Source organism: Saimiri boliviensis, chromosome 1, assembly GCF_048565385.1.
Source record: "Saimiri boliviensis isolate mSaiBol1 chromosome 1, mSaiBol1.pri, whole genome shotgun sequence".
Lineage (NCBI taxonomy): Eukaryota > Metazoa > Chordata > Mammalia > Primates > Cebidae > Saimiri > Saimiri boliviensis.
Genome location: NC_133449.1, coordinates 7,039,633 through 7,111,721, shown reverse-complemented (window position 1 = coordinate 7,111,721; position 72,089 = coordinate 7,039,633). Strand labels below are relative to the sequence as shown.

The 72,089-nt window shown below is 39.4% G+C and overlaps 1 long non-coding RNA gene across 1 annotated transcript; it reads left to right on the top strand.

Moving 5' to 3' along the window:
• The first annotated feature begins 19,321 nt into the window (after window positions 1-19,321).
• LOC104651254 (uncharacterized) lies at window positions 19,322-45,706 on the top strand. The gene is made up of 4 exons (XR_744746.3): window positions 19,322-19,387; window positions 42,368-42,427; window positions 43,696-43,782; window positions 45,593-45,706. It is a non-coding gene; the product is annotated as an uncharacterized LOC104651254 (long non-coding RNA).
• The last annotated feature ends 26,383 nt before the right edge of the window (window positions 45,707-72,089 follow it).

The window sequence follows — 72,089 nt, the reverse complement described above, 5'->3', positions numbered from 1 at the left end:
GGCCTGGGTCTCTCTTTTTTCAGTTGAGACCATGGCAAGTCATGTTCACAGGCATGGATGCCAACAGACTCTAACTCAAGCACAAGAGTCCCTCTTTTCCTCCCAGCTCTCCTGTCACCCTGCATGATTTCCGAAGGAATGGGAACTCACCAGCTTTGTCTCTGCAGATGAGGGCATCCTCATGCCTTCAGGTGATTTCTGCACCAGCCGTTTGGTAAATGGATCACAAACACAACTTCCTCTCCTGTTGTTTTCCTTAAGGAGTTAGAGAGTCAGTTTAAACAGCACAACACAGGTAACAACAAATTTTCTAGATCCATTTTACTTTAAATAATAAAATATGATTATAATTTTTACTGAATCTGGAGGAACTCATAGCTGTAAGGACGGTGTGGACCTGTAGAAATGTAACTGAGCTGGGTGTCAGGGGATTTAGACTTAAAATCTTGTTCTCCCATGGGGTGACGGTGGGACCATGTTCAGTAGCTTGCCCCTTCGGTGCCTCTGTCTCCTCAATTTTATTTATTTATTTATTTATTTATTTACTTTTTTTTTTTACAACAATGCAGTCATTTATTTGTTACGTGCACATTATGGTATTACTATACTGTTTATATTTCTCATGTGACTTTTAATTAGAAAATGAATCCAAAAGCAAAACAGCAGATATATACAAACCTAAAGAGACAGAAGATAGAGATGAACAGATAAGGCAAATTATACATTAAGAATCCAAATCCCATACCTCAATTTTTACATGAAATCCCAAGCACAGAGTTGCTTTGACGGCCAAGTAAATGCACAGATGGAAAATAAAAGTCTTTGCCTTGATTAAAATGTTGTGCCACGTGCAGTATACATGTGCGACATTTCTTGTTACACATCTGTGTGCATTCCTCTGCAAGGCTGCACATCTTTGCTGCTGCATAACATTTCTCTATTATATGGAATTCTTCTTGACTCCAAATTACACCTTGATTGAATGGAGTGTTTTTATTTGAGAGATCAAAATCTTCAGTGCCTTAATGAAATTATTTTCTGTCCTTATAGAATATTTCTCTTTCTTCTATGCACCCCCCACTACGGAACAGGTGTCATGGACACTGAGCTCCTTGAAGATATGGCCCAGTCTTAGCATGATCTGTTTCCTCAACTCCTGAAACAGGGCTGGATACAGTAAGAAGCTAGTGATTGTTACAGCAAACACAACGAGACCCAGGCACCCTAGGTGTGAACTCAACAAGCCTGTGGAAGTGAAGTTGATGCCATCAGTCACCAAATAACCTCTGAGAAACACAGAGTACAAAGTCATCACAGCAGCCTCCAAGGGCAGGGCCTGATTCTCACGAATCTCAAGGCCAGGGTGGTAGAGTGATCAGTTGTGGATAGATGTCATCCAGGTGGTGGAGTGGGAGCCTGGAGGAGAGGCATGGTGCCCCGCCAGATGGGTCTTTGACTGAAAGCCATTGCTGATTCTGATGACAGTTTTCAGTGATTTGGGATAAATCTCTTGGTCCGTCACGGAAGATATTCCAGGTGAAGAGAATGGCCAGAAAAAAATTGAGAATAATCATTTGTGACTACAACCTAAGGAAGCCACTTTGCAGGAGTAAAAATTGATTAGGATAAAGAATTATGTCAGCTTCCAGCAGCATCTTCTCCACTGAAAGGGAAGAACACTTGAGGCTCAGATTGTGAAATGATGTGAGTCTTCGAAGGTTGTACCACTTCCGTAATGAGAACACTCCAAAACCACCACTTCAGTAATGGCTCATTCTCTCTTTCAGCTAAAAGAAAATCATTGAGATGTCAAAAAAGGCAGTGTAAGGGGCAAAAACATTTTGAATGTTGTCATATTAAAGGCTGTAGCAGATTCTGGGAACAACAGGGAAAGCCTCATGTGCACAACGCAGAGACCCAAGCCCTGAATGCTTCAACCAACTCCAGTTTCATAGAGAAAATGGAGAAATGCTCACTCCAAGGCCAGCTTCAATGAACCTGACATTGAATGAGATACATATGCTGGCTGCCTTGGATCGCAGCTAGGACCACTCCCTTTATTCTAGGGCAACTAGAGTGTAATCTAGAGACCCAGAAGTCTCTAGTCTCTGACACACTCTGGAGCCTCAAGCCCTGCTGACCTGCTGTCTTTGTGTTGGAATTCTTTTGTCTCTTCCCTTGGTGTGTGTGCACAGCAAGGCTGCTCAGAAAGCCCTTTCAAGACTATGTTAAGGAAATCAAAATCCCCTCATATTACTGTCTCCCAAAATGGTGAATATGTTCTACAGACCAACACGTGGGTGATGTGGATGCTTCACTATCAGCATAGACTGGTGGAAGGTTAGAGCTTCTTGTCCTCACTTTGCACAATGGGCAGCAGAGGTCTTGAAGGGAAGGGACACACCAGGGTCACACAGGGAATGGGAGGCAAGGCAGGGACTTGAGACCTGGCTTATGGCTCTCAACCCAGTGACTTCAGCACCAGATGGTTGCCAGGCACTGAGCATGGTGAGTTCACTGGCAAGGAAACAGCAACCCAGGAAAGGTTTCCAAGTATTATAACTAATTAAAGTTTCACATGAAGTTGGGTGGTTGGCATTGAACAGCTCATGCTTTTGACATTTGTCCAGATTAAAAATAATCCACCATTCATTGTATCAGAGATCTTCCAGGTGCCCTCAGTTCTCAAAAGTCATTCCAGCCTTGGCCTCCCTTTTGCTAAACTAGCACTATTTTGGCCCAAAGTGAAACTCGGCAAATAAGGCAATTGGAACAGATTGGAATTGAAAGGCAGTTTTTCTCTTGGATTCTTTCTCTTCCTGCCACCTTCTCTTCCTCTCTTCTTTCCCTGTATTTCTTTCCTTCAGTTTGTTGTGGTCAGTGGGACTGAGGCTCTTCAGAAATTCAGAGTTCTGTCCAGTGGAAATACAGGTGTGAACACAAGACTCATTCATTAATGCAATTTGGCATTCAGAGAATCTGTTATTCTTTTATTCTTCAAGTCAATAAACAGGTACTGAGAACTATCTCTGCATAAACTGTTGCTCTAAGAACCAGTGATACAAAAGGGAGTAGGGCTTTGCTTAGGCTAGCCTTTAGAAAATAGAGTCTGAGGCAACATTTATATACCATTTCAATCCCAGAGAAGCCAGAATGAAGCAACAGGGCATTGATAAGAGAACGGTAAATACAAGGTGGGCATTACCCAGCTGGCCACTGCCTCCCAAAGACTCATCGTGGTTTTGGGCATCCCTCAGGACATATCTGGGCAAAATGTACAATAACACCACACCTGGGAGGCACTCAACACAAAGAATAGAGAAAGGTGAACCTCCTGGCTCTCCCTAGTCTTTTGGGCCCCATGAGTCACAGTTCATCTTGCAGGATGTCAGCTCCCCTGAACTGGGGTGGTCCACCTGAGTCCTCGGGAACCTACTGAGAAAGCAGGATGTTATACCACGGATATGGCCATTCTTCTGATTCCAGGATCCAGCAGATAGCTGGGGGCATGAAAGACAGGTGAGGTCTGGAGAATCCGAGGTCACAGGTACACGAAGTTGAACACTGGTTCTTAAAGGGTTCAGGGTCCGTGTGGGAGAATGAGAAATAACAATAATAAACTACTATGTACTAAAGCACTAGTTGTGTGTAAGGCACTGTGGTAAACACTTTATATGAACTATTTAATTTCATATTTACCAGAAATAACAGGGGATTTTTACAAATGCACAGAGTAGAAAACTAAAACACCTAATGCTGTTGCTTTATCCAGGCCATTTAGCTGGCAAGCAGTAGAGCTGATGGTCACATGCACAGGAACTGTGGTTATTTCCCAGGTCTCCTGCTGGTTACTGCCACAGAGCAATTCCAGTGCTTTCCTAGGGCCCCATTTGTGTTTTCAGGGGTTGACCCTGAGGACCATGGTCTGGGAGGCTGTGTAGCAAAGGCATGGTGCTGGCCTCCTCTACAGCTGCAGGTGTCGTGGTTCTCACCCTTGGTGCATACCTTGAACTTACTCTAACAAGGTAGGAAGTGGGCAACCATCTGGTGCTGAAGTCACAGGGTTGAGAGCCATAAGCCAGGCCTCAAGTCCCTGCCTTGCCTCCCATTCCCTGTGTGACCCTGGTGTGTTCCTTCCCTTCAAGACCTCTGCTGCCCATTGTGCAAAGTGAGGACAAGAAGCGCTAACCTTCCGCCAGTCTATGGCTGATAGTGAAGCATCCACATCACCCACATGTTGTTCTGTAGAGCACATTCACCATTTTGGGAGACAGTAATATGAGGGGATTTTGGTTTCCTTAACATAGTCTTGAAAGGGCTTTCTAAACAGCCTTGCTGTGGCAGAAGCAACATTGCAGACAGAGGCAACACAGGAGCAAAAGCTTGGCGTGATGAAGACCCATCTGCACACTTGAGGGGCCTTGGGTATTCTGTGAGGCCCAGGAGTAGACCAAGAAAGTCTGCATGAACCCCTGAGCCTCACCATCTGGCTCCAGGAGCTCGAATTTCTGTAGAAAGGTGAACGAGGAAGTGTTGTTGGTTCTTTGCAACTCAGAAGCACTATAAATTGTGACCATCTGTGGCCTTGACCAGGAATCCTAGAACCAGCATGTACCTTAAGTTATTCCACCCATTTCCAGCCTCCATTTGACTTCCCCGCAGTGGGAAATGGTTTGCCCCAGTTGATGAGCTCATCAGTGGTGGAGCTGAGACCAGAGTCTGGCTTCTTGCCCAGGGATAATTCCTTTGTGATTCTGTCCATTCAATGGACACTGCTGGCTCTGGAGCTTCAATTTTGGTATTCGAGCATTTCTGCGTACTCTCTGATAGCACTCATCACAACGTGTGAACACTACTACTTCTTGTTGTATCTCCTTGTTTTATTCATCTTCATATACTTAGTACTCAGTGTTGCATCAAGCCCAGAGGAGGTGTTTTAAAGTGTTTGATACACAAATGAATAAATGCAGCATCAAATAGCGCTTTTGCAAACCTGAGAATAAAGCCTAATTAAAAAAACTGTCAGGAAGATGACAATCTCATTATAGCTAACCTGCATTATTTTAACTGGAAGGAAAGACCAAGGTGTGAAAGTATTGCGTAATTGCTGCTGACACGTTTACTTGACTTTCATTCTGACTCTCAGAGCCCTCACCCCTGTTCCATCAGTCCTCTTACTGTTTGTGCACTGCGCATTCCACTTCCTCCTGCTTCCTCTATTTAACTTCTCTGAGTTTGGCCACAAGCCACTCTCCCATGGAACACTATGGAATGCATTAATCACCCCATGTCTCTAGCTTGTACTCCTTATCTATATGAAACCATATTGATCTATTTCTCCTGGGAATCCAAAAACATTGGGTTTCACTTGCATTGTTTTTACCTGTAATTGTCTGTTCTGCTTCACATACACGCATCGTTCATTAATCAACTGGGCTTTTTACTTCATCATAATAGATGGAGCCTGAGGTAGCTTATTGTAGCTATTGAGGGTCCACAGCAAAGAGTTAGAAGTTTGTATAGGGTAGTGACTCTTAAAAAGTGAGTCTTCACATTATAAGGCCCTCAAGGGGGGCTCTTACAGAAAGGCTCCTTGTACTCCTGGGACTTTTTGTCTTTGACCATTTTGCTATCAAGAAATCTAAGATCTGGATATTGAGTTTATGAATGGTTCAAGTTCAAGGTCATCGATTAGGATTTTTCATGTGCCAAATTTACCAGGATGTCCTGTGGGTCTCCCTCATTGCCAAAAATCTGATTCCTTAGGTAATGGAAACAGAGGGACAGGGAAAGCAAGATTGTTTCTCTTATATTTCAGGAGTGACGTCGTGGTAAAGCTAATGCATTCATTCAAGGTCAAATCCTTGGAAGGCACCAGGTTTCTATGCTAGCGGTCAGAAGGATAGCACCAGGTAATCACTACTCTGCTGGAGATTTGCCTCAGGGACTGTAGGGCAGTAAGAAGGAAGCCCGATCCATCTGAAGGATCGGGAAGGATGTTCTGGTGCTTGGGCTGAACCCTAAAGGAGAAATGAGCTTTGACAGGAAGGCATTAAGGTCAGGGTGACAAGAAGCACCCATGATCAGAGGCATGGGAGAAGATGGCGTGTGCTTGGAAAATCGAGGAGTTCCGATCTTCTGGTAATAAAGGACATAGGGTCAGAAGGGATGTCATGAGCCATACAGATGGGAAAGTCCACATCCTACACCTTGAGTCTAGATTTTATTCTGAAGGCTGAGGGTGGTCCTGAAAGCACTGAAGTGTGTGTTTGTGTGTGTTATGGGGGTGGGAAATAATGCATTCAGATATCTGAGCCAGAAAGTGCAATCAGGAACCTGTGGGAAGTAGATTGGAAGGCTTCCAAGTGGAGGCAGAAGCCAGCGGGGTGGGGGTCCTTAGAATAATGACCCGTCCAACCATCTTGCAATCTAAGGGACCCCTCTTCCCAGCAGAGCTTACAAACCAAGGAACTCCTGCTGACTGATTGCCCCCAGTCCTGCCAGAGGAGCAGACGCTAGGGGGAGCTGTCTGAGGCCCAAACTCCCTGTCATCAATTGCCCAGGAGGCTCATCCCGGCACTGCCGAAGGCAGCTTCTTCCTGATCCAGCTCCTGCAAAATTCACTCAAAGCCCACTGCTATTGGAATAGACACGTTCATTGGTGTAGACCCAAAACTCTCATATTCCTGCCCGGCCTGCTTCAGCGTCCTGCTTTCTCTAACCTCCAGGGTCACCTCCTGATTCTGCACAACAGTGTCCAGAGGCTTTGTCTCTCAGCTCCTTTACTCCACTCAGATACCCTGTGATCTTGTTAATTTGTGAATGTCTTCCCAGTTTCTCTGCAATAGATTCAAAGATGAGCTGGGAGAAATGAGGAGACATCCCATTACCTTCCTTCTGTCTGTCCTTCCTCCCCCTCACTCCCTTTCTTTCTTTCCTTGTTTTGATTATAAAGTGATACACACACACACAAACACACAACACACACACACACACACACTTATAATCTATTAATATGTATATACTATGTATACTAATATTTACTATATGTGTGCTATATACACTATTATAGCATAATAGTATACTATATATACTGTAATAGTATACTGTGTAATATATAACATACTATATTATATATAGTATGTATACTATAATAGTATATAGTATATATGATAGTATATGTTAGTATATATACTATATATACACTAATATATGCTATATATATGCAGTAATATATACTATAGATATTAGCATATATGGAGTATATAGATAGGTGATGGATAGATTGAAGAATACAGTTGAAATAGGATCCCATGCATGCACCCTCCAGATGGGAATGAGAATGATCTCAATACACATGAAGCCACCTGTGCCCTTCTCAGCTCTGCCTCACTTCTCACAGTGTGGATTTTGCCACTCTGCTCAACTGTGAGTTTACCATCGTTTCCTATTTAAAATAAGAATGACTTATTTCATAAAAGTGTAGCTCTCTAAAAAACCTTTTGAAACTTACGTAACTGGAATTATGTAGTATTTGTTATTCACAATGTGTTCTTTTTATTTTTCTTCACCCTACATTTCTCTCCACATTGATGTAGGCAACTATAATTCATTGATGTTTCCTGCTTTGTATGATGATTACACCACAGTATTTTTTTTCTTTGCTAAACATTGTCTGTGTTCCTTCAATGGACATTTGTCTGGTTTCCAGTCTCCTGCAATGACCGGTTCTGCTGTGGATATTCCTGAACCTGTCTCCATTCCTGCACAGGCTGTCTTGCATCACAACCTCAACAGTAGTGAGTATTCTGTGCACCAAACATATGGATATGAAAGTGTTTTTACTATTTTCACATATAAACCTTAAGTTATATGGGATTTATTTGTGTGTATAGTCTGAAATAGTACATATACATATATATATATATATATATATATATATATATATATATATACACACACACACACACATTTTTATGTAGAAAAAATATATAAATATATATATTTATTTTTTCATAAATTGTACAGTTTTTTGACTTCATTTATTAAATTTTTTTGACCATTGATCTTTTTCTGGGTTCTTATTTTTTGTTCCTTTCATCTATTTGCATCCTTCTGCACAAATGTTGCCTTTACAATGCAGTACTTTTATGCAATAAAATGAGCTTACTCTTAGGGAATTTAACTCCTTTTCAATATTTTTAAAATGAATCGATGCATTTATATAGTATCAGACTACTTTTTAGGTATTTTCCCTTCCATCTTTTGGGTAGTTTATTTCTGTGGTAGAAAAGTACAATTGACCCTTATATAATCATTTCAAATTCCTCAGTCTTGCTACACTCTTATAATAATTGTAATGATTTCTATATAATGATACAGAAATTTGTGTTTTATTTATAGAAAATTTCAGCATCAGCAAATAATGACAGTATTGTTTTTGACTTCCTAGTCTATAGGTATTTTTTTCTTGTCTTATTTCTTGGGCTGAAATATTTAGTAAAGTGTTTCATAGCAGCATCCGGTGAGTGCCCTTGTCTTTTTCTGAGTTCAGAGAAAATTATTTAACCTTTCTCTACTCAATGAAATTTTCTAATATATTAAGAAAGTTTTATTATCTTTCCATTTTACTAATCATCTTTATCACAAGTGGATGGCAAATGTTAAGAAAATTTTCTATGTATGCTAAAATTATTTTTCTTCCTAAATGTGTTAATATTTTAAGTTGTATTAATGGATTTTTCAATGTTAAACTGTGAATTTCTGGAATAACCCAAAATTATATACATTATTATAGTTGGTTTGTTAATATTCTCTAGATTTATTCCATATATATTCAAAAATTAAATTTACTTTTAATATTTTTATTGTAATATCTTTGCCTAGTTTTGATCTCAAAGTTTTGTTATCTTTATGAAATTAATTGGAAAATATTCCCTTATCTTTTATTCTCTGGGAAAGTTCACCTATGATTAGAATTACTTGTTCCTAGGATGTTAGAGATTGCTTATAAAACTGTCTAGACTTGTTATTTCCATCCTTTTTTATTACTGTTTTATTACTAATATTAGGAAACTACATTGTAGCATTATTGATGTGCTACAACGTAAATGTTTTCTTTTGCATTCATTTCTGGTCTTCTTTGTCTTTACATCTATTTTTAATTTTTTAATAATTCATTCTTTATACATTTGATGCTTAGCTCATTAATTTTTGAACGTTTCAACAATATAATCATTTAAGTTTATTAATCTTTTTAAAAAATATTAAGATAAATCCTCTAAGTTTGATGTGTTTTATTTTTATCATTGTGCAGTTTTTTATTTTTATTATAATGTATGATTTATTCTTTAACTTAAGGGTTGGTATAATACTGAACAACTTTAACTGCCTCCCATCCCAAAATCTGATAATCATCATGGGAAATTGAGAGGCAATTGAGATTAGAAAAATTCTTCAAATTCTTTTTCTTTAAGGTATATAAACAATAACACAAGGCTTAATGACATTTCAATGTCCCATTGCTATACATAGTTTATGTCCTAAATAAACAAAGAAGAGATATATGTAGGATGAAAGAAATGTCTTTGCTAAAATACTTGGTATAAAATCTTTGATGTGAAAAGTACTTGTGTTTTGTTTACAGTTCTTTAAAAGACTTTTGCCCACACATTCTACCTTTCAGAACTTTCACTAATTCTAGGTTAAAGCATGACACATGGTTACTTAATGATAAAACAAAGACTAGGATTCAGATAATTTCATTTCAATTCCTACTCTTTTGCAATAGCTAATTTTCTCCTTATTCTCTACCAATTACTATGTTAGGGCAGTAACTACTGATAATGATATCCTCCTCATATTAGTACATTATTAAGTTTCCTCAGATAAGAGTCCTAGGTGGATCTGTGCTACTCATTACATTACATATAATAACTGATATTTTAGTTTGCTTTGCAATCATATCTTGCCACTGTAACTCATAACTTTAGACAACCCAAATCTATGGCTATCATCTTATTGTCCTTGATGCTGATCCCCAGGGACATACATTTCCTGCTCCATAGTATTTCTCATGCCACAGCACATTTCCTATATAAGCCTCTCCCTTTGAAATTATCTCTTTGTCCTCCGTTTTTATATCACATTATCACATTGATTATGTCAATATTTAAATTCACTTGTATTATTCAATGTCACCAAAAGTATTAAAATGATAGATTAAAGAGGGGCTGCCAGAATAAGCCTAATATGTAATATCAGTATAAAAAACTGAACATATTGGTAGAATAGGATTTCACGTCCTACGTCAGTTTTCTTTAATTAATCATGCCCTGTAGTGCCATGTTGCCGTATCTTCTAGGAATGTGCCAACATTCCTAAACTACTATGTCTTAGAGGAAGATCCTCTTCTAGAATTTAGGTTACACGCAGACATCAATCTCATATTTTTTGTTATTTTTTTAACTTTTAATTTTTATTTATTTATTTTTAGAGATTGGGTCTCACTCTGTCAATCAGGCTAGAAATGCAGTGGCACTGTCTTAGCTCACTGAAGCTTCAGAGTCCTGGGCTCAAGTGGTCCTCCCATCTCAGCCTCCTGAGTAGCTGGGACTGCAGGCATGTGTTGTCATGCCCGGCTTGGGTATTTTTAGATTTTTTTTTTTTGGAAACGTTGTAATTTCACTTCTCTCATCTTAAATGTCATGAGTGCAAAATCAGATAAACCTTTTTTGGCTTTCTGCCTGTAGTGTTTTTTTAAAATCTATTTTCCATTTAAGATCTTCACATATTGATGAGAGCCTGCATGAAATTGTTACCATCCGTTGTTTGAAATCATTAAGTTGGTGCAAAAGAGACTTTTAATGGGAAAAAAAACGCAATTACTTTTGCACCTACCTATAGTTGAAGGTAGCTTTTCCATACAGAAATGTGGCTGTTTGATTGTGTGATTCTTCAATCTTACAAGAAGGAAACATTGCCGTCATAAAGGCCTGATTAGTTGCAAAGTATCTGAACAGGAACACTGTTAGCATTTAGGATACCCTGACTTTGGTTTCATAAAAATTCAGAGGTGGACTGTTTGATTGTGTGATTCTTCAATCTTACAAGAAATAAACATTACCATCATAAAGGCCTGATTAGTTACAAAATATCTGAATAGGAACACTGTTAGCATTTAGGATACCCTGACTTTGGATTCATAAAAATTCAGAGGTTATGTCTACTCAAATTCACCTTTATGCTACTAGTAATATATGCAATAAACCTTAATGCATACATTAATGCATAATTAGGAATCTTTAATGTATGCATTAAACCTTAATGCATATATTAATGTATAATTATGCAATAAGCCTTAATGTATAATTAGGAAGAATTAAATACATAGTTGACGAGAAAGGGAAAAAGATCAAGTCCTGTTTCTAAACCTCTCATTGTTAAGAACTCTTCTATCCATATTCGAGCTTTCTGAGATTAATATGGAATATCTAGATAGAAATAATTTATTTCCATATCGCTTCTTTCTATCTTAATTTGCTTGATGATAACACCCACATTTACCAGCAGTCATTTATTATCGCAGCTATAACCATGCAGAGGCTGTCCCAAACCCAGAGGCCAAATCTTTGAAGGACAAATCAGATCCTGAGATGACCAGGCCCTCCATTTTCTGTTTCACCCAGCCTGGCATGCACACCACTCACAGGAGATAATCTCAGGTTTACTATTTGAAGTCTGCATGACTTTAGCCAAGTTTCTTAAATTATGTATGTCGGTTTCCTCAAGTCTGAAATGGGCATACTGCTGGTATCACTCCGTGACAGTTATTGTAAAGATTAAATAAAATAATTCATTGAAAGTGTGAAATAGAGTGTATTAGTCTGTTTTCGCACTGCTATGAAGATATTACCCAAAACTGGGTAATTTATAAACAAAGGAGGTTTAATTGACTCACAGTTCCACATGGCTGGGAAAACTTACAATCATGGTGGAAGGGGAAGCAGGTGTCTTCTTCACAAGGTGGCAGTAGAGACAGCATGTGAAAGAAGAACTGTCAAACACTTACAAAGTCACCAGATTTCGTAAGAACTCATTCACTCTCATGAGAACAGCATGAGGGAAACTCCTCATGATCCAATCATCTCCCTTCCTCGACACGTGGAGATTACAAGTCCCTCCCTGGACACTTGGGAATTATAATTTGAGATGAGATTTGGGTGCGGACACAGATCCAAACCATGTCATAGAGAGTGCATGGTAAATAACAATGTTCAACAATCGTCCATTGAATAAATGAAGTATGAATAAATGAATGACATATTTTTATACATAACCTTTTTTCTTCTGGCAATGTTCTCATGCTCCTAGGAGCCTATGTAGTCCTACTCCGTGGCAAATGAGGCTACTGATGGGCAAAGCAATAGCAACAGTAATTTATAGAATGCCTCATTAGTTAGAAATTCTGGTTTAATACTCATTCTTCACAATCAGGTAGAGGGTAAGAGGGATTTCACTTCATGCTTTATAAACCTATTGTGATAACTTTATTGAGAAATTGGGAGTAAGAAATGGAAACTCAGGATGTTCCCTATGTGTGTGTGTGTGTGTGTGTGTGTGTGTGTGTGTATTCTTAAATTACATGTTAGGCTGACAGAGCTTTACTAAATAATTATTTTCATAACTAAACTTCTTGCACTATAGATTCTGTTCTTTATATTTGGGAAATTTAAAATCCAATTATCACTCGTATACATCAAAATAACACATTTGATATTTATATTTATCACAGATCTGCCATTTAACACCTCCATGTTATGCTTGCATTCTTCCCAAGATCACATTCCAAAATACAGTTGACAGTCCCGTTTTTTTTTTCCTGTTTTATCGTGGGTATGGTATTCACATTGGGAAATAAGTGTGTTCAACAGTGTCAGTTTTTTAGCTACATGGCCAAGAATACAAAAGGTCCTTCATAATGTCTTCACTGCTGTTATTATTCTGCTGCCAGTCATTTACAATATTTACTACCAAATGACGGAACAGTTAGTTACGATAAATTGACTGATGGTGTTTACCTCTTCTTTGCTCATTAATACCAAAGAAAGTTTTACAAGAATAAGACAGGAAGGAAGGGAGAAAGGAAAAGATCCTTCTCCAGAACTATCGTCACAAGCCAATGAGGAACTTTTCTACAGAACCAGTAGACTTCCTGCAATGAGATCCTCCTACTGAAGTCCAGTGAGCTGAGTAAGTGGTAGAGAGGCAAGAGCCTCTGCCTTCAAAGAGCTTACCAACATGTTGACTCACTTTTACCTTTTGAATGTGTTGTTTTTGTAACATAGGTTTCTACTAGAAATGCTGTAGACTCTTATAACAAAAGATAATAACTCGAGCACGTTTTTTCTGTGTTGGTTTGGAGACTGTTTCATCTTTTGGAGTTACTGAATTTCAGATCAAATCTAGAAGGAAGGCTGGGACTGAGTATTCAAGCTCAGACATGTTCTTACATCATTTGAGGATTCAGGAAACCACAGAGCATAACCAGAGAGGCAGGCTTGGTTTGGATCCGCTACTGGCACTGCTTTGCAAAAATTAGTAATTTATTCATAATAATAAAAGGAATCTTCCCTTGTTTAGCTCTTAAATCCCCAATATGCCTTCACAGCTAGTTTCCTCTTTGTTTTTTTCCAAATGCGAAGGCTTGTGGTGTGATCAGATTCCAAGCAAGATACATGGGTCTGAGAATTCAGTGATGTTCACCTTTAAAAAGGGAATTGCCTATTGCCTAGTGGCCAAAACAGCTAACTGATGGTAAAGATGAGACTTGTAAAAAGACCTAAATCAAACTTACTGTAAAAAAAATATACATCTCATACTCCCAGAGAGCTGTCATGCCTAAAAGGAGACAGAAATATATAGTAAAAAAAAAAAAAAAAAAAAAAGAGGACTATTATAAAGAAAGATTAGCTCAAAAGTATGCTGTTAATTTTCTTTACCAAAGGACCTCTGCTTCTGTAGCATCCTTAAAGAAAATCACTGCCTATAGCCAGTCTTAAGACTATCTTTTGAATATTTCTGTTTCTCATAAGCCTAACTGCTAATATCTAGAAGTAAATGGTGGAACTTCATTGATGTATCTCAGCTTCTGCACCTTCTGAGATCATTCTGAAGCTGAAGCCTCCAGGTTGAACCTGGATTCAGAAATAAGATTAGAGCTGTACCCTTGGCTCTGTTGTTTCACAGCTCTTTTTTTTTTTTTTTTTTCTTTTCTTTTTTTTTTTTTTTTTTTGAAGCAAGCTGTGGAAGTTCTTTGACCCTCTGGTTTTTTGTCTGCAAAATGGAGATAGAGATATGTCCCGTGCTTACTGCATAACTTTGAGATCACTATTTATCACATTCAGGGACTTTTGTCTTTACTCCTGTGGATTCTAAAAGAATGAGGTTGCCAACAGCCTGACATATATAAGCAGGAGGTAAGTATATGTGTGAGATGCAATGTTTATTTCTGCACTCCATATACATATGTATATACAGGCATAAACATATTCTTTAACATTAACTTTTCAAAATATTCTCTAAAATTCCTCCCCTTTCTGCTGTTTCATCTTTTAGTTCTGTCAGGAGCTTGGTCCCTTTACAATTTATAAATCATCCACATTAATCTGTCTTCCACCTCCTTTCCTCGGTTCGTTCCCTCAGCCACAATAAGCTCTGAATGTATGCCTATACACATGGCATCCCGAATTATAACCTCCCAAGTCTCCGGATTGTTTTCAAAGGGCTAAAAATTGCCATACTCATAAAAACAAAACAAAACAAAAATGGCAACTTTGTTTGCCTTGCCAGTCTGTCAGAGCTTGAAAAACAAACTTCATCCCAGAAAGACAAACACACACACGGCAAACAAGAAGAAGGAGCTGTCGACAGAGCCGAGAGAATCTCCAGGCCAGGGAACAATAGCAGAGAACACAGCCAGACGGCAAGGGAAGACAGTGTGTTGCAAACACAGTGGAAAAGAAGAAAAAGAGCCTAACCCCAGCCATGGAGATGAAACGACTTGGGAGGAGAACTTCCCCCTTTGCACAAACTTTCCTTCAAATGCCCAGACATCCCCAGGCCAACCTCAGGTATTTGAAGCTATGCCTGACTCCAGCTCACTCACCCCTTCCTCATGTACCGTTGCCGGTGGAAAGGCATTGGTGACCCTGGGTTAAATGGAAGCCTACTTACCTAGGCTAACTCCCTCTGGTATGTGGTGTCAGGTATATAAATGTACATATCCAAAAAGATTGAATCTCCGATTTTGCAAATCATTGTTGAGTAATCAAAGAAAATCAACTTCATATTTCCTGGAAGGTTTTATTTTACAACCTCTGATGAGATACAAAATAAAAAGGCGACTTTGGCGGGTATCTATAATAACAGTTTATATTAATATTCAACAGGAACCCTTTCTTCCAAGGAATCTAAAGTACTTGTGATGAGATTGGATTCTTCCCCAGCTCTAGCTGCAGCAGGAATAAATGGCAGTGCTTGGCAGCCATAGCACAAACCTCAGCTATGTCTCTGGAGGATGTGAACGCTAAATTGCACAAATTACAAATTGATCTTTGTTCACGTACACTCTGGTGTAAGTTTAGTAGCTGCTGGCCCCAGAACCATCAGAGTAGATCTCACTAGTTGATGAATTAACAGTCAGTCATCATTCAAGTAAGTTCTCATGTGGCCACTGAGCTGAGCAGTGCTATGAGACACCCCTTATTGAAGATTTTCTACGTAACGCATGTGTAGTTGCCTCTTATCTTATGGTCATGCAATTCTCCATGCAGTTCTCTGAAATTAATAGGACTGTGTCCATTGTTCATATGGGGAAATAAAGACCCAGGGAGGTCAAGTCCCTTGTCCTGTGACATAGCCAGAAGGAGGTAGAGTCAGCATTTGTGTCCAGTTCTTTCTAGTGCCAAGTCCATGCTTCATTTCCCCACTGCTCTGAATTATGGTTTGCTTTAAGTGTGCCCTTCTTTTAACTTCACTGTGCCAAGGGAATGGGACCCAGCATTGTGAAAACGCCCAGCTTCCTAAAGGTGTATACTTCAGAGCATTCTAGTCCCCAGCCTGCTCCCAACTCTGCACTCCATGAATTTCATGGATCCCTTGAGTGCTACTTTTCCATCCTGGGTGAAACCTATGGTATGACCTGCAACTTTGGATTCTGTGCACTGGCTTTGAAGACAACCTGGAGAATACAGTGTCTACAGGGATTGTCCAGGTGCAAAACAAACAAATAACCGAAAACCATGACCATGAGTCTCTTCTTTACTTAATTCCATAATTAAGCAAATATTTACTGAGTGCTGATTGCAGGCTAGGCCAGGGAGGATACCAGGTTAACCAAGTCCCTTAGTTACCTCAGGTATATAAAAAGGGATGCCAGAAACCCTGTTATCATCAATAATATTGAATGCAATACAATTAATCAAAATTAAGGCAAAAACCATCAAAAACTCAGGCTCCAATTTGACTCAGCTCAGCTCTGTGCTAGCAATAGGAATGCAGAGTCCAACCTGGCCCTAAAGTAAAGGATTTTTAGTCATCTGATAGTGGCATAAGACACAAATAACATCACGTTTCTCTCCTTTAAAGTGGGAAATACAGTCTCTACTTCAAAAGAAAAGTACTAGAAAGTTTTTGGACTGGATTGAATTTAATAGATTGAACTAAATTTAATTTTCCTGCTGTTGAGCTAGAAGGAAGCTTGGAATGAGTGCAGTTTAAAAAATATAGAGGGAGTCTCATGTTTTCGCAAAAGCCGGTGGTGACTATTAATCATAGCAGCTACACATATCATGGCAGATTAGAGCCACTGTAAACTTACTGCCTCTTTTTTCAACTGAGCCCTTACCATGCTTGAAGAATCCTCCCGCACATCCAAAGTCAGCTGCCTCCTGCAGCTTGAGTGACAAGGGTCACCGGTTCACACAAATAAAAAGTACGTACCATCACTTACTTAGACCCAGGCCGTCTCCTAGTCACAGCAACGCCACCAGCACAGAAAACAGGGGCAGGGCTGTGGTCACCAGTCGGGGGCAGCACCAGTGGAAGAAGAGCCATGAGGTCAGATGTGGAAATAAGAAGAAAAACCAGGCCCTCTTTCCTTTTTGCTCAGGTCAGCCTTGATGGGAAGGTAAGTAAATCTGCTCAGGCCTATTCTGGAAGGACAGTGATTTTTCACTCAGCAAAGATCAGACATACCAAAATAAATCATTGCATTCTCAAATGCCATTACTCATTACTCTCCCACAAAAAAAAAAAAAAAAAAAAAAAAGTATGAAAGAAGGATGTCCTCCCTACTCTATCTCATAGGTTAGAAAAACACTATTTGAGGCTAACCCCAATATCCCAGCTTTTGTGAGAAAACCCTAATTATTGCCTCTGCCCTGCCCCTGAGCCCAAGGCTCTCAGTCCACAGGCGGATGGGAGACAGAAAGGAGGCACATCTCTCTCAACTACCTGTTCACTGTTGCAGGCTCAGAAACATCAAGATTCCTTCCCAGGAAATGCTCATTTGTGATTGCTTCCATACAGAAAAAGGAAGACTGCCTTTTTTTTTTATAAAAATACCTTTATTTTGTTTAACATATATTAATAACTGCAATCCTCAAAATGTTAAATGCAGAGATAGCATATGACACAGCAAATTAACTCCTAGATATACGTCCAGAAAACATGAAAACATATGTTCAGGCAAATTTTTATGTGAGTGTCTGTTAATAAATGAAACAATAAAATGTGGCATAGCCATACAATAGAACACTATTTAGTAATAAAAAGTGAAGTATTTATACATGACACAATATGGATGAACCTTGACAACATTTTGTTAAGCAAAAGAAGCCAGACAGAAAGTACTACTTATTATGTGATTATATTTAGATATCACCTCCAGAATAAGCCCCTAGGGTTTGGAGGTGATGGCACGTGACCGCGAATGGGTACCGGATTTATTTTGGGTGATGAAATGTTCTGGAATTATGTTGTAGTGATGGTTGTACAACTTTAGAAATAAATTATAAAACAGAATTGTAGACTTAAAATGAGTGAATCGTATGGTATGCCAGTGATATCTCAGAAGAGACTGAAAACAAACAAACAAACAAAACCTGCAAAATTGGACTAGGCAGAATCTGGCCATCAAACTCCAGAAACCTGGCCAAAATTGGAGGCAAAAACGGGGAGAGGAGAGGTTCAAGGCCTGGACGATTTGATACAAATGATTCCTATCCTATTCGAGGAGAGAAAAAGGCAGGTAACGCCCTCAAGATAGGAAGAAATGGCTGAGGGCTAAGGCTGTGCGAAGGCCCTGGAATGTCCCCTGCTTCTCCACTGAGCAGGTAGGCTGGGCCCAGTGCGGTGGGGGCAGAGACCAGTATGCACCCCGGATGCTTTCAGATGCCCACAGGCCACGGGGAGGAGGCGACCATTGAGCCTGGTGGTCTCAGTTACCTGAAGCACCAGGGAGGCAATGGCTCCAGGAGGCACAGGGCATCTGCAGCTGAGAGTGTACAAAGTGGCCTCCGGCTGGGTTTTTGCTCCACAGTTTACTAGAGAACAGGAGCCGGAGAATCTAGGAAGGTGCTGGACTCCAGCCTGGACCCATCGTTGCCGTCTGTGACTGTGTCGGTGGCCCCGTTATGTTCCCTGCTGGTGTCAGGGGAGAACACCTGCTTCTCATGGGCTCCGGCCAGACTGCCCTGAGTACAAGTCACAAGGTTAGGTGTTCAGTTAATCATCAGCTACCCTGGAAGCTTGGAGTAGGGAAAGCAAAGTCCCTGCACAGAGTTGGCCCTGTCAGCTTGGCCTCTTTGAGAGTCACAAACAGAACTCCTTTATTCCCTGCTCCCAGGGTCACCTGCTGAACACACACAGGGAGGCCACCTGCCAGGGAGCTCAGTCCACCTGGTGGCGGCCAAGGTCAGTGAGGGAAAGTCAGGACAGACTGCAGGGATCCTGCTCTAGCCGCCCGAACCAGAGACTGAGACGTGAGGCTGTGGCCCAACATTCTCCAGACCACACAGAGGGCACATTGTCCCTCAGTGGTGGAATTCCCCTCACATGCTACAGAGGCCTCCTGCAGTCCACAGACCCGGGCAGGTGGAGTTGGGGCCAACAGTCTCAAGGCAGCGAATCCCCTACCCCCAGCATGGAGAGAGAGCCACCTCCAGGCACACAGCCAGACGCACAGTATAAAGAGGCCACCAGGGGCACACTTGAGTCAGTAAGTTAAGGGGGAGCATTATTCTCTCCCATTTCCATTTCACTCGGCACTGGCGGTTTTCTAAGGTGCTTTCATCCTGTGTCCTTGAACTGCTTCCATCACTCTTAGGTAAGCCCTGTATTCAGGCCATCTGGAATCTGCCTGCTCTCCTTGGCCCTTGCCTCTGTGTAGGGGGCTTCCTGTATGAGCGCAGGAGCCCACAGACCTTCTTGCTACGTGTGGGGCCTGGCCATTCTTAGGAACTACATTCAACTCCTGGAGTCTCAATTAGGATACATGTAGAAAAGTTAGAGCTGATTTGATAAAAGCAATAGAAACCACTAGAGCTTAGTTTCATTTTGAGGATGTAGTAGAGAATAATTTCCTACCAATTAAATTAGCTTCATCTATAATATTAAAATATCATGGGGTGCCTTGATCTCTTTCCACAGACACAGCATGGGTGAGGTATCGTTTAATTCTTCCAGAACTCAGTATTTTAATTCCTGGAACTGAGGGAAGGGCAGACAGAAAGACATCTGATTTAATTCAAAATGTATACCTCTCTGCTTTGCTCACAGGCTGTGTCTAAGTTCTCAGAACTCATGATTTCTGCAGCAACCAGTGGGTCAGGAGCACCAGGCTGGCCCCAAAGGCTACCGAGAGCTCCCCCAGCAACCTGCACCACAGGGTCCTGAGAACCGGTCCATAGCGACGCTGAAATGATATTTGCAACCCCATCTGAAGAACCTGCTCAGAGCCAGCTTTGCTCTGCTGATTTGGAGCAGTGCTGCAGGCCTGGGCTCCGTTCCACAGTACATGTGCGGGGATCCCTGCGGGGCCCACCTGACCCACACAGAGCCAGCCCTCTTCTGGCCTTCCTATGTCTTCAGACTCAGGCCAGGAAGCACGAGGCACCCCTGCCCCTGGGGCCATAGGAGTCTAGGGTTTGCTGCTTCAGTCTCCCTCCAGAAAACAGAAAAACAAACAAACAAACAAACAAAAAACAAGCTTTTGTTTTCTGTTTCAGCATGAAAAAGTCTGTTGGAAAGTCACTCTGTTGACTTCCCTATAATTCTCTTCCCTCATGATCCCACTTGTAGGGGTCACCCCTGAAGGAGAGTGGGATGAGGGATCCCTCACACTTGGCATATTCTTGCCTCAAGTTTTCTATTGTGAATCATTTCCATTCTACTAAAGGCCTTATGTTTGAAATCAAAAAACTAGGATAAAACACTTGCCCCCTGCTGTCCTTCAGTGTAAGTCCCATCCTTGAAACAACCAACAGAAATTAGTCTTTGCTGCCTAAATGTTGCCTGCAGAGAAAAGTGGGAAATACATAACAGAAGAAAAATAAACAAGGAAAAACATCAATTAATATTTCAAAATCATATCCTGGTTAGTATTTTATAATGCAGGGCCATTCACAAATCACTGATATGCTTATTCTCATTTAATTTTTCAATGACTCTTGTGGAGTAAATGCTATAATCTCATTTACAAATGAAGATTCAGAGTGCTTAACAATTACTCATCCCCTCTGCTGAGATTGGATGCCAGATACACTTCTAAAGGATCTGTGAGTTGTGAATTTGTAGCTCAAGTGGAATGTAAGAAACTTGAGGACAGGAACTGGGACCCACATTTTTAACTTCCACATTATCTAGATGTTATGGAATGAATCATGTACCATAACATCTTGAGCATGGCGGTCTCCATTACCTGAAGCACCAGGGAGGAGGAGGTGATTCCAGGAGTTGTAGCCGGAGCCTTAGGTTCCCAATGTACTAGGAGTTGGAACTTGAAAAATAATGTGTTGAAGTTCTAACTCCTACTACCTTAGAAATGTGACTGTATTTAAGAAAACACCTTTAAAGAGGTAATCGGGGTAAAAATGAGGTAATATGGGTGGGACCCTACTATAATATGACGGGTGTTCTTATTAAAAGGGGATATGAGAGCACAGACACACAAGGAGGGATGACCATGTGAGGACATGCCAAGAACACAGCCATTCTGCAAGCCAAGGAGTCAGGCTTCCAGAGAAGCCAAACCAGCCACTGCCCTGGTCTTGGACCTCCAGCCCTCAGAGCTGTCAGAAAATCAATTTCTGTTGTTTATAATCCCCCATCTGTGGTATTTTGTTATGGTAGCTTACTAAACTAATACACTGGCTCAGTGTCATGGTTAATAGATCTCTGTTATATTAAACTATGGAATTTTAGAGAAGGACACAGTGCTTTAATTCTTTTGAAATGTGCTGTTCAAATTTCTTCACTCTGTAAGTGTTCACCACTTCCGAGTCTTCTGCTGGGCTCTGGGATGACAGAGATGGAATTAGTCCCTGGCAACTCTTAAGGAGGACAGCAGTCTAGAACAGAAGCTGTGACTAGGGCCTTACACACCAGTGTGGTTAGGGTGAGGGTGAGGGTTAGGTTTAGGGCAGAACAATGAGGCCATAATGTGGTCAGCCAGAGGAAGAACGGCCGGTTGGTCTGGATGTTGAAAAGATTCACAGAACATGACTGTGTGTTGTTTTTTAACAAATGAGGAGGAATTGCCAGTGACAGAAGATGTTAAAAGAATTTCAGGTGGAAACCCTGAAAAGAGTTCTACTGGCTACCACAAAATAAATAAATAGGTAGATTCCTTAGCAAGGCTTAAAAGACTCTAAATAGTTGGGCCTCTACTTTCTAAGCACTCTTATTTCTTGCTACTGATCTTCACACTCAGCATCCCACCACACAGCCCCCTTAGACTGCCTGCAATTGGTCAGACACCCCAGTATGTCTCACACCTTGGCCTTTTCTTGAGATACTTCTGCAGATAACTCATTCCCCTCATGAGTAGCTCTGTATTTCTCTGACTCTTCCTTAAGGTCACCTCTTCTATGGCATCTTCCCAGGTATCCCTAAATGGAATGAACCACTGCCTCTTTGGTCCACATTATAGTTTGTGCAGATACTTATTGTTAGCCTGTATGTAACATTGTTTTCTCTGATTTTTTGGAATATCTGACTCAATTTATTAGATTATAAGTATTTTCATAATAGCAACCATAATTTACTTAGGTTGATATCACCAGCATTCTTAGTAGATGCTCAACACATATGTGTTCACTAAATGAATATGCAAAGACACCAGAGTTGCCTGTGCATAAAAAGGCAGGCACTTGTTCAGTGGTGAGCATGTAGAGTGCTCAGAGTCAAGGCTTGAAAAACAGATTGGCCTTTCATGTAGAGTTGCTAAATTTAGCAACTAAAAATAAAGATGCCAAGGTGGGTGGATCACCTGAGGTCAGGAGTTCAAGACTAGCCTGGTCAACATGGTGAACTCCTGCCTCTACTAAAAATACAAAAATTAGCTAGGCATGGTGGCAGTCAGCTGTAATCCCAGCTACTTGGGAGGCTGAGGCAGGAGAATCACTTGAATCTGGGAGGCAGAGGTTACAGTGAGCTGAGATCATACCATTGAAAGAGCAAGACTCCATCTCAAAAAAAAAAGAAAATATGCCTAGTTAAATCTGAGTTTCAGATAAGCTACAATATTAAATATATATATACATACATATATACACACACACACACACACATACACATACATATACATACATTAGCATAAGATGTCTCATGCAATATTTGAGGCATATTTATATTCTTATATGTTTATTTTTTTGGTCTGAAGTTGACATTTAACTGAGACACTGGGGAGGCTAAGTGGGTACAACAGAGATGAACACCTTATCATTTGGTTCCAGTAGATCCATAGTTTGGGTCATTCCTTCCTCTTCCCCAAGTGGTAGATTAGGAAAGACGTGGCTGCCTTCCTCTCTATGTTCTTAATTTGGTTGTCCACACTAGAGTCAAGTAAAGTAGAATTAACCTCGGAGAGTAAGTAAGATTTTACACAATGGAATCATAAATGCTGTACATGGAGAAAAGAGAGAAAAGAGTGGAGAAGACTTAAATTTAAAAAAAAAAAAAGAAGAAAAAAAAAAACAGCCAATATGGTCTTGGCCTTCATGAGAGATTCACACAGCTTTTGGGATATATTTCCAAAGCTTAAACTTGAAGGGAAATCACATGGATATTATGCCACCCTTCCCAGAATTTTAAGCAGAGGCCAAATGAATGTTTCCCCAGAATCCCCGATCAATTGCAACTACTGACATTCACGTCGGTCTCGTGGCACCTGCTTCCACCAAATGCTAGTGTTTAACATTTCTCACAGTGTTTCTAAACTCGAATTTGCTCACTGCTACCAGCTAGGAACAGATGCACCAGAGAGAACCTATTTGAAAGTGGGTGGCTTATTATGAACAACTTAGGGTCTATAAAAAAATCTCAACAAGAGCTGGAAGAAAAAAAATAAAAACTGCCAGAAGCTCTAAAAAATCTCTTCAAAAGAAAACAGAATAGTTATCTGGAAATTCTGCAAATATGTAAAGGAATCTTGTTTTAGCAATGTTTTGCACTTTGATATAAATTCCTAAAAGTTACCTCTAACTTGAACACAGAATTGAGTTACTGCTCTGCCAAAAGAATTTCTTCTTCAGGCCAGAGAAGTGACCTTGTCCAAAACTGTGAACAGAGTTGCCATATTGGGTGAAAATATACACCCTTTGCTTGCTTCCAATTTTCTAATGGCATGGCAGTAGTACAACTACTGCTACTGATTTTGTAAAATTGTTTCCCACAGTGATTACATATGATGAAGCTTCCAGTCTGTGTTGTCCAATGAGGCAGCCACTAGACACACTGGCTACTGAGCCCTGAAATATGGCTAATCTGAATTGAGAAGTGCTGTACATGTGAAATCCAAACCAGGTTTTGAAGACTTAGTTGGAAAGAAGCATGTAAAATATCATAAATAATTTTTATATTGGCAACACTTTTAAATTTCAGATGTTTGTTTAAATAAAATACATAATTACAATTAATTTTATATTTTTAAATGACTACAAGAAAATTTAAAATCATACTTTTGGCTCACCTGTGTGGTTCCCATTAAACTCCATGGCATATTTTAATCAAAGACTAGTAATCCTGTAACTTACGGGAAAAATGGTGTGACATTCTAAATCTTCCACCTTTGATATGACTCCAGGTGTCGAAATACCTCAATGTCACAGTGAGGGGAGCAGATGTGGGAAGGCTTTTTGTGAGACTCCGACCAGCAGATTTATCAGCCAACAAGGAAGGAAGGAATTGAGTCAACTGTTTCATGCAATCATGCACTAGGCCTGACCTTGTACTTTGATTTGTTTTATCCCAGCACAATGTCCTTAAACATTCTCATAAACTTTATTGAACAGCTGGTGTTTTTCTATGCAGTGATTTTCATGTCAGTGAGGTGAGACAACAAGGTTTCAACCTGTAATATAGCAAGTTTTTAACAGTCTCTGGTCAATTTTCTGAGCCTTCTTGGAGTTCCAGGAACTGGGCACTAGTTAAAGGGGAAATGGGGTCAGGGTGGTAGTGACTGATGGGGGTTTGGTGAGGAAATCAGCAGGTGTAATACAACATGGTAGGTGCCAGAGGAGCAGAGAAGGAGGAGTTCCTAGCCCAGTTTGAGTGATAGCAGCGAGGACCCCCCAAGGACTTGAGGACTGATTTCACCTACAAGAATCTTGCAGACTCCATTAATAAATAATTGGTAGATGCTGTGTTCTATGAGTATGTCATCAGTAGCAAGCTAGCTGGTATCTGGAAGCCAAGGGCATGGTGCCTCACTGAGTCTATAGTAACAAGCAGCTCAGGGTGTAGAGCACTGAAGAGGAAAGGACTCTTAAGAATCATATCAAGTAATATGAAAATGCCATTTTCCAAGCTATGCTGAAAGTGATCCTTGCCCATTTCATTATCCATATCATTATCTACATCATTATCCCCAAATTTCAACAAAAATATACATTGGGAGAAGGCTTTTGGTAGCATTTTATATGGATTACAAAAAGAAAAAGGAAGAAAAAGGAAGAAGAAAAAGAAGAAGGAGGAGGAGAAAGACGAGGAGGAGGAGGAGGAGGAGGAGGAGGAGGCGGCGGCAAGAAGACATCATGGCTCACCTTTGCCACATTTAGGAAGATAGCAGAGAACAGCTGAAAACTGAGACACAAGGTTGTCAATAGTTAAATGGTTAGCAAATAAGAAACAGTAGTACTAGGAGGAAAATAAAGTTTATGAGAATACAGGATGACATGTAGCTGGAGATTTGAGTTAAGCTTCTGACCATTTATGAGATGAAAGCATCTCTCAATTTTTAAATGTTAAAGAAGATGTTATCACCAATTAATTTTTTCCACAAGTACTAACAAAATTTACTGGAGAAAGAATTGTCTTTTCAACAAATGACGCTATAACAACTGGATAGCCACATGCAGATGGATGAAGTTGGACCTGTATCTCACACCATACAAATGGTAACTCAAAATTTATGAAAAATATAAATATAAGAACAATATTTATGAAGAACTAAATTGTAAAACCCATAGAAGAAAACAGAGCCATCAATATTCATGATCTTGGATTAGACAATGGTTTCACAGATATGACAACAAAAGCACAAGCAACACAGGAAAATCTGACAAACGGGATGTCATCAAAACCACAGACTTTTGGACTTAGAAGTACACTATTAGAAAGAGAGAGACAGCTACTCGCAGAAAAGGAGAAAATATTTGCAAATAATATATTTGATTGGAGACTTGTATCCAGAATATATATAAACACAGCTCAAAAATAAAAAGACAAACTAATTTAAAAGTGAGCAAAAAATTAATAGACTCTTCTCCAAAGATGATGCACAAATAACACAGTTTCCTGTGTTATTTGTATCGAATCTTATTAGTCATTAGAAAAATGCAAACCAAAATCACAATAAGATATCACTTAAAACACACTCGGAAGGCAAACAATAGCAAGTGTTGGTGAGATGGAGAAATCAGAATCCTTAAACAGTGCTGGTGGGGATGTGAAATGATGTATTCACTTTGTAAAAACAATTTGGTCATTCTTCAAAAGTTACACAGAAACACCATATGACCCAGTAATTCAATCTTAGGTATATACATAAAATAATTGAGAATATGTGTTCTGGAATAAACGAAAATGCCCATCAATGATAGACTGTATAAAGAAAACATGGTACATATATACCATGGAATACTATGCAGCCATAAAAAGGAATGAGATCATGTTCTTTTCAAGGACATGGATGAAGCTGGAAGGCATTATCCTCAGCAAACTAATACAGGAACAGAAATAAAATACTGCAAGTCCTCTTAAGTGGGAGCTGAACAATGAAAACACATGGATACAGGAGGGAAAAACATACATGGGGGCCTGTTGAGGGGTTGGGGGGAGTGAGAACATCAGGATAAATAGCTAATGCATTCTGGGCTTAATACCCAGATGATGGGTTGATAGGTGCAGCAAACCACCATGGCACACGTTTACCTATGTGACAAGCCTGAGCATCCTGCACATGTATCCTGGAACTTGAAATATTTTTTTTTTTTTTTTTTTTGAGACAGAGTTTCACTCTTGTTACCCAGTCTGGAGTGCAATGGAGCGATCTCGGCTCACCGCAACCTCCGCCTCCTGGGTTCAGGCAATTCTCCTGCCTCAGCCTCCTGAGTAGCTGGGATTACAGGCACGCACCACCACGCCCAGCTAATTTTTTGTATTTTTAGTATAGACGGGGTTTCACCATGTTGGCCAGGATGGTCTTGATCTCTTGACCTCGTGATCCACCCGCCTCGGCCTCCCAAAGTGCTGGGATTACAGGCTTGAGCCACCACGCCCGGCGAAATATTTTTTTTAAAAAAGAAAATATATGTCCATACAAACACTTGAAAACAAATGTTCATTGCAGCATTATTCATAACAGTCAAAGATGGAAACAATTTAGTTGTTCATTCACTGATAAATGAATAAATAAATGTGGTCTATCCATACAGTGAAATATTATTCAACCATAAAAAGGAATTAAATATGAATACATGTTAGAATATGGATGAATTCTGAAAATGGCTTATTAAGTGAAAAAAAAAGAAACATAAGGTCACATTGTGTATTATAACATTTATACAAAATATTCCAAATAGGCATTTGCCTATGCCAGAAAGTGAAATTAGTGGTTTCCGGGGACTGGGGATGGAGGAGACCAGAAAGAAGCTGCTAATGTATATAGGGTTTCTTTCATGGGTGATAAACATATTCAGGAGTTTGATAATGGTGAAGGTTGCACAAGTTTGTGGCTATGCTAAAAACCACTGAAAGGGTGATTGTATGATATATGATCATATCTCAATAAAAATAATGTGGCTCCAGAAAGTTGGAGGTTGAGGAATACTTTCACAAACTGAAAATTTTGTTACAAAAATACTCTGCATGTATTGAGCATCTACTATAAGCTGTGCCCTTTTCTGTTATATATATGTTTGATTTAATTTATTCTGTATAATGATTGCATAAATTAAGTTGAAATACCCACATTTCAAAAATGAGAAAACTGTGGCTCAGAGACCTACTGGGATAAGAAGTAAATAAATCAATAATGAAATGATAATGTCCCTATTCCTCATGGAGCTGAATCCAGTTCAGACAGTTCTTGATGATAATTAACTGTTTGTCTTCAGGGTCAAAATCGTCACACATCTGACATGCTCCTAGGCATCTTTGCTGTATGCGGCATCCACAAGCTGTTCATCTTGGGAAGGAGAATGAGGCCCCAATGTGGCATTCTGTTTCCAGGCAGCTGATGTGGTCCTTCAGGCTTTGGAACCCCAAGGACCGCATGTCCACTAAGCCATGTAGTGCTGGTGTGTCTAAGAGATGAGAAGATTCCCGCTCAGCAGCCAATTCACGTTTCTGCTACCAAATGTCATTAACAAAATGTTCTCACTTAATATACAAACTGCCCCCTCCATGCTTATCTAACAAGTCTGGATTCATGGGATAGAACCAGCAGACCCCATATATTTATCCAGATATAACACAAAAGTGCATAATTCAAAGAGGCTTTTGCTCTGAATTTTTGCAGTGCTCAGCAGACTGCAATTTACTCTGTAGACCACAGGGGATTTGGAGAAGTCTAAGGACCACGGGTGGCTCCCTTGAGGCTGGACCATCAGATGAGGTCAAGGAAGTGGCCAGAGGAGAGGCCAGGGTGGGAAGGTTAGCACATGCAATAATCAGTGGAATTTATGGTCGCGCCAGAGAGTTTATACTGAGTCTTAAGGGCATTGAGAAGCACCCCAGTTTCTAATGGGAGAAGCACAAGGATGGCTTCTGAAAAGAAGGGCGTGACCGCATCTCATGGAGCTCCTACTACATTCCAGGCAGTTATTTCTTGAAGAATACAGTGAGAAGTAAATCTCAGAATCTGTGCTCTCTTGAGAGGGAAGCCAAGCATGGAGTAAAAGATAAAATAAATGCAAAATAATATTTATTAAATGCACAGGCAAAAAGCGTTCCAGAAATTCAATAAAGAAGAAATGCCTCTAAGATATAGGTTAAAAGACTAAGAAAATTAAACAGAGAAATTTCAGCCATATGTGCCTAATCTGAAAGGTGGATTCTGATTGGCAAAAAGACAGAGCTGGGATGAGGCTATCCTCAGCCCCAGGCTGGGGTGGTCACAGCTCTAAAGGAAAGCTTCAGAAATGAGAATGATGCTGCTAATAGGCTTTAAACCACAGCCTTTGAAAGTAGAATTTCTCCTTTAAAAAAATTAATACAGTCCTCAGTTTCGTCATCTTTTATACACAAGTGTCTAAGAAGACAAGATGTATTTGATTAAAAGTTCTGTGCTGGGTGCACACATCTCTGGTATACACATTACACAGAGCCACAGGCAAGTGTGGAGCATAGACCGAGCCCCCTTCTCTTGCTCCCCAGCTTCACCATCGGCAGGGACAACAGACTTCACCAACACTCTACAACTAATGATGCCTCATCGCCATGGAAAGCTACGTGACATAAAAAGTCACAAAACCAGACACAACTATGGAGAAGTAAAACTATATCCGGAAGCTGCCCGAGTTAACCATGGAAAAGGGTGCTGAGGTTAACCCAAGTGCCACTGAGGTTGCTTTTTAATCCCAGGCTGAAGAAAGCTGAGTCCCGGATAGAAGAGAAAGGTTAGCGGAGCCAAGTACAAAGGTTACCCTTCCTCTTAACCAGCTGTCTAATTCTGCAAGTCCTGATAGGCACCAGGATGGAAATGTGGGCCCCTAGGACTTCCTAGACGTGGGATCAGAAGATCTGGATGTGCGCCCACTCTGCTACCTCCCAGGGCCACAGGCTCCTGCAGGGGCTTCGTTTCTAGAAAGCTCATTTTCATCTGACAAGTGGGGGGAAGAGACCAGAGTTTACTAAATATAGTTCAAGGCCAAAAGTTGGCACATTTCCTCATTTTTCCCCCACATGCCCCAAGAGGCAGGTGCTACTCTTCCCATTTTACAGAGGAAGATACCAAAGCTCAAAGAGCTTAAGTAACTTGCCCAAATTGTGAGGGTGGTTAATTAATAATGTAGCGTGTTATCCAGGTCAGGCTGACCCTGAAGTCTTCACTCAGCAGGCAGTAATTTCCTTTGCGGCAAATGGGCTTAGCCATCCCTCTTGGCTCCTCCACAGATGTTTGTGGAGGAGAAAGAAATGAATGGATGGGATGGAGGTCTGTGAAGCATACCATGCTCTATCCACTTCCTGGAAGAAGAGCTCTAGGGGCGTGGGGACAGGCCTGGGGTCAATAGCCCTGGGAAGTCATGGTCCATGTCACCCTGGCCCTGCTTTGCCTATGGATAGGAGGAGATGGGCGTGAAAGGCGCTCTTGCTGAATCTCAGCTGGATAGACTCCAGGCCCTCACCAGTTCTAGACAGAGCGTCGCACTGCAGTCAACTTGGCTTCCATCATGCTGTTTCAGAGGTAGAGAGGAGAATTTCCAGGCCTGGGGGAGCTTCACCTCTGAAGTCTGATCCAGGGGTCTGCTGCTGAGGGCGACTGCAGGTAGTAGGGCATTGAGTCAGCAGATGCCCTCAGGACAGTGAGTCAGCTAGAACAGGGTGATTTCCCCTGCCAGCCTGCCCAGTTCCCACAGACTGGCTGAAATCTGAGCAAGCAAGGCCCATGGAAGCGAAATGAGAAGTGCCTCCGCAGGTGGTGTTTGCTTCTGGGGAGAAGAAACCAGTGTGCTTCAATGTGAATGCACAGGCTTAGAGAGGCAGGGCTTGGACCAGAACCTTCATTTGAACCCCTTAACTGAGGGACTCAAGGCAAGTTATAATTCCCTTAGCTTGCCTCCTACATCTGTGAAATGGATATAACTTCTAGCCTGAAAGATTGCTGTGAGAATGGAATAAAATAGTGTGTAAAGTCCCCCACATAAAATCCAGGAAATTGTAGCTGCTGTAACCAGGATGCTGAAGACAAAGATGACCACAGTAATGACGACAGGTCCCTCCATTATCAGAAGCACAGGGTGCCCGTCTGTCTCCAGGGGACTCTGTGGTTTACAGGGCTCTGCCATGGCCCTTATTTCCCTTGTTTCATCTGAGCTTCGTGACAAGCCCACTAGGCAGGCAGTGCAAGGATTCTCTCTTTTAACGGATGAGGAAACTGTGGCTTAACAGGCTAAATGACCTTCTTAAGTGACAGAGCAGGTAGCTGCAGAAGTGAGGGCTGTCACCCAGGTTGGCTCATCCTGGCCCCTCTTTCTCTAGAACCTGTAGCTTATGCCATGGCTCTGTGGCTGAGCCTCTACCAGGAAGCAAACCGACCCTATTTCTAGGGTCACATTTAGGCAAGGTGAATACTAAGAGTGTTTTTTTGTACTTTTCACTCAACAAGTATCAGGCTGAGTGCTTCTCCTTGAATAAATAGAAACATAAATTCCATTGCACACATTTTCTCAAAAAAAAAAAAAGAACAAAACATGCTTAGGTTTCAACATTTTTTAGTTACTTCTTTGGAACACTAGCTGTGATCAACTTGAGAAAATGTAATTGCCCAATTGAGGCTATCCAGGAAAATCTTCAAAAACTTTCTCATGTTTTTCCAACGTGCTGCACAGAAATGTCCTCAGGTGCATCTGAAAGAATGTGAGAGCAAGTGCCAGGAAAATCAGGAGCTTCTCTGGACCTGCCCTTTACGGGGTGGCTTGGGGCAAGTCTCTGAAACACTTCGGACCTCACTGTCTTCATATTTAAATGAGAAGAATGGGAAGTGCTCCCTGTACCCATGGGCGAACATCCTTATCAGTGTACCTGGAACTACACTAGGGCACAGGAACAACATAATGCGAGGGTTTCCTCTCATCCAGAATGCTCAGGATTTCTCCACTGAATTCCCCATCAAGTCCCATCTGGGCAACCTACATAAAGTTTCCACTTACAGAGTATCTTGGCCACTTGAATTGAATTGGCAGTGGAGTCTAGGGGTGAAGAAACCAGACTTGGGGTCAGACTGACCTGTACACATCCTAATTCTACACATATTAACCATTAAACTCTGGGAATTATTTCATCAGTAATATAAAGGTGACAACAATAGCATATCAGCTCATAGGATGGTGGTAAAAATTAAACAAATTTACCTATGTGAAGCATTTAGAAGTGTCTGTGCAAATAATATCATTTCAATATTCTCTACACTCCCTCAGAATTTTCTATCATAGTAAATTTCTCCACCATCCATCTATCCATGCATCCTTCCTTCTATCCCTCCAGTTGCATAAGAAACAAATGGGAAGTCATTTTAGCACCTGACCTTCACCTCTGCCACACTGGGTCCTCCGAATTCTAAGCCTTTATTCATCACCTCTTCCAATACTTTATCCAAGACACCCTGTCTTCAATCTCATTAGTATAGCCAGAATAATTTTTTAAGGTAAAAATCAGATCGTTTCATTCCCTGCCTCCCAATGCATTTAAAATTAAACCCAAACTTTTTATAATGGCCCTGCATAATCAAACCCCTTCCTATTTCTCCAACCTCACTTTGTATCACTCCTTCCTACACTCTCAGCTTGGGACACACTCGCCTCTTTCAATTTCCTGAATGCACATGGCTCTTTCCAATATTAGAATCTTCACAGATAACATCTGCTCTGCCTGTTATGTTCTTCCCCTTCTCCTTGCAGGCTGACTCCTCACTTTTCAGATGATAGTCTTCATATTACATCTTAAAAATGGTTTTCTCTGAAAAAAATATGATCATCCTTTGTAGCATATATGGCAATGTAAGAGTAAATATTTATATTTTTGTGTACATACACAGTATTTAGAACTGTGTCTGATATGGAGACCACTAGGCACATTTGGGTATTTGGTGTTGCAGTGTGGCTAGTCTAAATTGAGATGTGGTGAAAGTACAAGTCCATACTGAAACACAAAAACTTCTGATGAAAAGAAAACAATCACATTATTAATTTTTATACTTATTACATATTGACACAATATTTCAGATATGCTTAGTTAAAATGGATTAGTAAAATTAATTTCATCTTATGTTTTAACTTTGGTTACCAGAAAACTTACAAAACTTGAAATTGCATATTTTGGGAGCTACTAGAGATCACTGATCCAAAGCATAGAGGTTTTCAACAAATACTTTATGGAATGAATAAAATAATCTTCCTGGAGTATCAGTAGTCCTAGAAGGTAAGGAAAAGATACTTAAATAAGTAATGAGTAAGAAATGTATAACATGTTTTTATATTGAAAAAACATGAACATGCTATAATAATGTCAATTTCACATGAAGCTTTAAAACAAAACTTGAGACAGAATAGAAATGTTGGGTGCAATGAAATTGCCACTTCAAGCTATGCTGAGGACTCCATGGGTGAGCTCTGTCTGTAGATACTGATGTGCTCTGTGAATAACAGTGGGGAAACCCTGGATGGTGTGCACAAAGAAAGACATGAAGACCACCATCAGAAATGGTGGTTACAGAGACAATGGTTCCCTCCAAAAAAAAAAGTCTGCCTTTAGAAGGCAGCAATTCACAAGACTAACCAAATGTTTCCCTAAAGGAATGAGTGTCACTGGGCTCCTGATCACTGAAAGTTAACAAGCCCCTGTAATGAAGGCAGGCCACGGTCCCTTACTAAGAGTAACGTTAAAATATTTGTATTTGTGGCCAGATGTGGTGGCTCATGCCTGTAATCCCAGCACTTTGGGAGGTCAAGGCGAGTGGATCACCCGAGGTCAGGAGTTTGAGACCAGATTGAGCAACATGGTGAAATCCCATCTCTACTAAACCTATAAAAATTACCTGGCTGTGGTGGCATGCACCTGTAATCCCAGCTACTCAGGAGGCTGAGGTGAGATAATCACTTGAATCTGGGAGGTGGAAGTTGCAGTAGGCCAAGATCAGGCCACTGTGCTCCAGCCTGGGCAACATAGCAAGATTCTGTCAAAACAAAACAAAACAAAACAAAACAAAACAAAACAAAAACAACAACAACAAAAAAACCCTGTATTTGCATAGCACTTAAAAATGAATGCCACATTTTCTACAAGTTTTCTTATTTAGTACTGGAATCAATTCTAGGAGGAATATTTCTCTTTCCATTTTACTGAGACAGGTTGTATGACCTTCTTTGAGATCCTTGGTGTGCTCAGTTCATCTCCATTTACTGTACCCATGAAGGAGGCGCTGAGCTGATGAATGAGTAGGGACAGATTTGCTGTGTGGCAGGGCCAGGGGACATCACACTCATGCTCTTTCAGAACAGCGCAGCACTATCAGTTAGAATGGTCCTCTGACCCCTTTTGTAGGGGTGCCTGGAGGAAGGTCTTGGAGTGGTATCTTTGTTAAGAGTGAGTGAGTGAGTCTACTGCCTTTTTTGTGTGTGTTATTTTCAATGTTTGTCCAGCCATTGCCATTCCTGGTGGTGGGGGAGCGGGCAGTATTTAAACCTGCTCTAAGTCTGCACAGAGTTTCTAAATCTGGCGTCTTGGTGCAAAGGGAATCTGTAGGGACTGAAAAGAGATCATTGTTTAAAGCAATGCTGGAATATCTTGTCCTATAAAATCAATCAAAATATTTGTTAGCACCAAGTTTGATGCTTTGGGGAAATAAGGACATGGAAGAGCAAAAGCATCTTTGTCAAGGCAGTTTGGTTCTTGAGTATTGCAAGAAAGTGCAAAAGGACGTAAGAGTCAGACAAAGCACGGGGAGGGAAAGGAAAGAAAAATCAACTAGCATTAAGAAACCTTGCCGGGCAGTATTGCTCTTATGTTTATGCGGTGGCGGTGGTGATGGCAGTAGGGGAGGAAGGGTGACTTTTTTCTTAAGAAAAGACATTGGTTGACTTCATGTCCTATGTCTAGCAGTGGGTGATTCCTAGGAAGGGTCCTCTGGGCCCTACTTTAGTAAATTGTAATGAATCATTGGCAATTAGTGGATCAATATTTGTATCATACTAGCAGTCTCTCAAGTATTTGAGAGCAGTCTGTTCTATGTGCTATACCGAACAGTTACTTGGCTGACGTCATTAACTTTCATAGCAAACTGTCTTTTGTTTTTAATACAAAGGTAAGCTTAGTCTTGTCAGAATTAAACTTAGTCAAGCAATAATTGTGCTCATTGTGCCTCAGGAACTATGGGGTATATAGAGATTGATACTCAGTCTTTGCCCATTAAGGTGTAACTTTCTTTAGGGAAATTCTACATATTGAAATTTAATCAATAGGAAAATTTCAAACTGAGGAATGATTATATTAGGAAAAGATTTGTATGTGTGTGTGTTATACTTCACAGGAATATTCATGTAAAATTATTTCAAATGATGAAAGACTTGATTATATTTTTCACAGAGAGAATTTACAGTGATGTTTTCAAGAATCCAGACACTATATCACCTCCACATTTAATGCCTGTGCATTAAGAAATTTTACTGCATATTCAGAAATGAAGACTCTTTTTTTTTGTTAGGGAATAGAAAAATGGAAAATGACACCAAATGCTAGGCAAAATTAGGACATGAACAATTGTTAGAAAAGGTTGTTGAATTAATTTTCATTGATCGATTTATCAAAATCATCAGCAAAGTCTAAGTTAAAAAACACAAAAGCAAAATTATTGGGAAATCATTGTATCTCTTAACTAGAATTCACTTGTATAACTTTGGTAGAATGTGTAAATAATTAAGATACACTTCCGCCTATTAAGAATAGAATGAGTATTTTCATATTATACATAATCTACATATATATTTACACATATGTAAATAGGGTCCAAAAATCCATCTAGCAATGCGTATGGATCAATGCCTATATATATAACATACAATATCATCCTGAGTGCTGCCAAAAGCAATTGAAAGTCGTGATTCTGATGTTGGTGGACCTTATGGTTAATGTGGGGAGAAGAAATGCATCAAGGAGGTGTGAATGAGCTTGCCAGGCAGCAGAGATGGGTGACAAGCCCCCTGAGAGTCCTGGCTGCTGAGGGTGAGGGATCACCAGGAAAAAACTTTTCTGCTTTACAGCTCGCTGGACCTCAGGCCCCTCAACTCACAAACCCAGGCATTACTTGTTTTTTTAATTTGATTTTTTTTAAATTAATCCATTAATTTATTTTTTCTTTTCAAGCCTCCACCTTCTAGGTTTGCCATTTGCAAGACCATGCTACATATAAGTCTTAAGTTCTGACTTCAGGAACCACTTCCAGTTGGCCTTAAGCAGCCCTGGTGTATTAGTCCATTCTCACACTGCTGTAAGGACATACCCAAGACTGGGATAATTTATAAAGGGAAGCGGTTTAATTGACTCACAGTTCCGCAGAGCTGGGAGGCCTCAGAAAATTTACAGGCATGGTGGAAGAAGCAGCAAACATGTCTTTCTTCACAAGGTGGCAAAAGAGAGAAGAATGAGAATGAAGAGGGGGAAAATTCCCTTATAAAACCATCAGATTGGCCAGGCACAGTGGCTCACACCTGTAATCCCAGCACTTTGGGAGGCTGAGATGGGTGAATCACCTGAGGTCAGGAGTTCAAGACTAGTTCAAGTCTAGCCTGGGCAACATGGTGAAACCCTGTCTCTACTAAAAATATAAAAATTAGCTTGGCATGGTGGCAGGTGACTGTAATCCCAGCTACTTGGAAGGCTGAGGCGGGAGAATCACTTGAACCCAGAAGGTAGAGGTTGTAGTGGGCCGAGAGGGTGCCACTGTACTTTAGCCTGGGTGACAGAGCCTGGGTGTCATAGATAGATAGATAGATAGATAGATAGATAGATAGATAGATGACAGAGTCTGATAATATAAATACATATATATATATATATATATATATATATATATATATATATATACACTCACTGTCAGGAGAACAGCATGCAGGTAACCACCCCCATGATTCAGTTACCTCCCACTAGGTCCCTCTTATGATACATGGGGATTATGGGAACTACGATTCAAGATGAGATTTGAGTGGGGACACAGCAAAACCACACCACCTGGCAACTCTATTTCCCTGGCCACTCACTCACTCAGGGTCCATCGTAACCAGCCTTCCTCCTACCTCAAGCTCCTCTCTCCAACCAGCACCTCCTGCCCATCCCACTTCAGTGAGCCTGTCTCTTTTTAAACTCCTGTACATTTCTAATCTTTGTACGTTGCAGTATAAACCTATCAGGATCCTGTCCTGTTCTTCCACTTTTGCTAGAAGGGCTGTTTCTCTTCCCCAAAGCTGAGGCCCCTGCCAATGGTTTGTATTTTTTTCTGCCTAGGCATTAGGCATGTGATGTTCATACTATTTTTTCTTTTATTAATATTAAAACTTACCTTCTCAACTGGATTCTTACTACTGTCTTTTATGCATATTTAAATCTCCTTTTATTTTTTTATTTTTTTTATTTCATTTTAGGTTTTGGGGTACATGTGATGAACATGCAAGATTGTTGCATAGGCACACACATAGCAGTGTGGTTTGCTGCCTTCCGTCCCCTCACCTGTATCTGCCATTTCTCCCCATGTTATCTCTTCCCACCTCCCCACCCCCCACCCCTCCCCCATTTTCCCCCAACGGACCCCAGTGTGTAGTGGTCCCCTCCCTGTGTCCATATGTTCTCATTGTTCAACACCCACCTATGAGTGAGAATATATGGTATTTGATTTTCTGCTCTTGTGTCAGTTTGCTGAGAATGATGGTTTCCAGGTTCATCCATGTCCCTACAAAGGACGTGAACTCATCATTTTTGATGGCTGCGTAATATTCCATGGTGTATATGTACCACATTTTCCCTATCCAGTCTATCATCATTGGGCATTTGGGTTGGTTCCAGGTCTTTGCTATTGTAAACAGTGCTGCAATGAACGTTCGTGTGCATGTGTCCTTGTAGTAGAATGATTTATAATCCTTTGGATATATACCCAGTAATGGGATTGCTGGGTCAAATGGGATTTCTATTTTTAGGTCCTTGAGGAATCGCCACACTGTCTTCCACAATGGTTGAATTAATTTACATTCCCACCAACAGTGTAAAAGTGTTACTATTTCTCCACATCCTCTCCAGCATCTGTTGTTTCCTGCTTTTTTAATGATCGCCATTCTAACTGGTGTGAGATAGACCAATGGAACAGAACAGAGGCCTCAGAGGAAATACAACATACCCACAACCATCTGATCTTCGACAAACCTGACAAAAACAAGCAATGGGGAAAGGACTCCCTGTTTAATAAATGGTGTTGGGAAAACTGGCTAGCCATGTGCAGAAAGCAGAAACTGGACCCCTTCCTGACACCTTACACCAAAATTAACTCCAGATGGATTAAAGACTTAAACATCAGACCTAATACCATAAAAACCTTAGAAGAAAATCTAGGCAAAACCATTCAGGACATAGGTGTAGGCAAGGACTTCATGACCAAAACGCCAAAAGCAATGGCAACAAAAGCCAAAATAGACAAATGGGACCTAATCAAACTCCACAGCTTCTGCACGGCAAAAGAAACAGTCAGTAGAGTGAATCGGAAACCAACAGAATGGGAAAAAATTTTTGCAGCCTACCCATCTGACAAGGGGCTGATATCCAGAATTTACAAAGAACTAAAGCAGATCTACAAGAAAAAAACAAACAAGCCCATTCAAAAATGGGCGAAGGATATGAACAGATATTTTGCAAAAGAAGACATACGGGAGGCCAACAAACATATGAAAAAATGCTCATCATCACTGGTCATCAGAGAAATGCAAATCAAAACCACATTGAGATACCATCTCACACCAGTTAGAATGGCGATCATTAAATCTCCTTTTAATCCTTCACCTCCTTCCAGCTTCCTTCCTTTCAGAGATAAATTTCTCAAGACTTTATTCATACACCCTCTGTTTGATCATCTTCTTGTCACTCTTAAACCCAGGTCACTGGGGCTTTAGGTGCCATCTTATTCTATCTCTCAAAATTATTCGGCTGTCTTGACCTGAAATTCTGGTTTAGGTTGAAGTATGTCCTCCTAAACAGTGTCTTAACCTCTGTTGTCTGCAAGTGTGACCTTATTTGCGAATAAAGTCTTTGTAGATGCTATCCAGTCAAGATGGAAGACATAGGGTGGCTCTAATCCACATGACTGGTGTCTTTATAAGATAAAAAGAACACAGAGGGAAGTCCGGGTGGTGACAGAGGCAGAGACTGGAGTGACATGTTCAAAAGCTAAGGAACACCAAGCACTGAAGGCAACAAGAGCATAGCATGGGATGGGTTCTCCCCTAGAGCACAGGGGAAGAGCATGGCCCTAGTGACACCTTGATTTTGGGTCTCTGTCCTCAAAAATCCTGAGAGAATAAATTTTCCTTGCTTAAAGCCACTCAGCTCCTGGTATTTTTTTTAGAGCCATCATAGGAAACTAAAACAGTGAGTAAAAGAGAAAGTTTTCTCCCATTGGGCCCTGACTACTTTAGTTCATTCATTAGCATAGCCTAGTGTTGCCTAAAACAATGTCACATTTCTCAAACACCTTCAGGGAATTCGGCTAATCTGGCAAGATGATTTTATTTAATCTTTTTTAGAGGTGCCTATCTCATACTTTCCTTTTAGAGAAACCTTCAAGCCTTTGATCCAAAACGATCATCACCTATGGCAATTTCAAGCCCTCAGAACACTAAAGAAACATGGGATGAGGACTTCCAATTTGTGTCCTTCGTGCCTGGGGGGACCAGATGTCCTGCAGGCTCATAGGAGCCTGTCAGCTTAGGCCTACTCAGAGACCCAGTGGGTCTAAGACCAACTGAGCTTACTTGGATAATAAATCATGATGATGCCCTATTCAATGTCACTCGTTGAGTGACTACCTGTTCTATCTTTTTGTAGGCCTCATCTTTCTTATAGAAAAATGCATTTTAATTAAAACAATTGAACTCACAGTAATAGAGAGTAAAAGGATGGTAGCCAGAGGCTGGGAAGGATTTCGATTGGGGAGAGGAGGTGAGGATGGTTAATGGGTCTAAAAAACACATCGAGGCAAAGAATGAATAAGGCCTACTATTTAACAGCACAACAGGGTGACTATGGTCAATGATAATTTTATTGTACTTCTAAAAATAACTAAAAGTATAATTGGGTTGTTTGTAACACAAAAGATAAATGCTTGAGAGGATGAATATCCCATTCTCCATGATGTGATTATTATATATTGCATACCTGTATCAAAACATCTCATAGACCCCATAAATATATACATCTGCTATTTACTCGCAAAAAATAAAAAGAAAGAAAAAGCAGAAAAATGTATTTTAACAGTGACCTACAAAGGGTTTACATGGCGAGCCTTCTTTCCTGTCACTCCATAAAGACACAGACTCTCGGAGTCCACATAAGTCTTCCTTGTGTAAAGATATTTTTTAAAAAAATTTATAAATTGAGAAAATAATGTTTAAAAAGATGATAATAATAGAGAAGAATTTTCATAGCTAGTGATCAGGGTAGTATATTTTATTCTCTACAAAACATTCACAATTTATTTTTTTTAATTTAACAATCAATTTTAAAGCCTTTTCCAAATTCCTGAATATGCTTGTGTACTTGCCATAAGTATGGGCTTCTGTTATCCCATCATGTGTAACACTGCTTCTTGAACGATGTGTCCACACGGCTGATGCTCCCTTCCTTCCATTCAAACCCATTCAACTCAATCCCATTCAAACCCCACCTAGTGCTTCCTGCCCCTGGACACTGATCTGCACAGTTCTTCACAGGGGCAACTGATACCTTCCCACTGCTAAATCTAATGAGAGAATCTCCATTTGCTTTCTTTTGGATTGGTAGACAGTACTTGGTTCTTTATAAGAAACCATGGAGTTCCGTAAGTGCTGGCTCTTCAGGATCTGCTTCTTTTTCCTTGATTGTTCCTTACTTTCCCTGGGCCTCTGTTCACAAAACCGTATTTCAAAATTATGCAACTGTCTGCTCTCAATCTTATTTGAAAAATTTCACAGCCACTAAAAACTTAATTTATCCAGAAGTGAACTCAAAATCTCACTCTCAGAGGGAGAGTACAAAGAAGTGTGTTCATTTTTTAAACTTTTCATAGCAGGAAGTCAATAGATGTAAGAAAATAATGAAGCATGCAATTAAAAATAAATATTAATAACTGCACATTACTAATGGTCCGCATGTTTTTTTCTAAATATTGGAGACTTCTTGTAGAAACATAGCTTTTGTAAAGAAATGTTTATTTGAGATATTTGCATTTCAATTTTCTTTAATTCTTTTGTCATTTGTTAGTTTCAAGTAATTCTTTAAAATATAATTGACTTAAAAAGTTATGTCTAATATTCTTATGTTCTCTTTCTATAAATACATACATATATACATATATGATATTTATACCTTACCTATATCTGTTATATATGTATATACATATGTATGTATTCAGAATGAAATAAGTATTTTATTCAGAGATAGTGTGAGTGCTTTTCAAAATTTTCTTTGAACCTTTTAATGTACTTGTTGTATTTTAGTTCTTTTTTTTTTTTTTTTTTTTTTTGAGACGGAGTTTCACTCTTGTTACCCAGGCTGGAGTGCAATGGCACGATCTCGGCTCACCGCAACCTCCGCCTCCTGGGTTCAGGCAATTCTCCTGCCTCAGCCTCCCGAGTAGCTGGGATTACAGGCACGCGCCACCATGCCCAGCTAATTTTCTGTATTTTTAGTAGAGATGGGGTTTCACCATGTTGACCAGGATGGTCTCGATCTCTCGACCTCGTGATCCACCCGCCTCGGCCTCCCAAAGTGCTGGGATTACAGGCTTGAGCCACCGCGCCCGGCATATTTTAGTTCTTTATGTTTAATAATAACATGTATTTTTTTATTTAAAAAAATTCATACTTAAAAAACCCTGTAAACCTTAAAAATCCAGCCTATTCCTCTGATGTTTTCTATCTCAGTGGACGTGACCACCACCCCAGCCACCCAGGCTAGAAAACTGACATTTCCTCGTGGTCCCCTTCACTCATATTCTTCATTACCTATGATCACCTGCCAGGTCCTTCCAAATTTGCCCCTGAAATCCTTCTCAAAAGATTCTTCATCTCCCCATTCCCATGACTCCTCTCCTCCTTCAGACACTTCCACCTTTTCCTTGAACTTCTGTAGGAAGAGCCCTGTCTCTCCTGGACTGGCTTCCTCAGATGCCTGCCTTTTCCAGAAGGATCCAGCAACTTGCCATCCAATCATGCTGCTCTAGCTGAGAGTTCTTAGATGGCTTTCTATCATCTGGAAGACAAAGCAAAAATTCTGTTTCTTGACTCAAACACACGCAGAGTCTTCATGGCTGCTGCCCTTGTCTCCTACTCATCAATCATCACATCCAGAACTGCCTACCATCCCATCACCACGGCCCATTCCGTGTCTGTTTGCTTTTTTGTTTTAACCTGTCCCAACACGTGCCTTTGCTTACAATGTTTTCTGTCTGCCTAGGCTGTCGTTTCACCCATTTCTTTATTTTTCATCTTGCTAAATCCCGCAATGTTTTTTAAACTTAGGCACAGAAGACTGCCTCAAATACTGAATGCCCAGGGTTTTCAAGACCCTCTTTTATATACTCTTGCCATACATTCCTGGAGAACAAGGATAATTTGTAATTTACTTTTACATCTTCCAGTCTCAGCAGGAGGAGATGCCCAGCCAGCTCTGTGTGTGGAATGGATTCTCAGTGGGCCAGGTAAGGTATTTTAGAAGCAAGGGTTTAGTGGAAGAAACCGGGTTTATGCCCACCTATATTCCTTGGCTTCTTAAAACAATCCTATGTCTTTAAACGTTCCTAAAATTAGCTGCTTGGTTTCTTTAATTAAATTAATTATGAAATCAGTCTTGCCTAAGAAAAGTAGAATTCAAGTCCATGGCATAAAGGAATCTTACAGTTCACCAATAGGTTGAAAAATCATATGGGTTAGTCAGCCATACAAAGTGTATTTGTTCTAAAAGATTCAAGGAGAAAAAGTCAAAAACGTAAATTTTAACACTACATACTTGGTCTTTTTCTACTTAATAGTCGTGAAACATAAAAGTTACATGAATTTTCTGAGTTTTCCTGCCTCCTTCCCTCCCTTCCTTCCTCCGTTTCTTCCTTGCTTTCCTCATCTTCATTTCTCTCATAAAAGGAGACAGTATCTCCTACAAAGCTTTGAGAATTCACAGGATAGAAACTGTAGTACGCCATGTGGTGCTCAACCAACGCTCATCCCATGTCGCTCCTGTGACCTCCAGCTGCCGTCACTTCTGTTAGAATCATAAGTGGCTCCACCTCAGCATGGTAGGAATGCTTAATTAACATATACTTGAGTCTACCTTTTAAATAATTCTCTTCTTGAATGGAAGAAAGAAGTGTATTTGATTTATTGTTAATTTTCTGTTACCTGACACATGATAATCACTTAATAAATGTGATAAAAGAAAAGGTAGGTAATAATACAGGGTTTACCAAGTGCCAGAGGATATTCTAAAGACATTACATTTTAATCCTTTAATCCTGTCAACAACCCTTTGAGGTAGGCACTATTCCAAGTGCCTACAATGCTGAGGTGGAGCCACTCATGATTCTAACAGAAGTGACAGCAACTGCAGGTCACAGGAACGACATGGGATCAGCGTTGGTTGAGCACCTCCTGCTGCCCACATGGTGTACTACAGAACTGTTTAAGTAACTCTCCCATGGCCACTCAATAAAGTGGCTATTAGGGGACTGACTGCAGAATCCAGGCTCTCAATGAAATTAAATAGTCTCTTAGTTAAATTATTTGATTTTTAACAAAGCTCTTTAAAAATTAAATATAGAACTAAGGCTCTTTCTTATAACATTTTTACTTCTTCATTAAACCCTAGAAAATGAATTAGATGTGAACATCATGCCATGTTTTTACATAGGTTAGCTTCACTGCTTAATTGGATAAAAACAATTCCAATTAAAACATCTCACTTTTGTCTTTCCAGCTCCTGCATGTTGGTGTGTTGGTGCATGTTAGACTGCCATTCAGCAAAAGGCAAGACTCTGCCTCCACTCTGAGTATTCTGGAAAATGTAAGCAATTGGATCAGACTTTCATATCACTGCCTCCTAGATGATTAGAATCTCAGTTTTCTGCAGAGTCTATCAGACGTTAGGCTCCCCGTATCTCCCGTCAGTACTCACTGAGTCGTGAGGGTTCGGAGATGATTTATTACATGTGACACAGGTTTCTGTTTATGCACTCATAAAGGCCATGTCTGCAAGATCTATAGAGCCAGCTTGCACCAGTACACTGAGCTGAGATGAATAAATGAATAATTGTTTTGATAATATTAACCAAGCATGTGTGATATCTCTTTGCGACATCTGTTATGAACAAAATAAACAAAAGGAGTCTTCACTGGTTGTATGTTGCTTTCAGGAACAATGTAACGTACCCAATTTCGTAAGCCTTTGTGGGTATTAATTAGAATATGTCTTTTTCTGAATATCTCAGGATCAAGTGGAGTGCCAGTGCACTTAAGATACGGCTGGATAAAAATAAGTTGGTGATTTTATTTAAAATACCAAACATCTCTTTTGCCCCTTTAGATTTTAATTTAGTGTTTCTCAGTGCAAGGTAAGAAAATCAGTGAATGGTTTAACAAACACCAGAAGTTATTATCATTGGCCTGATCCCACTTTCTACAGAGCCAGGCTCTGATGTACATATTGCTTGAAGTCTTCCACAACGTACCAGACAAGTGACTGATGAGCCTCTGACTGGTCACGTCCAGTGATAAGTGACTCACTACCCTGCAAGGCAACTTTGCAGCTTTGGCAGTAGGGTAGTCCTTCTGGAAGCAGGACATTCTGAAATCTTAAACAGCTTCCCTCTATACAGAAAACTGCCCCATTCAGAAAGCTGCCAGGGCTTGCTTATTCGAAAGGAAATGACTCAACATAATTTGTGGAAGGGGGAATAACACTCAACATTATCTTTCAAAAATATGGGGTATGATGTGAGAAAGAAAAAAGTAGGGGGATGCTTGCTGAGAAGAACATCATATTTTAAATACTCGTACTCCATTCTACTTCCAGGCTGAGGGTGAAGGTAAAAAGAAATCAAAAGAAGCCAGAGTTTCATTTTTCCAGGACTGGTAATTGGCCTGCCCTAGGCACAGAGAGCTATCCTGGAAAGCTCCCCACTGGAATAAGAGTGGACATAGAACAAGCGGTGTCCCCTGTGGGCTGGTGACCACATAGTCAATAGAGTTGGGACATTAAAACTGGTCAGTGTGGCTAGGTAATGGCACTGAAGGCCAGACGACCCTATCCATACATGCTCAGCATCTTGGAAACAGGAAAACTCTCCACCAAATGTGTACGCATCTCCTAAAACGTGATGATGCTGAGCAGCCTGCGAATGCATTTCCACCACTGAACATGGGGTGGGGATGCTGAAATAAAATAAAATTATATTATCAGAACAAAGGAAGATGGCATCTTTGCATGTCTAAGAGTATAGACTACCATTTATTCCAACTACTCATTCAGAAAGCAAAATCTATTTCTCTATAGCTTTTGTCTTTTTCTATCTGTTAGGGCCAAAGTAAATTTTTATTTTGTATGCTTTTGTTTTTATTTTCAAAGTAAAATTTTTCTTTTGTATGTTTTCTCTTGGCTAACTAATGATAGAGATTGCTAGGTACTAAATGTTTACACATTCCTCCCCCATTCATAAAGTGAAACCCTAATCACCAAGGTGATGGATTAGGAGGTGGAGCCACTGGGAGATGATTAGGTCACGAGGGTGGAATTCCCATGGGTGGGATTAGTGCCCCCATAAAAGGACACATGAGAACTTGCTTTTTCTCTCTCTGTTCTCCGTGTGTGGACACAGGCAAGAAGATGACCACCTGCAATTCCAGTAGCAACTCCCCACCAGACATGGGATTTGCCAGTGGTTAGATCCTGGGCACCCAGCCTCCAGAGACGTGGAAAATAAATGTTTGCTGTTTAAGCCATCAGTTTATGGTAATTTGTTATAGCAGCTCAAATTAGCTAATATGGTTTGGCTTTGTGTCTCCACCTTAATCTCATCTTGAATCATAATTTCATCATCTCCATATGTAATGAGGAGGGACCTAGTGGAAAGTCATTAAATAATGGGGATAGTTCCCCTCACCCCATGCTGTTCTCATAATAGTGAGTTCTCATGAGATCCAATGGTTTTATAAGAGGCCTCCCCCTTTGCTCAGCACTTCTTTCTCCTGCCACCATGTGAAGAAGGATATGTCTGCTTCCCCTCTCACCATGATTGTAAGTTTCCTGAGGCCCCCCAGCTACGTGAAACTGTGAGTCAATTAAACCTCTTTTCTTTATAAGTTACTCAGTATTGGTTACTTCTTCATAGCAGCATGAAAATGAACTAATACAATGACTAAAATAGAAATAGTGTATTTTTATTTTCTAGAGTACAATCCCAGTTCTATCATACTGGATCTGGCATATCCATAATCTACTATTCTAGGTACACTATAATTTGTGCACATTTTCCATAAGATGTATAACAAATTATTATTATCTACAATCCAAAAAAATAGCCCAAGCTATTAGTTTTCTTCCAGTAGTTTGATGAATATAGCTTGGAGCAGCAGCTATTCTAATATTAATAACAGTTTTGAAGATAATATAAAATAATAAAGTAGGTATAAACAGTATTTAAACACTGTGCACACAGTTCACTCTAGATATTATTGATGTCTTAGTCTATTTTGTGTTTCTCTAATAATATCACAGACTGAACAATTTACAATTAACGAAAATTTATTTCATTAATGATCCTCGTGGCCGGGAAGTTTAAGAGTTTGGCACCAGTACTTGATGATGGCGTCTGTGTTTCATCATCCCATGGCAAAAAGAGGAAAGGCAAGAGAGGGTGTGTGTGTGTATGTGTGTGTGAGAGAGACACACTATTTATTATGTAATGTCTATGACTGCTTTTATGTACCAATGGCAGAAGTAAGTACTAACGTAGAAGCCTTATTGTTCACAGAGCCTAAAACACTTACTTCATGCTGTATTTTATTTATTTAATTATTTTTAATTTTTTTTTTTTGAGACAGATCTCACTCTGTCATACAGTGGTATAATCACAGCTCACTGTAGCCTCCACCTTCCAGGCTCTGGTGATCCTCCCACCTCAGACTCCTGACTACAGTGTATGTTACCATGCCTGGCTATGTATGTATGTATGTGTATGTGTGTGTGTGTGTGTGTGTGTGTGTGTGTATTTTTTGTAGAGACCAGTGTATTACTCCATTTTCAGGCTGCTAATCAATACATACCTTAGACTGGAAAGAAATGAGATTTAATCGGACTTAACAGTTCCACATGGCTGGGGAGGCCTCAGAAACATGGCGAGAGGTAAAAGGCACTTCTTACATGGCAGTGGCAAGAGAAAAATGAGCAAAAAGCAAAAGCATAAACTCCTGATAAACCCATCAGATCTCATGAGACTTTTTCACTATCACAAGAATAGCATTGGAAAGACCGCCCTCCATGACTAAATTACCTCCCCCTGGGTCCCTCCCACAACACGTGGGCATTTTGGGAGATACAATTCAAGTTGAGATTTGGGGGGGGGGATGCAGCCAAACCCTATCAGCTGGGTTTCTCTATGTTGCCCACACTGCTTGAACACCTGGGCTCAAGTTATCTGTTCACTTCAGCCTCCCAAAGTCCTAAAATTACAAATGTGAGCCACCACACACAGCCTCAAACATTTATTATCTCTGACTTTATACAGAAAAGATATGCTGAATTCTGCCCTAGGATACTGTCATGGTCTGCATGGTTGAACCTGGGTCACCACTCCATCTGGACTCACCACTCCATCTGGTTAAAGGAACATGGAAAAGGCGTTCTCATTGGTGCCAGGCCTAGAAACAACACATGCCACTTCTGCTTCTTTTAACCAGGAGGAAACTTTAGTCATTGGCAATGCAACACCAAGGGAGTCTGTGAAATGCAATTGAGCTAAAAGTTCCACTCAGGCTATAATAAGCCTGTATTATGAAAGATGAGAAAGGAGCTTCACTGGATGGTCAGCAGTCTTTCCTATATTCAATAGAAAAGAAGTGAGTGTGTTTCTACTTTAGTGCACACTTTGTCTTTTGGACAGACTAAATCGTATCAATCCAATTGTCCCTTTTCATTTAATGTCTGTATTTATTTTAAAGAAAAATGCATCCATATGTTTCTGCATCATTTATACCTCTCATCAAAATGTAGTTTCTCAATAGCTATTGGATATTCAAAATGTCTAGTAGAAAATGAATAGAAAATTTGGTTTTGTAATATGAAACTGGGAAGTATATGTGGCATCTTAACTCAGCAGTTCAGCATGTACCTGGCTATTCCCCCAAAGAAAGGGTTCGTGCAAATACTGAATAGAGCTGATTGCAAAGAAGACCTTCTTCTACTCTCATCTGAAAAATCAGATTAGATAAATTCATTGTCAGGTAATAGCAACAGAAACAAAGATATAGTGGATATGCAATGACCCTAACATTGTATAAAATATCTCAACTTATAGAATGCTTCCAAATTCATGATTTCATTTGGATAGCATTAGACTCTGTAAGGGAACTGACTGTTATTGTTATTGGGTAATCTTTGTTTTTTTTTTATTATTGCATTTTAGGTTTTGGGGTACATGTGAAGAACATGCAATATTGTTGCATAGGTACACACATGGCAATATGATTTGCTGCCTTCCTCCCCTTCACCTATATCTGGCATTTCTCCCCATGCTATCTCTCCCCATCTCCCTACCACCCCGTCCCTCCCCCACTTCCCCCAACAGACCCTAGTGTGTAGTGCTCCCCTCCCTGTGTCTATGCGTTCTCATTGTTCAGTACTCGCCTATTATTGAGAATATGTGGTGTTTGATTTTCTGCTCTTGTGTCAGTCTGCTGAGAATGATGGTTTCCAGGTTCATCCATGTCCCTACAAAGGACACGAACTCATCGTTTTTGATGGCTGCATAATATTCCATAGTGTATATGTACCACATTTTCCCTGTCCAGTCTATCATTGATGGGCATTTGGGTTGGTTCCAGATCTTTGCTATTGTAAACAGTGCTGCAGTGAACATTCATGTGCGTGTGTCCTTATAGTAGAATGATTTATAATCCTTTGGATATATACCCAGTAATGGGATTGCTGGGTCAAATGGAATTTCTGTTTTTAGGCCCTTAAGGAGTCAACACACTGTCCTCCACAATGGTTGAACTGACTTACACTCCCACCAATAATATAAGAATGTTCCTATTTCTCCACATCCTCTCCAGCATCTGTTGTCTCCAGATTTTTTAATGATCATCATTCTAACTGATGTGAGATGTTATCTCAACATTGTTTTGATTTGCATTTCTCTAATGACCAGTGATGATGAGCATTTTAAAATATGTTTTTTTGGCCTCATGTATGTCTTCTTTTGTAAAGTGTCTGTTCATTTCCTTTGCCCACTTTTGAATGAGCTTGTTTGTTTTTTTCTTGTAGATCTGTTTTAGTTCTTTCTAAATTCTGTTGGTTGCCAATTCACTCTACTGACTGTTTCTTTTGCTGTGCAGAAGCTGTGGAGTTTGATTAGGTCCCATTTGTCTATTTTGACTTTTGTTGCCATTGCTTTTGGCGTTTTGGTCATGAAGTCCTTGCCTACGCCTATGTCCTGAATGGTTTTGCCTAGATTTTCTTCTAGGGTTTTTATGGTGTTAGGTCTTATGTTTAAGTCTTTAATCTATCTGGAGTTAATTTTAATGTAAAGTGTCAGGAAGGGGTCCAGTTTCTGCTTTCTGCACATGGCTAGCCAGTTTTCCCAACACCATTTCTTAAACAGGGAATCCTTACCCCATTGCTTGTTTTTTTTTCAGGTTTGTCAAAGATTGGATAGTTGTAGATACGTTGTGTTGCCTCCAAGGCCTCTGTTCTGTTCCATTGGTCTATATCTCTGTTTTGGTACCGGTACCATGCTGTTTTGATTACTGTAGACTTGTAGTATAGTTTTGAATCTGGTAGTGTGATGCCTCCTGTTTTGTTCTTTTTGCTTAGAATTGACTTGGCTATGTGGGCTCTCTTTTGGTTCCATATGAAGTTTAAGGTGTTTTTTTTCCATTTCTGTGAAGAAGGACATTGGTAGCTTGATGGAAATAGCATTGAATCTGTAAATTACTTTGGGCAGTATGGCCATTTTCACAATATTGATTCTTCCTAACCATGAACATGGAATGTTTCTCCATTTGTTTGTGTCCTCTCTTATTTTGTTGAGCAGTAGCTTGTAGTTCTCCTTGACGAGGTCCTTTGCGTTCCCTGTTAGTTATTGGGTAATCTAATGTGCTCTAACCTATTGGTATTTCCTGTTCCATTGACAACCCTATCCTATTAGTATGTCTTGTCTTGCTGGTTATTTCCCATTCTATTGGCATCTTGGTCCTACCTATTGGTGTTTCCTGTTCTCTTGGCATCTCCTGTCCTGTTAGCATTTCCTGTTTTATAATAGTAGCATCACCTGTCCTGTTAGTATTGTTGGTTCTATTAGCACTCCCTGTCCTACTAGTATCTCCTGTTTCATTGGTATTTTCTTTTCTATTAATATCCCCTATCCTTTTAGTATTTCCTGTCCTGTTGACATTCTCTGTCATGTCAATATTTCCTTTTCTATTGGCATCCTCTGTGTATTTTTATGTTCTTGCATTTCTATAAAGAAATACTCAAGACTGGGTAATTTATTAAGATAAGAGGTTTAATTTTCTCACAGTGTGCAGGATGTACAGGAAGCACAGCAGCATTTGCTTCCAAGGAGGCTTCAGGAAGCTTACGATCATGGTGGAAGGTGAACAGGGAACAGGCACATCACACAGTGAAAGCAGGAGCAAGAGAGTGGGGGTAGGAGAGGTGCCACACACTTTTAAATGACCAGTAGGTATCAGGAGAACTCACCCAGTTTCATGAGGACAGTACAAAGGGGTATAGTATAAACCATTCATGAGAAATCTGCCCCAGGATCCAATCCCTCCCACCAGACCCCACCTCCAGCACTGGGGATTATATTTCAGTATGAGATCCTGTTCTATCAGTAGCTTCTGTTCTGCTAGCATCCTCTGTCCTATTAGTAGTTCTGTTCCATTGGCATCCCCTGTTCTATTAGTATTTCCTGTTTTATATTAGCATCCTCCAGCACCTTATTTCCTACTATGGAAGTTCAGAAATCTACAGCTCAGCCAGTCACTAGATCCTAGTAATTTCAGTGCTGAGAAGGGGACAATCAGAAGGCACTCTTTGGAGGTCAGGCCTGTTGATTTAGTAGCGCAGAGGTCAGGATATCTTTGTCTACTTTCTGTTCCTAGTCTTTGAAAACTCCCTGGATCCTTGCCTTTCTTCCAAGCCTGGTCCTCCAGCCACACAGTGAAACTGAGATCCCTCCAATATACTTCCAATAAATTATCTTTTCATTGAGCCATTATAATGCATTAGTGTTGTTTATAACTAAGAACCTGAATTGAAACAAGCTGATTTTAATACACCCATTATAGATAAAGAAACTGAGATGCAGAAATATTCCTGCTCACTGTCACACTAGTATAGTAAGCTAGTCTTCTAGTAAGCTATAAAACTGACCAAAAATCAAAGCTATTCCTCAGCTCCAGGGCTACCTGTGATCTGTGTTTGCCCTAACGAATGGAATTTATCCTCACAAATTGGTATTTTAAATGTCCTAATAATCTAATTAAATAACCAATTACCTTTAAAAAAAAACTGACCAGAATTCATGATTTTCCTGTTTACTTTCTTCTAGTAAGCTATAGAACTGACCAGAATCTGTGCCTTTCCTTCTGTATCCAGGGATGTTTCACCATTTAATGAATAATTATATAGACTCTCCTGTCTCCTGCAAAGCTAAAGGAACGTTTCTAGCATAGCCTGAGGCCCTCTTTATTGGAGAAGGCCCAATTTCAGTGCCTTCTCTTTTCTGAGGCCTCTGCCAAATAGGCCACAGCTAGTGGTTCCCTGATGTATGTTTTCATAACAATTTCTCATATATATATATATATATATATATATATATAAAATTACATATAAAACATTATATGTATAAAACATACTTTCCCCTATATGTTTATAAAACATACTTTCCCCTATATGTTTATCATAAGAATCGCATACATCTTAATCTGATATACAATTTTTAATATAGCTCATTGAAATATAAACTTCTCTGGAGGAGAAACTCATTTCTTACTATCCTGTGTTCTATATCATGAGTACTCAATTATGTTTGTTGGGTAAATAAGTGAGTAAATGAGCAAAAGCTTGTGGAAGAATAAAATGTCAGAAAACTCAAGGAGATTTTCTGAAGCATTACGGTTTTAGAAAAGCAGAATCAAGCATAACTTTATTCACAACCTAGCATCAGCCTCTCATCAAGAGCCAGAAATTCTGCTACAGCATCCATAACCAGAGAAAGCTAATGTTTTCATGTCCCTGGGAGTCTAAGGCTTTGTCAGCAACTGTTCTGCTCAGAGGTTACAGATGAAGAAATATGAAGTCTGTAAAGGAGTTGTCCCAGCCCTCTCCTACAGCTAAAGATGCTGGGAGGCTTAACTTCCCAGAATTTTTTCTTCTATGAGTCTCCTAGGGGGTTCTGATATGTGGGACACTCTTTAAGACTGAACTCATCTCCAGAAGGCCCTATTAATATGAAAATCTCTTCCTTGGCAGGATCACCAATGCATTCATGCAGCAATGGCAGCCTTGGGTCACCAAATAGAGGCTGAGGAGCTGCAGGAGAGAGCAAGATGTGCTGCTATGCTCATGAGGCCCACCGACAAAGACCACAACAGGGCAGTAGAGCAATGGACAGTGGGTATGTGGATGAAGACAAGCATAAGGAATAGCAGAGCTGTGAGGGAGGGGCACAAACAGAGTGGGACACATAGAAGAGAGCACAAGGGATGCTGCAGGTGATGAGATTCTGGAGATTTTTGCCCAGGAGAGGTATAATAGGTTTACCTGGCTTTTCTAAAGTAGTTTCCAGAGGTGTGTGCCCTAGAAATCAATTCAAAAATGAACTCTTCTCAGGTGCCAACCTGGATCCATGGGTGGGGGAGAATCTATTTTTCAAGGTAGTCAATTCAGAGTCCATATGGAAGACAAAAAAAAAAAAACTTTACAAGCTTGTGTGATATAATAAAACACATAGAATATTAATTTTCTTCTGCAGCACAGCTATTCAGGAAAAGCTATAGGCATCATCAGCTAGTCATGAAGTCAAGAGTGTCCATTCTTACCCCCTCTACTCTGCCAGTGTATAAGCACAAAGCTGTGCTATACAAACAGCAATGCTGCAGGTGACACTCCCATGATCATACTGTACATGAGACCCAGTTACATTTTGTAAGATTCTGTCTTGCTTGTAGGGCTCATTCTAGAGACCCTTTGACCATCTCGATGATATAATAACCATGTTTTAGAATCTCATACAGAAAAAAACTGTGAAAATCTTCTAGGAACTTCAGGCAGCCTCTAGATAATGGAAGTGGCCTCTGACCAGCATCTAACAGAAACAAAAACAAGAATGAAGCTCTGTATCCTACAACCATAAGGAAATAAGGTCATAAACAACCATGTGACCCATGAAGACCCTTCCTCAGCTGAGCCTCCAGATGAGAACTCAGCCCTGGTCAACTTCTTGATTGCAGCTTATGAGACTCAAAGCAGAGGACACAGTTAAGCCATGTGTTGTTTTGAACCACTTACCTGTGATTATTTGTTATATAGCATCAGAGCATCAATACAATATGAAACTGGAAGACTGTCTGATCTTAATTTCTCCACACCTCACATTGTACTTCTGCACATTAAAATTATGTGTTCTACTGACCCACTGAATTGATATAAAATAATACATAGGTAGGGGAAGAAAATTTAGTAGTGCTGATTGTTAGATTCAATGAATCATTTATTACAAAATAGAAACAAATATTTATGGAATACTTACTATAGGCCAATGTACTAAAGCAGGCGTCCCCAAACTTTTTACACAGGGGGGCAGTTCACTGTCCCTCAGACCGTTGGAGAGCTGCCACATACTGTGCTCCTCTCATTGACCGCCAGTGAAAGAGGTGCCCCTTCCTGACGTGCGGCGGGGCGCCAGATAAATGGCCTCAGGGGGCCGCATGCGGCCCACGGGCCGTAGTTTGGGAACGGCTGTACTAAAGAGATATGTAGAGATACAAAGATGATTTATCTCTGTATCTGAGTGTGTGTATATATATATATATATATATATATATATATATAGAGAGAGAGAGAGAGAGAGAGAGAGAGAGAGAGATGCCATATATCTATATACTCGGTCTTTATAGTAACTCTAAGACTCTAAGAGGTAGATACTATTATCACAGTTTACACATGGAGAAACCAGAGCACAGAGAAATTAAACAATATATTCAATCCCATAGCTGAAATTTGAACCAGGACAATCTGCATTGGGGATAAGCTTGGATGTGACAGGGATACTCATGACACACAATGACCAGAGATGACACTGGAGGCAGAAACTGTCAGACCCTGGCAAGCTGTGCAGGCCACTCATAGAAGCTTAGACTTCTTCCAACCTGGAAGCAGGAAAAATAAGAAATGATTCCCTCAGCAACCTGACCATCAATAAAGCTGTATGTCTAAGAATAGATGAGGCTTTATAAAACCATTGTTATACATGGAGGTTTGGCTAACATGAGATTGTACTCATACTCTGGATTAGTCAGGCTTTCAGGAGACAATCTAAGAATCTATCAGCCATCTACGAAAGCACTCAGTGTAGAAACAGTTTTTGCATCCAAAACAGCTTACAGCTGAGCTTTGAACATTTGAACATTTTGAGAAGTGTGTCTGTTCTTATGTGTGTGTTTGTGTAACTGCGTGAGTTCCTTTCATCAAACTTTTATACATGAAACCAGCAAGACCATCAGATTGGAGCCCAAGTAGTAACCAGGTCACTGAAGCTAAAAGAGGCTCATATAATTCCTGTGCCTGAGTTTCACGAAGGCAGAGGAAGAAAACAATCCCTCACTCCTCCTCAGGGCCCTCTGTGCTGGGGACAGCTGGAGGCATGATTGATCGGGAAGTTTTCAACATAGCAGGAGACACGTGAAAGAACTGTGAGATATCTGAGAAGCTCTAAAGACCAGAAGCACGTATTTGGCAATTTACAACATTTTTAGAGAAACAAAATGTGTGTCACTTGCCCCAGTAAAAAATAACAAACCATTAAGATTTTAGGACTTTTCAGGGTGAGCTCGAGACGTTATGGCTTCAAAGACCAAGAAGTGCATTCGGATCTTCACACACTCTAGGGTAGAATCAATTGTGTGGATTGCTGCTGAGATTGCCAAGTGGCATTAAACACAGCATTGCAGGTGAGCCTGATAAATCCTGTTAAGTTCTCAATGCAACTACTGCCCACCTGTTATGTCGGGTGATTTTTTTCACGGGCTGGAGATATATATCAGGATTCAAGGTGTTCAGTTTGGGCCAGCTGTGTTCATAAGCAGACAGCACTGTGATGAATGCTCCCAGAAGTAAACCAAAGAAGCTACTGTGATGGAGGACAGAGAACACAAAGGACTGCACAAAAAATACAGGAAAAGGGAGGCTTCGCCCAAGGACCCTCGCTTAGTGATTGGTGGGTTTTGCAAGGGAAATGCTCTGTAATTTTTCTCGTGAATGTTCTACTGAAGTACATGGTCCCTTAAGAAAGTTCATGAGGTCTGTCTTGCTTCTGTGGCTCTGAGAGGGGATCTTAAGGACACCTATTTTTCCTTATTTCTCTTTGTTTCCCCAGATTCTTGCAGAGGAGTAGAAAAACTATGACCCACTGCCAGTTTTTGTATGGACTGTGAGCTAAGCGGTCTTATGTTTTTAAATAGCTGACAAAAAAATCAAAAGATTGATATTTATTATGTATGACATTATATAAAATCCAAACTTCAGTGTCCTTAAGTAAAGTTTTATTGTTCAACTCAGCACCATTGACATTTTGGGTTGCATGATTCCTTCCTGTGGGGAGGGAGGGCTCTGTGCATTGATGTTGAGCCCCATCCTTGGCATCTATCCAGTAGGGGCCAGTAGCACCCCTTCTCCCTTTCTGACAATATAAGCCATCTGTATATATTGCTCTAAGTGCCCTGGAAGGCAAAACCACTCCCTGGTGAGAGACGCCTTTTTGTTAAAACACAACCATGTTTGTTCATTTCACTATTGTCTATCTGTTATTTGTGCAAAAGCAGCGAAGTTTAGAAGTTGTAACAGACTGTCTACCTGACGTCTAAAATACTTAGTCTTTGCCTCTTTACAGATAATGTCTCCCAACTTCTGGTCTAGCACATGGAAGGAACTCAGTGTTTGAAAAAGGAAGAAGGGATGTGGGGTAAAGAACCATAGAGTAGGGTTGGTCTCTGGGGATAAATGAGTTGTTCTTGCTTTTCTGACATAAAGACCAATGCACAGATGTCAGGTGGCAGGCCAGCTTTTTCCTGAAAACATCATGATCACAAGTTTATTTCTAAAGCTCTAAAGCAATGCTATCTGAGTCTCTAAGATCAGCCTCTTCTACTTAAACTCCAGAAAGCTACCATTCATCATAGAAATTATAGGTCAACTATAAGCAATGAAACAGGAGCACGCATAAGTACTGACTCAGGATCTTTTTGAATAGATTAGCAACATGTTGTGGTTCATCAAATTCCAAGTTAACAGATTAGAAACGTTGTGAAATCTATGGATGAGAAAGGGGTTGATATTCACTGGCCACTCAGCATGTGCCAGGCACTCAGAGAGAAGCTATACATACATGAAGCCAGAGAGTTCTTTGAGGATGGGATTACCTCCTCATATTTGATACAAGAAAATGTGGATCTTAAACACGAAGGAGCTATCCAAGGTCTTGTGGAAGCAGCAGCAGAGCTGGGGACTCTGATTTGGATCCAGCCAAGGCCTTTACTTCCACCCTGCCATGCTGCATTTACTGAATTATATGCTGTAAAACTGGATTAGCCACATCTGCAAAGGCAAGAAATCTGTCTCTGGGATGAGTTGATATGTCTAGAAATTCTGAGCATGAAAGGAACAGAGTCAGAATCAGGTTAAGTCCTTTTGCCACAGCACAAATCTGCAGAGCAGCCAGGGCCCAGCTCCCCCAGGTTCCTGGGAGTGTGAACCAACACCTCCCGGGATCACCCGGCCTGCCTAATATTTTGGTAAAGTGTTGATGTTTCCATACGGCATGCTGAGCTGCTCTAAGAAGGCACCCTCAGAAAATCCGAGGGAGGAAATGGACTGAAAAGTCATGTCTGCAGAAGCAGGCAGTATAAAGAGAGATTTATCACTTGTTCTGATAAATTGACAGTGAAATTAAAAAGCTTAATTATTTCAGCATGAATTTTGAGAGGCTTCTTTTCCCACTGAACATATGAAAAAGTTTCAAAGCATTTTGCAGCAATAAAACATCTGTGACCCAATTTACATAAAACAGAATAAAACTGAGAGTTATCCTGGTAGCAAAGAGCACCAAGGCAGTGTGAACCCTTGTTCCATCTCCTTTCAATAAACAGACCTTTGTGCATACAGCAGGCAGTCGGAAATGTCCTTATAAATCTCAAGTGTGTGGGGAGATGGGGAGGGAGGCTCTGTAGTACCCAAAACACCACTGAGAAGAATGTATAAAGGTATGTGGCAGATCAAAGGCCAATGGAAGAGGTATACTGAGAGTTCACTAATGGAAAGATAATGGCCTCCAAGAGGCTGGTGGGAGGATAAAACAGAATACACACATCTTAACAACAAAAACATTTGAAAAGAAAATATGGCACAAATACATTCTCTGAAAGTGTTGAATTATAATAATTCCAAGAAATTTCTTTCATTCCATTTTGTATGTTGCTAATGGAGAGAGAAAGGTAAGAGGCAGAGTCTGAAGCATTTTGTGTTTTTTTTTTAGAAAGGTCTTGGCTACTTCTGGAGCTTTAATCACAATGGATTGGGCAGTGCTTAAAAAAAAAGTATCTTTTGAAAAAACTCAGATCCGATCTGATATACTCAATTCATATTCACGATTCTTGAGTGATTTGAAGTAGATTATTTTAAACTGATATAAAACTTGACAAAAATCTGTTCTAAAGGATGTATAGAATATTGACATATGGTAATTTACTAATTAGAGAAAAAATAGGCAACACTTACTTCTGTAAGATGTGAAACTTAAATTGTGTAAAGAATTAACTAGATTGAGTCAAGGGTAAAAATTCTTGGACTTTGTGTCTGTCTCATTCTTTCAGTTTGAAAGTCCTGTTCTCTGAGGGATTTTGGGGCTAATGTATGGTCTTAATAAACAGAAGATTAGTTTTAAAACATAATTGCTTGTGGATACATTTTAAATTAGCATTTTTTTACCTCAAAAATTAACTCACTATACACTAAAGCAGTCATTCTCAAAGAGAGGCAGCATTTCTAGGCTGGAAGAATTGAGAAGAATAATGTCTTAGGGACTTTTCAAAATACAGAATGACTATCTGCCACCACTCACCCCAAACCCAGGAAAAAAATTCAAATATACATCTCCAAAGTGACGTTAAATGCCAGCAACCCACAAATCACATTCTCATTAGAAACCAGGGCCTTATTGATGACTCGCTGTTGCTGGTGAGAATTAGTCATTTTCTCCAAGCAGGTTTGGAGCATGAGTGTTAGCTGATTCAACACTATCCGTGGCAAGGACTGGATCCCACCATCAGCTCAACTGAATGGTAGACAATAGAGGTTTGGTTTTGGCTGGAATTTGCCCCTGAGGTGCCACAGGAATGATCTTAAATCCACTGCCACTTAAAACCTCCACAAAGCTGGGTAGAAAGAAGTGATATTAATGGGAGGGCTTGAAGAATGAGTGGTCAGTCTCATTTTGCCTCTGGAGGAAGTTTGCCAGCATAGAAATCTAGGTTGTTGACATGGGTGGGTGGAATGGAAGTGTTATGGAATAGAGTGCAGAGTAGTGAATGCTGGGTGAAGGGATCGTGCACACCAGCTGGCAGCCACAGGGGACTCTCCTGCCAGGGGTTGCCCTGTGAAAATGAAATCATTTCCCAAGAATGACCAACAATCTGGATTTTTGTGTGCACTCACCTATTTTTTACATGATGGCAACTATTGTTTTTTAAACCAAACATGATGGGAACCAATACCATAGAGTAAACAAACCTAATCTGTGTGTCAAATGCAGCCTGTAAATTGCCTGTTTGTGATCTCTGCCCCAGGTACTCTGAAATCTGTCACACTTTAAAGCCAGACAGGAAGAGTCACTTGCCTGAGTGGCATCACATTTGCCTCCATATCAATGTCCCATAGGTTGCTTTTTCCAATTCTGTTTTTGTTTTTGTTTTTGTTTTTGTTTTACATAAAACGAATAATTGAAGGATATGATTCAATGTTAGCCTGTGAAACTCATCTCAGCATTTATTGTGAGGGTATTATGAATGTTGCTCATTATGTGATACAATTAGCTCTCAACAGAAGAATGTCTTCTCCAGTTTAATTATCAGATGTAACTGTGCTTTTAACGGGAAAATACTTAGTTTTTTTGCTTTACTGGTTCTGTGACTTATACAGATCTCCTTTGTATCTTGTCATTGAATGCTGGAAAACAAAGCTGAATTTGTGTTTACACTTCTGAATTGTTTCTGCTGTTATTCATTTTCCTTTTCTTTCAATATACCTCCATGCTGACTCATTTTTAATTTGTTTTAGCTTCTTATGCTTACTAGATTCTGGATGAGATAAGTTACATCCACTTCAGAACAGAGCAGAAAAGGAATATGTGAGACGTATTGAAAAAATAATTTTAAGTATTTGTAGCTCACCTCCTTCTAAAGTATAAGTTGTTTGTTATGTTAAGTAGGATAAAGAGTAGAGGAGTTATTATGTGTCCCGGTTTTAAACAGAGGACCTGTGATTGAATAACTCAGAGGACTTGTAATTGGATAGACTCAAGCTCAAAATTGAGGGAGAGGGAGGTAGAAGGTATAGCGTGCAGGAACAAGAACACTGAGAAAGAGAGAAAGAAGCACACACACAGATTCTAATAGAAATTCAAGATCAAGAGGATTCTACAAATCAAAATTCTGAAATCCACATATAAAACTCATACTGAGAAAAGCACCCCCAAATTCGTTATTTAATGTGAATTTACTTCTGATGAAGTAAAATTAAGGAAGAAACTAGAATATAAATTGCATGATTGTATCTACAATGATCATAAGCTAAAATAAATAATATTAATAAAAATAAGCAAATATATTAATAAAGAAGACAGGCCTTTTTCTTAAAAAAATGAATTATTTAAAACATAGGAAAAGTCCTCAACAAATAGAATAAACTTTAGATTGGATACATTTGAAGATATGATTTGTAAATCTGAAGGCTGAGGAATTGAGTCAGCATGAAGCATGACAAATACCAAGATACAAAAATATAAACTTCATTTAAGACCAAAGACATATTTAGGAGATCTGTACAGGAAAGAGTTCAGGGGCAACTAGTAAAAAATAATTTTAAAGGTGAGTTAAAATATTGCATGAATGTTCCAATTAAAGACACAACTAGTATGTAGTAGGATAAATATATTAATAAATAAATATCTGGACACACTATATTAAAATTATATAAAAATTATATAAAATTATATTAAAATTATATAAAATTAAGAATAAAGACACTTCTTCAAATAAAAGAATAAGAAAATTATACTGACACCAGACTTCTTGAGAAGATCAGGACATTCCAGAATATATTTTGATGGCTGAGTTTACTACATAATGAAAGTAAACCTGGAATTCTATATTCAGATAAATCATCATTCAAGGATACATGAAAAGAAAACCTTTCTCAGAGGTACAAAGTTTGCTTTTTCAACAGTGAGCCTCTCTGAATGAAGCATTCGGGTACATACCAGGGCAAACAAAGGAACAAACAAAAAATGGCGGGGGCGGAGGTACGTGTACAATTTCCAAAATGAGCACAGAAACTGGTAAATATGTTGACAAATTTGGTTATACACTGATTGTAATTAATAGTAGGTTATAAAAAGATTGAACAAATCTTTAATAATTAAGGAAGATGATGATGTCGATGATGAAGGTAATTGGTGACTTATCAGCAGAAGTCCTTATGTGATTTGACAGGAGGACATAAATAACGAGTGACTTGATCTTGTTAGAAAAAAGCATAATTGGTATTTATTAAATATTCAAGTATAATTACTGCAATAATAGAAATATTACATAAAGCTTCTGAGAAGTGGGGATGAGATTTGCATGAGGGGATTTTATATATGTATACATAATATATGTAGTCATATATATATATATGTTTCATCCAGAGGAGTACAGGAAAGAATATAAAGAAAAAACAATAAAAATTATAGGCACACTAAAGAATTACAAGAGAATATGGTAGAAGTGAATCTAGGTATACCAATTAAAGAACTTTTCAAAATCAACTATATGGAGCTTACCAGAGATGGGTGAAATAAAACATAAGGAAAGATTGAAAACACAGTATAAAAATGTTTCTCCAGACAACCAGTAAGCAAAAAAATTTGTGGAAGTGATTATATTGATATTGAAGAAAATAGAATTTGAAGCAGAAAGTATTGATAGATATTAGTAAAAACACAATTAGATCATAAAAGATTAATCAAGATGATTTTTAAAATCATGAACTTTGATAACCTAATAATATAACATTATAATAAATAAAAAACAGTTCACATTTTGCAGTCTGACCAAAGGGAATATGATTATTCACATGATTTGCTTTTCTGAGGTAAATATTAGTAGTCTCCAAAAATTAGAGGAAGGTGAGTACTGCAAGCTTCTTTCCTGGTGTACTTTCCACCAGGTGGGACATTGCAATGAAAAACAGTCTCAACCAAATTCTTCCAGCTGTTCCATCATTATTAATAAGAAGGTAACAGATGAGCATGATGGTTCATGCCTGTAATCCCAGCACTTTAGGAGGCCGAGGCTGGTGGGTCACCTGAGGTCACAAGTTTGAGACCAGGGTGGATAACATGGTAAAACTCCATCTTTACTAAAAATACAAAAATTAGCAGGGTGTGGTGGTGGGCATCTGTAATTTCGGCAACTCGGGAGGCTGAGTCAGGAGAATTGCTTGAACCTGGGAGGCGGAGGTTGCAGTGAGCATAGATGGCACTCCTGCACTCCATCCTGGGTGACAAGATCAAAACTTCATCTTGAAAAAAAAAAGTAGTAAATTATAAAATCTGCCCTGTAACCTTTCTGTTCCTTAAGTGCACTGACAACATCTTGAAGGTGAAGTTCATGGGAAATGGAAGTAACACACTTAATGGCAGAATTCAGTCAACCTATTAGAGCCAAGTGATAAAACTCATCTATAAGTGGGAAGATGTAGGGATACTCCGATAAGGTATACTTCTTAAGACTATGGGATAGCAGGAGGTAGAGGATACGGGAGGGACAGCATTAGAAGAAATACCTAATGTAGATGATGAGGTGATGGATGCAGCAAACCACCATGGCATGTGCATACGTATGTAACAAACCTGCACATTCTGCACATGTACTCCAGAACTTAAAGTATAATAATAAAAAAAGAATATAGGTTACAGGGCTTGCTAGAGTCACATAACAAAACAGTACCCTTCATGCCAGGGTGGAAGAGCCTGTATAATTCCAGGACAATCTACACACCTTGAACCTAATTCAATCCACTTACAGTAATGACTTTGATGTTGGCTTTTTTTTTTTTAAGAAAAGGTCAATATTTTTTAGAGAAGTTTTAGGTTCACAGAAACAGTTAGCATTAAATGCAGAGTTCCCACATACTCCCTGCTCTCACTCCTCCACATATATACAACCTCCCCAACTATTGGTATCTCTCACCATGATGGTTTGCTACAATCAATGAACCTGCCCTGACATATCATTATTACCCAAAATCCATAGCTGTGCACTCTCTGGGCTCTGACAAATGTATAATGACACATCTCCACCATTATAGTAATATACAGAAGAGTGTCATTGCCCTAAAATTCTTCTGTGTTTTGCCTTTTCATCCCTCCTTCTCCTGTAACCCCTGACAACCACTAATGTTTTCACTGTCTGCATAGTGCTTTCTTCTCCAGAATATCATATAGCTGGAAAACAGAGTAGGTACCATTTTCAGACTCACTTCTTTCATTTACCATATGTATTTAAGGTTCCTCCAGGTCTTTCTATGGCTTGATAGCCCATTTCATTTAAGTGCCAAATAATATTTCATTTTCTGGGTGTACCACAATTTATTTATAAACTCTTCTACTGAAGGACATCTTGGTTGCTTTCAAGTTTTAGCAATTATGAATAGAGCTGATATAAATATCCACAAGCAGGTTTGTGAGAGGAACTAAGTTTTTACATCAATAGAGTAAATTCAAAGGAGCCAAACTGGCTGATTATACAGCAAGGGTACGTTTAATTTTATAAGAAGCTGCCAAACTGCCTTTTAAAGTGGCTGTGCCATTTTGCATTCTCACAATATTGACTTTTGATTAGAATAGTTCAAATACAAAGTAAATATCCTTGGGTTACATAATCACAATTAAGACATTTTTATATAAACAAGCTACTCATACATGGATTAAAACATAAGTATAAACACATATTTATATGTCATATAAGTTTTTATTTCCAATATTCTGAGGAAAATTATAGGACCAAATCTTAAGGACGAATAGTAAAGTATAAATCATAGAAAAATGTTTTAATAATCTTTTCTCAGATGTGTCAGCTTGATAAAGCTCAAGCTGGGAAAATAAATAGCAAGAATGAAAGCATTTGAACAGTATAATTAATAAATGTGGTCTAATGTATGCATATAAGTGGATGTGCATACTCCCAACCTACAGAATATATATTCTACTCAAGCCCATATAAAATGTTTTTAAGTGTACATATTAAAAAGAAAATCTCAACATAGTTTAAAAATATATATAATAAAAGCCACCTGTCTGACCACTGGCTTTTAAATTAGAAGAAAAAAATTATATATATGTAATTATATAATTATATATGTATTATATATATATAATTTTATAATTATATATATATATATATATATATATATATATATATATATATATATATATACACACACACACACACACACACACAAACACGTTTTTGTGGGTAACTTTTTCTTTACTGATGCAAAGAGAGATTTGAGAAGAAATTACCCCACACCCAGATTTGTGATGTAGTTAGATGACTTTGACAAATTTTGGATCTATGTCTAAACAAATTTAAAAGCAAGAGCCAATATTCTAAGATCATCGAAGAAATTTTGAGAGTTCTGGTACACAGATATTTTTGAGCCAATGAACTAAGCATCTGTATTTCTGTCCTACCTCCAAATTTCTTGGCATGTGAGATAATAAATGTCCATATTGTTCCACACATTTTTATTAAAGTGTGTTTTTACTTGCAGCAAAATCAACCTCACTTATGTGGCTATTATCTGCTATATTTCTTTTTCTTCCTTTCCTAGTCAATATTGAATCTAAAACTGAGTTTCACCGACACTCAGTGCAATCTCAGAAGAGACTGCACCTAAACAAAAATGTACTCTCAGAGAAAAATAAAAAAATCTAAGCAACTCCTTTCTGAAACACAGAAAATTAAAATTATGCAAATAATTGACATGTCGATTCAGACAGAAAATTGCCAATTCTTTTCAATTTACAATCACTTTATATTTCAAAACATGTAAGACATTTTAATACCTTCATTTTTTTAGGATAATCATCTATGGCAATGGCACTGAAGAAAATCCTTTGTTTTTGTATATTCAAAAATGTGTCTGATATTTTCAAACAATGTGATGCATGCTTGTATTTGTATCATCTAATTGAATTTCTACAGCAACCCCGCATAGTTGGAAATATCCCCATTTTAATAATGAGAAACTGAAGTTGAAACAAGTTAATTAGGAGAACCTGACAAAGCATTTTATGAGAAGTTGCCAAAATAGTAATAACAACAGCGGCATCATCAGCAGCAACAGCAACAATATCTTTAGCCCACACTTCTTGTTTCTAGATATGGAAACAAAAGACACCCGTAAGCACCATTAATTTTTTCTCAGTAAAATAAGCAGAGGTCATGGCTGTTGTTATACTGTAATATAAAAAATAACATTAGTTTAAGTACTGCATCTTGGTCTAATAAAATATTGACTAAAAGTTTGTTTAGTTTGTCATGTTGAACACAGTGTCAGACAGTCAAATCCACTTTATTTCACTTGAGTTTTTTGTCTCTTTTACTTATATTTGACTTTTCTCTTTAAAAAATCTATTGGAGAGTCACAAATATCTTTTCCCAAAAAGTAAAGTATTACATATTGCACTCAGAACAGAACAGATGGATTCTTTTCTAAAGAAAAAGGAGACCATGACACCAATGTGGATGACAAGAGAATGTCATACCACTACTGGGAGGTGGTTTCTGACAACAAATTAAACAAGAAGAAGATATCACTGCACGCGTATTAGAATGGCTAAAATCCAGAACACTGACAACACTACATGCTGGCAAGGATGTGGAGCAACAGGAACTCTCATTCATTGCTGGTGGGAACACAAGGTGGTAAGGCCGCTTTGGAAGACAGTTTCACAGTTTCTCATAAAAACTAAACATGCTCATACCATACGATCGAGCAACCGGGCTCTTTGGTATTTACCCAGAAGAGCCCAACACTTATGTCCACACAAAAACCTGCACACAGACTTTTATAGCACCTTTATTCATAACTGCCAAAATTTGAAAGAAATCGAGATTTCTTCCAGTAGTTGAATGGACGGATAAACTCTGGTACGAGCAGACAATTAAATATTATTTAATGCTTAAAACAAATGATCTAGAAGTCACAAAAAGACATGAAGGGAACTTAAATGTATATTACCAAGGTAAATAAGCCAATCTGAAAAGCGGACATAGTGTGATTCCAACTATCCCACCAACTGGAAAAGAATAGCTGGGAAGACAGTGAAAAATCTATGGCTGGCAATGTTGTATGGCAGGTGAAAGTAGAGGGAAGAATAGGTGAATAAGCAGAGCACAGGGAATTTTTAGGGCAGTTAAACCATGTTGTCTAATACTGTAACGACAGCAAGCGTCTCTATGCATTTGTGAAAACTCACAGAACGTACATCACCACAAGCCCACGTATGAACTATGGACTTTGAGTGATAATGATGTGTCAGTATAGGTTCATCGATTATAAAGTGTACCACTATGGTGTGGGATGCTGACAGTGGCAGAGGTTGTGGTGTCTATGAGGACAGGGGTTATATATTTAAAATATAAAGTTAAGTAATTAAAGGAAAAATATAAACATCAGATGAACAGAACAGACCAGACATGGAAGACCCATATGTTAAGGAGAAACATAATCATGAAGTTAATATCCAATGGGCTTCCAATTTGTATCTATGCAAGATATTCATGTATTCTCTCTCTCTTTTTTTTTTCCAGACAGTCTTGCTCTGTCACCCAGACTGGAGTGCAATGGAACAATCTTGGTTCACTGCAACCTTGGCTTCCTAGGTTCAAGTGATTCGCCTACCTCAGCCTCCCGAGTAGCTGGGACTACAGGTGCATGCCACCACACTCAGTTATTTATTTATTTATTTATTTTGTATTTTTAGTAAAGACAGGGTTTCACCATGTTTGCCAGGATGGTCTCGAACTCCTGACCTCGTAATCCACCTGCCCTGGCCTCCCAAAGTGCTGGGATTACAGGCATGAGCCACTGTGCCCAAACATATTCTCTTATCTACATTTTGACAAAGCTATCTTTTGCAAAATCATCTTTATATACAGAGGTGTGACTTCATAGGTTCATTTTAATGAGTTGTGCCCATTTGAAGTCACTGATTTCTTGCCCTTTCTGATTCATATTTTCTTCAACAACCTTGCTTAACATCACAAAACTGTGATTTTTAAAATTTTTATTTATTTGAATTAGTCTTTATCATTTCTGTGTGCTCCTAGTTCAAGCTTTGTGAATCAGTCCTGTTAGAAAATTTATTGATTACCACTATGCTTTGTAGAGCTTTGGAAAGGTGAAGGTAATTTGCATTACTAATAACCTATATTTGAACTCAGCTAAAACTTCAGTTGGTTTGTGAACAGCCTTTTACTCTGCCTTAGGCAGCGCCCATCTGACCATTCTGAGCTCAGCCTCCTGTCTGCCAATATACACCCATTCACATATTAGTGACAACACAGAGAAATGAACAACTTCTCAATTTCTGCTGATTGAACAGTGCATCGTGGCCACAAATCCAGCAACTGCAGCAATCTGCATTGTGTTTCAGTTTGCCATCCTTTATTTACAGGCAAATCAGTTTGGAAACACTATTCTTTTCTGGAAATGTGGTGGAGAAAGAGAAACACAAAGCAGATATATTTATATACACAATGGATGCTTTGGGGTTAGAATGAGAATTTTGAATAGCATAGTGGAGATACAACTATCAAAAATAATTTCAATTTACTCCAAGCCTTAGGGGTTTATTTTTATAAGTTGTAAGAACTGCAAAGATCTCACTATGGATCAACCACTCACCAAGGCTTGGCAACTTACACTTGGGATACTTGCAAATATACTTTTATATCTGGTTGAATAAGTTTTTAAAAAATATGTTTGGCTAAGAGAGATTAATGAGACACAGACACATCTGATTGCTACAGCAAATCTGGCAGCCATCATCAAAACTTTGCAAAATGGAAACCACACAGAATAATGCCGGTTCCACAGAGACTGGGTTTGGCAAACTTTGCCGGTGGCATAACATGACAGTAGAAACACAAGGGTGGTTACTGTGAGATCACTTATGTCTCTACATTTATGTCCAGAAAAGAAAATACATGCTGAAAGACAGAGTTAATGAGAGTCTCTAAGTCCATGAGATCACACAGGCAGACAGATTTGGATTGGGCATTTCCTGGGAAGAAGGGCCCCATGATATCAAAGGGTCTGATGCTGGGGCTTTTCCCAAATGTAGCTGATCTTAACAGTCTTTCTATTTATCTTGCACCTCAGAGTTTTGCGTAGCTGCTTATTTATTCTCAGAGCTCTACTGATAGAAAGCACTGGACTCCAGGGAAACTGAAACACTGAGTATTGGAAGGTTGAATTGATCAATACTATCCATATGCTGCTGTAAAAACAGACCAGCCTTTCATTCAGTAATGATCTTAAACCTCCTTATATTTGTCTGGCTACTAAGAGTTTCCATGTAAGTGTATTGTTAATTGGGCTATTGGACCTTCATTATGATACTATAAAGTAAGCAAGTTTAAACAGAGTCAATCTAGGAAATAGTACTCATGGTTTCAAGATTAACTCTGGTGCCCATACCTCAGTCATCAACAGGACTCCAAGCTGCTCGAATGCTTGTTTTTGTTAGTAAAACTTGAGCCCTTCAAGTGACCTTTCACATGTGCCTACCTGTTCCTGGTGTCACCTCTGCTCTGTCATCAGGTCACTGCTTTGGCTCCAGTTTATTCAGTTACTGCTATCTCCACACATATCCCTATTTTGTTTTCTCTTTTCTTCTTTAGAATAATCCCATTCCATGACAACTGAGCTGCAACCATAGGAAAATTGGGTATTCCTAGCCAGAACTATGGTGTAATCATAAAGATATTTTAGCGCATATACTGCTTTTGAGTTTTCCAAGCACTCTCCTATTCTACTTCATATTACATTCTCACGGCACCTCAGATTGGTGGATATTATCTTCACCTTGGTGGTGACAATTGTGAGACACAGGGATTGATGTGCTCACAGGGGATATTTAATAGTAATGAGTTGAGACAGATCTAAGATCAGTGTTAAAAAAAAAAAAAAACTATGTAAAATATCTGAAATCTACTGAATCCTGTTAGTGTTTGACCTGCTCATATTAAATAAACAGCCTTAAATGTATGTAAAATACTCTGGCAATAACCACTACCTCATATTATGTAAGTAATATTTTGTTGTATAGAAATACTCACATGTACACTTTCAAGTACACTTAGACATGTTTGTTCGGATTATTTGTACCAAAATTTTATTCTTGTATCATTGAAGATGCCATTCACATCAAAGCAAGGGAAGGAGTTGGTAGGAAGAAAAGCCTACAGGTGACAAGAAGAGCTGTGCTCCCATGTAAGCCTTGGCTTTCGGATACCACTGTGGGTCAGCTGGACAGCAGACAGAATGCAGAGTGATTAATTCAAGGTGATTACCTAACAAGTCTTACTCCAGAGCTGGTTGAAAAGCCAGGATGAATGCCTGCCTTTCCTATAAAGGATAATATAGGCTACATTTCTATACGGTCAGCATAACCAATGACTGCATTCAATTATTTTTTAATTTTTTTTTGAGGCTTACAAATATATTTTACCGATGTGGCTCCCACATTCCTTTACTAAAACAAACAAACAAACAAAAAACCCCAAAGCTTAATCTCAGATGAAATTTTATATAAAATGGCAATTGTCATAGGTACCAAACCACAGGAAAAGAAGCAAAAAGTGCGATTGGGGAAGGGAGAAGTCAATTCATCTTAATGATTTTTAATATGTCAGTTGTCTCTATATTTATTTGGGGTTAATAAGGTGGATTGAGAAATTCCAGTAGGAATTAATAGAATATATACATATATAATATTTATAATATATAACATAGAACACATATAGAATAGGTATAGCATAAAATATGTTATACGCATATAGATGTATATAATCCAACATTCATAAATATAAATGTTATTAATTTATTAAATAATATTAACATTAATTACTTACAATTAATGTATAATTACACATAACATCCAATTATATCTATTGGATGTAAGGCATTGTGCAAGATAATGTAGGGTGAACAATACTTCCAGCACCTAAGAAATCCTGTTGATAGTAAGAGAGGTAAAATATGTTCACAAATAAATGAAAATGCAGTGCAGACAAGATAAATACTGTAACAAAGTTATAGATAGACTGCTTTAAGGCTTCAAGGGAGAAGAAACTTGTGTTTTACCAGGAAGAATTCTTGACATTACAGAAGACGGAAAATGTGGACTCTTTTTAAAATATGTGCAGATAAGAGAGCTATAAATTTAGCATAACTTATACATGATGAAAAGACTGAGATTTGGAAAATTAGTAAATTTTGTACCATCCAAGGTAAATTGAGTCTGAGAAAAGCCATTTGCTTGATGAGAAACCTGGTGGTGCATCTTACAATAAAACACACTCTCTTCTCACAGTGAAATGCCATTACGATTCCTGTGAAATGGCATGTTCTCGAGAGGTAATTGCAAATTTCTTTCCCAAGCTGAAATTTAGGAATAACCAAGCAGGCCTTGAAATCAAAAGCACCAGTTGGCTCCATGTCCCTTAGCAAATTTTTTCCAGAAGTAAATAATTGTTACTGGCTGAAATGACATTCGGCTGAGGCAAAACAGGCCTTTGGAGGCCCAGCGGGGTGCTAATGGTCAGATGGTGTGTCCTCAACTTGCTGGGGTGTAGAGCAGTGCATTGAATCTTGCCCATGCTATTTGAAACACTTAGCTTTTCAATAGGGAGTGCTCAGAAGGAGATGAAAATTGTGCTGGCATCAGAATAAAAACAAGGAGGAAAAAATGGAAACAAAATTGGTGAGCATCACTCTCAGAAGCTGAGGCTTATTTCTTCATCATTGTTAAATTTTCGAGAATTTATTTTTGAAAATTTCTATAGTGAAATGCCAAGCTCAGTTAAGAACAATGGTGTGTTTAGTGACTATTAATCAACAGCAATACTGATAATACATGTGTTTCAAAAGGAGAGGAAAGAAAGAGAGCAGAGAAGAAAAAGGAAAAAGAAAAAGATAAAAAAGCACCCGCCTAAAGCACAATAATAGAACTAGTTCAAAAGTCACTCTCTTCTATTCATCAACACTGGAGTCAGGAAAATGGTACTAAGTTATTATGCACCCTCGCCCACTGATTCATGACAGACACAGTACAATCTCTCTACGTTTCTGAGCTAGAAATTCTCATCCTAGAAGCATCCATAGAAGGGATCCCTTGCTTCTAGGAAGTAAGGCAGGGAGATGAAGGAGGTGTCCCCGTACTAAAGTGATGCCACGCTATTTTCATCACTATTGCATATGGCGCCACCATTCCAGTGTTGCTGCCGATGGTCAGTGAGTTGCCAAAAAGGATGTGCTGCTGCCCAGGGATGTGGTTTCTTCCCATTCCGAGTCTATTTCCAGTGGGAGCCCACAAAGGTAGAATCACTCCCCAGGGTAATAGACAATACAGTGCAGAAAAATGTCTATCTGTGCTACCTTTCAGATGCTGAGCAACCTTAAGATGGCAGATGCCTGTTACAAGATGTCAGTCATTCTTGGGTTGAAGATCTTTGCAGGGAAGATACAGAGATTTCAGTACCTGTAACATGACTGAGGCAGAGCTAGATTTTTCACAGATGCCTATTCAGCATAATTTATCCCTGAAAAACTCTGAAAGGTGAGGATTCGCTCATTTTGTACGTGAGGATAATGAGATTTAGAGAGAGTACAGATCCACATTCACGGACATATAGTAAGCTGTGGGTCTTATATTTAATCTAGGCCTAAAGCTTTTCTCCTCTATGGAAGCGCAGACTGGGACAAGCTTGGCTGGATTTTCTGTTGTGCTCTTGGTTGCCAACTTTCTTCGCTTGGTTCCCTGTCTAGATAGTCTGTTGAGTTTTTGAGTGACACTGAATCCTTTCAATAAGTTCCTTTTTCATCGTAGGTATATATTTTTGCTTCAGATGCCTATTCAGCTTACCTTTTGTTTGCACCCAAGAATTCTAACTGATGCAAAATACAAGAGTGTCATACAGGAAGGGAGAATACAACTGTCTGGAGGACTGTGGAGAGAGCCAGGAAAGGTTCATGAAAGAGGGCTGGGTCTGAGATGATAGGAAAGTCAGAATAAGGAGATACGGGAGTGACAAAGGCAAAATGAAAGGGAAGGCAAGTATGTGATATGCTCTAAAACACAGACCAGGTTTCATAATCATTATGGCTGGTTCTATTAATTTCCTGTTGTATTTTTAATTTTATTTCAGTGAGAATTCTGTTAAAATGAGTGACAGTGCTTCCCCATATCTCTTAATTTCTATGGGGTTGAATTTGTCATAAGCAATCATTTTTGTCTCTTACCTTGGCTCAGAAATGACTGA